Source organism: Glandiceps talaboti, chromosome 12, assembly GCF_964340395.1.
Source record: "Glandiceps talaboti chromosome 12, keGlaTala1.1, whole genome shotgun sequence".
In the NCBI taxonomy this organism is placed as follows: domain Eukaryota; kingdom Metazoa; phylum Hemichordata; class Enteropneusta; family Spengelidae; genus Glandiceps; species Glandiceps talaboti.
Genome location: NC_135560.1, coordinates 1151815 through 1223903, shown reverse-complemented (window position 1 = coordinate 1223903; position 72089 = coordinate 1151815). Strand labels below are relative to the sequence as shown.

The 72089-nt window shown below is 36.1% G+C and overlaps 3 protein-coding genes across 3 annotated transcripts in view; 1 reads left to right on the top strand and 2 right to left on the bottom strand.

Moving 5' to 3' along the window:
• Positions 1-4036, bottom strand: part of LOC144443469 (Krueppel-like factor 13) — an 8727-nt gene extending 4691 nt beyond the window's left edge. The window contains exon 1 of the mRNA XM_078132956.1: positions 3271-4036. Coding sequence (XP_077989082.1) covers positions 3271-3817 — 547 coding nt within the window. The 5' untranslated portion in view covers positions 3818-4036. The remainder of the gene's footprint in view (positions 1-3270) is intronic.
• A 17773-nt stretch (positions 4037-21809) lies between these two features.
• On the bottom strand, positions 21810-41741 carry LOC144443468 (uncharacterized). The gene is made up of 5 exons (XM_078132954.1): positions 41577-41741; positions 36724-36813; positions 33654-33950; positions 28833-28962; positions 21810-22886 (listed from the first exon to the last, which is right to left on the bottom strand). Exons 1-5 carry the CDS (start codon positions 41662-41664, stop codon positions 22076-22078), a joined length of 1416 nt encoding a protein of 471 aa, XP_077989080.1. The 5' UTR covers positions 41665-41741; the 3' UTR covers positions 21810-22075.
• A 20474-nt stretch (positions 41742-62215) lies between these two features.
• LOC144443713 (uncharacterized) overlaps positions 62216-72089 on the top strand; it is a 47926-nt gene continuing 38052 nt past the window's right edge. Inside the window, exon 1 of the mRNA XM_078133252.1 lies at positions 62216-62339. The gene's annotated coding sequence lies outside the window, so the exon portion shown is untranslated. The remainder of the gene's footprint in view (positions 62340-72089) is intronic.

The window sequence follows — 72089 nt, the reverse complement described above, 5'->3', positions numbered from 1 at the left end:
ATGCAAAAAATTTACTTTTGTCATTTAAGGAATGAAAATTTGAATTTGTATAATGAGAACAAAGAATTAAATGATGAAATTCATCTTCTACCATATTTTGACAAAATTTCATACATGAAATTGGTAAATATATCATACACAAGGGAGAGGCTTTTTAGCTATTACATAAACAGTAAGGGCACTGAGTACGTAATTGAGCTGCGTATGATTTATTTACCAATTTCATGCATGTTCAAAATTTGGACAGTTTAGACATTGACTATTACAAACAGGCCAAGATTGTCATGGAGTTTGAGGAAAGCATTGAAAAAGGTACTTTCAAAATCTCTTCTTGACCAGACACATGACATTGACTATGTTCGTACGAATACTACTATGTTTTTTTGTTTTTTTATTTATTTTTTTTGGGGGGAGGGGGGGGGAGACGACCTGTTCAAGCATGCCTGTTCAAGAGTTATTGCTTTGGACATGGAAAATTCGCAAACAAAATGGCTGCCAGGCAGCCATATTGGATCATATCACAAAGAAAATGGATATGCACATGTATGTCATAGAACACTGTCCAATACCAACTTTGAATGAGATCTGTTTAAGCATGTCTGAGTTATGGCTTTGGATAGGGAAAATTTGCAAACAAAATGGCTGCTAGGTGGCCATATTGGATCGTATCATAAAACAAATTGATGTGCATATGTATGCCATAGTATGTTGCCCCTGTACCACGTATTGAAAAAAATCAGTCCATGCATCTCCAAGAAATGGCTCCGGACAGATGGACATACCGCAATCCATAAGTCCCTGTCCTGGACTTCGCCCGACAGGGACTAAAAATCTTGTTTTTACTTCGATACTCCAACATCCGAGCAGCCTAAGAAGTTGTCGGTGAAAAATGTTCCAATGCTGGTGAATTCTGTAAATATCGGCATTTAGCAGGTGACATTCTAAATTTACTGGTATATAAACAGTGAAATTTCAAATTTACCGACATTTTACTGGTAATTTTGAAGGTCACACTTCCAAGTAATTTATATGTTGCAGTGTAGACAAAATATCCTGACTGACATACTGATATACATGACTTCAATGTATCAAAACATATGGAGAGAGACAAAGTTGTTGACGTTAGTTTTGATTGACACTTCCTTTAGAAAACGATGGACAACCAGTGTACTCAAATTTGATAGGTTTGTTGTTGTAACATAACTATGTTGGCAAGCCTTCGATTTCGACACAATTTTCCCTTTCTGGTTTTTCATTGGCTACTCCTGTTTGCCCCTCACATTAGTGTATTAAAGATTTCAGTTCAAAGCCTCTTCACAAATCATGACAGTTTGACAGAGTACCTACACAGCGGAGAATCACTGGTTCCGGTATGAAACAAGCGACATATCGGTCAGAATAGCTCCGCTGTTCTTTTTAAGTTTTTATTTTGGTAGCGATGTAATAAAGTGGTTAGTGGTTTCATATGATATCTCACTATAAAACACATTTTACACAGAAAGTTGGTAAAATATTGTACTTTTATACCATAGTCACCATTTTATAAAAAAAATTACTGTTATTAAAATAACACAAAATCTCAGAAAAATAATGACTGGGAAATGCGCGTGCACACACACACACACACAGAGAAGATTTTTGAGGTTGGCTATAAATAATTCCAGTGTCTTACAGCTTTAACCCTGGAAAATTTTAATGATGAAGCAGATGTTGTGTCTGTCAATCTCAGTCAAAACAAGAATGTATACACTTTATGCAGGTATGAAGTATGGCAATAATACCATATCACTTCACTGAATTAAACCATTTAAGTTATCAAACTGTTACAGTGCTTAAAGATGAAGTATGTAAACTTTCTGATGCGTAATAGCAATGTTAGGAGGGTTTGAATTTCATTTATTATTTGCCATGGAAACAGATGTACATATCCCGGGTATGTAGGGGATCACGAAAGTTGGGTAAAGTCGAGGATGGCAAGCTTTCTTGTCTTGAGTATAGGAAGCAGGCTTTTGAACACAAGTAGGGCTAAATGTATGGCTAAATTTCTTGCAAAAATCATGAAATTGCAAGATTGCCCTTACAGATGGCATTTAAGTTTAAATCTGGTATACTAATGCCATAATTCATAACTTGTGCAATACAGGACACCTATTGCCTATTAGTCATTGCCAGGTCCATATGCTAATTTCATGAAGCTTAACACTATGTAGCACAGTGGACAGATGTACAATTGATACACCTTTGTATTCAAGCAGTGGCGTTAGCCACTTGAACTGTAACTTATAAGTCATTGGCTCTTCCACAAAGAGAGGATTTTTACAACAAATATGGCCGGAAGTCAGGCAAAAGTGACAAAAGTGGGCGTTTCCCATCGCACACTGGCCATTTACAACAAAGAAAGTATTTATAATACAAACCGACTCACAATTTCATCTTGCTACAGTTCTATCCGAAAGTGAACTTCAAAATACATGTGTACTTCATTGTGGCGGCATGACCTAAACATTGAAACTAATTAACATTTATCTTTGTATAAAGGTGTACCATGGAGGTAGAATGTGGGTTGTACACGTACGTCTTTAGCAGTAGCATGGTACATTAGTATTTTTTTCTTTAAAAAATATTTGTTTTATGAATACAGCTTACAGATACATGCCATACAAATCATACACATTGCTGTAGTTAGTGAAATACCGGTGTAGACTTATTGAGTGTAAAAAAGGACCACATGACTGTTTCAACCATGTTATACCACCGATACGTTTGACATGTACAACTCTACGAGAATGCTATGGCCATCGTATACATACAACCTTCACCTCATCAAACCTGACTTGTGATAAAAGGAAGGAGATGTGTACCATTTGGCCTTGGCCTATACCGTAACTGCCTCTATTATAACCGAACTCTAGCAATCAATTACAGTACAACTTTGTCATATTTATCAGCTTTATGTTCCAGGCGTATGATACATTCAACGTCTCATCCAGGCTCATGGTGTCTTTACAGTACAGTGACTAGTTCGTTCAAGTCATCGGTATTCAGCAATTATTGACTAAATGGCTCTGTCGTGTAAATTTTACGATATCATTTGTAAATCCCCAACTTTGGATGTAGAAATTTTACAACATTGGTGGCCAATGACGGTGTATTTTAGAACAAAGCATGGTTTGCGTTGAACAGATCGGAACGTAATAATGACAGCGTGGTCGAAACATGGCAAAGCCTACAAACGGTCAATCCCTCCAGCTGTTAGCAAATAACACTTACCCGTATGCGTTCTCAGATGGGCCTTCAAGTGTGAGGATTTCCCGTAGACTTTATCACATCCCCTGTAATGGCAGCGATGTTTCTTCGGGGCCGGACCCTGCAGACTCTTTCGAGTGCGTTTTGGCCTTTGTTGTCTTTTGGTCGCGCCGACCGGTGATGAACAAGGCGGGGCGCATTTTGACGGCGACACCGAGGCGGGTGAATTTGAGTCAATTTCACTATCACTGACATGGTGTGAAATTATTTCTGGCTGCCTATTTGCTGGATACACATTTACTGGTGAATTTGTCTGAGATCGCGGTCTATGTTTGTTTAAATCTGTAAGAATTCGCGCCACCATGAACAAAGGATTGGGTAGTTGGAAGTTATTGTCCTCGCTACCAGCTGGAGTTGTCACACAGTCCATACAGCTGTCTGTTTGAGGTTTAGGGTTTTGTAATGACATCGCCATCGACAGTAAACACTCGGCAGCAAAATTTGCTTCTGGTTCCCTCTGTCTGACAAAATCTGCCTGTGCTTCTGTGGATGTTGCCATAACGAACGGCATATAATCACTGTCGGTTCGTCCACGAGTTGCGGTGTGTGGCTGTTGATCAATGGACTAGAAATAGTGGTCCTACCGGCGCGTAGCTTTAACTTAACTTCAAAGTCAAATGGAAAACAATGGATTCGTGCGTTGATGCCAAATGGACAAAAGATCCTGATCTGAGCGCGGGATTTTCCACCCTACTAGTGAGAAATCGCTATATTTGATGTGCTACGTCGTCAGTTTCTTTGTTGCGAAATACTTTGCTGCTTCTGACACACAACAATTAATAATTTGCATACGGTGGGCGTGGTGCATCAGACACTGACCTTCAGCGTCATGATTCAGTGTAGTTTCTTATTGGTCGTATTCTGTCACATGGGAGACTCATGACCTCACAAAGTACTTCGAAAATAAATATAGTACACATGCATCGACATTTCTCAGGTAACGGTGCTCAGTTAATTGAGCCCAATTCTAAAGCTATATCAAATTCCACACAAATTTCCTTTATTTATTTTAAACCTCACATTTATCTAAACATACTATTACTAGGCAGAAGTAACAGTTTCGTCAAAACTATGTTGATACGACATATCTTTTCCAAATAATATCAATCTTTATTGCCTAACAATAACATCATACTTTAGCGAGCATGGTAAAGCATACAAAAATAAGTAAATAAAATACAATCATTTAGCCAACTGCTATATTTTTTACATTAACAAGAAAGTTTCCAAGAAAAAGTTTATCATCTGCAGACAAAATATGTAAAAAATTAACTTTTGTTATCTAAGGAATGAAAATTGTAATTACTTAATGAAAAAGAAGAAAAAAGTTTTTCTCATTTATGTAATGAGAAAATCATACAACGACTTTAGGGAGTGATCAGTTTTTACGGCTGGGGTGGGCCGGTGACTTTTTGTTCATGTTGTACTTAAAAATAGTGACCCCCTGCAATTCATCCACAAAACAATCCAACCCCCCTCTGACAAATAAAAAAAACACAATAACCCCCCCCCCCATCTGTTGACAAGAAACACTCTTTTTGTTCTTGCAAAAGACACTCTATTCTCAACGCATAATACCACACACTGCATAGTTAATTGTACATGTTAATTTTCAGTAATTTTAAGTGTATCTGATAAATTGCTAACCAAAATCCATTGTTTCACATGTATAAAGCTCTTTAGATAGGAACCCTATGAGAAATATGATTGTCTGTTCATGGACATACAAAATATTCATGGTTTAGTAACCAGAAGTTCTAGGATATCTCTTAGATTGAGTGAACTATTAATATTGATTAATTCAGCTAATTATCAAGTACAATATTATAAATGGAGTTAATATACTTGTAAACCCATGTCAATAACTGTCACACATAATGATGTATTGCATCATATAATGAATTGTCTGCATCATATAAAGATATGTTCACATCATATAGTCAATATATTGTTTTCTTTAGACTTAACACAACTGCGGCTTTCCATACATGTACACATTTGCACTCCTCAAGGCACTTGTTTGTCCTGTTCATAATTGTTCAGTTTATCATGGCACTGACTCAAAACTCCACCCGTGACCCCCACCCCCATTCATTGACCACACTGCTAATTTTAACCAAAATATTTTAGAAAGGTTTTGAATAATGAAATGTGATAAATGTCATTGTTTCAAAAATAGAAATTAAAAAATGTCATAGAAATGTTTTCTGTACTACAGCAGTTTCTAAACTAGATTACTCATCAAACAAGTCTGTGTTTATAACTTTGTTTATCAGTCATTCACATAATATCTATTCTCCGAGAATCCGATTAATATTGTGTTCACCTTGGAATATATTTCTTTCTTGGTAATTTATGGTGTAAAACAATAGCAAGACAAAGGGGGTTGCACATGTAGCCTGGTAGCATGTATTAAACTTGGTGATGGTCACGGGTATCAGAGGAGAAGTAAAACACAAACACAGAAAAGTAATTTTTGATAAGACATGTAGTTCATACTATAGCTATGCCAAGTAACAGTTCAATAGTTTGTACATGTATGATAAATCAACACATTAGGGATGACATCAGTAGGTAAATATTACCGCCAATGGCGTTGTAGCACAACTGTACAGTTTTCAAAAATGTTTATCCATATGCTAGTCCATGTTAACAATAGGTGTTCATTTGCCAGTTGCCTATCCAACCATGTTGCTATCTTTACGATATATGCTATCATTTGGCTGTTGCTATGGGTGTGGTCATATATTTCCATACATTTGTGTATGTTTTCGTTCACTTGTGTATGAATTCTTGATATTATCTTTGCAATATATGTGATCATTTGGCTGTTCCTATGGGTGTAATCTTGTTGCTAGGCATATTAACATACATTTTTTGAATGTTTATTCAATTGTCTATTAATCTCCGTTGTTATCTTTGCAATATATGTGACCATTTGGATGTTGCTATGGGCGTGGTCTTGTTGCTAGGCATATTTACATACATTTTTTGAATGTTTATTCAATTGTCTATTAATCCCCGTTGTTATCTTTGCAATATATGTGATCATTTGGCTGTTGCTATGGGCGTGGTCATGGTTGCTAGGGTATTTGCATACATTTTTTGAATGTTTACTCACTTGCCTAACAGATGATGTTGTTTTTATTTGATTTTATTTGGCAAAAAATATTCAGGAAACCACAAAACACAAACAGAAATAACACTACAACTTTCACAAACAAACAAATACAGCACAGAATACCTTTGCCGAGGATAACACATAAAAGTTTTAACAACTTATTTCCATTGTGGTCCTCCAACACCAAACATTACATAGCATAAAAACGACGAAAAAACAGTACATAGCAGACAGAATATATTAAAAAACTGACCCGGCTACTACATATGGAGCGAGGACAGCCTACAGTAAATAAACAAACTCACTTTCTTCCAATTCAGATAATTTCTCGTACATAAAAGCTTTAACACTTTTCTTAAAAAGTTGCAAAGAGCTGACATTACGAATACATGAAGGTAGACTGTTCCAGATTTTTGTGCCAGACAAACGGAATGAATGTTGACTCTGAGTATTGAAGGTTGGAATATAAATAGAGGAAGAACTAGATCTGGTGTTGTATGAATGCCTACTACTGGTTAGTCTGAAATGATCGGAAAGAACATTTGACCAACATATACTGCCATTTGGTTGTTGCTAAGGGTGTGGTCATGGTTGCTAGGGCCAATTTTGTCAAAATGTTTTGAAGAAAATGTGCAGAATAACACTTTCAGAAACATCTCACCAAGTTTCAGACTCATTGACCAAGTACTTCTTGAGATAAAAGTTTTTGACCAAAAATGAACATCCTCACACCTAATTTGCATATCACTCATGGAATCATTGTATGTTTAATATTTCTTTGTCCATACATCCCTAGATGCATTCCCATTAAATTTCAGCGCAATCTGCTCAGTAGTTTTGGAATTATAGATTATAACCAAAAAGACACATTTTTAGCCCTAATTTGCATAATACTGATGGAATCATCATGTCATGAACAAATCTTACTTTACACCCCCCTAAAAATGTTCCCACCAAATTTCGCATCAATCTGCCCAGTATTTTCTGAGTTTAAGTTTTTTGACCAAAAATCATATTTTTTAACCCAAATCACACACCTATGATGCGATCATTTTGATTTGAACAATTTCCCAATTAGACACCCAAGGTAATAGACCCACCAAATATCATGGCAATCGGTTCAGCAGTTTTTGACTTTAAGTTGTTTACCCACACACACACACACACACATACATACATATAGACAGACAGACAGACAGACAGACAGACAGATGTCAGCGATCCCTATAGCACTACTGAACCTCTGTTCAGTTGTGCTAAAAAAACTAATTCTTTTAATAAGGCCTCAGAACCACTTCCTCATCCCCTTCTAACTAAATTGGTAAAATTGTTGCACACAGCACAATCAATTTCAAATCAGTATGTATAAGTATTATGTAGTGCTATAAATACAAAGCCAGTATGTAGTGAGGAAAAATAGCTCTTTTATTGGCACAATAAATGTATTTTAGTGCCATGCATAACAAATTTTTTTCCCATTTTTCAATCTGACATTTTTAGAAATGTTTGCATTGGGGTACAAAACAGATTTCATTATAAAAGACCTCCTCTCACCCCACCCCACACTAAAAGAATTTAGTTTTTACCCTACATTGAACTATTGATCTCAACCATAAATCAATTTGGGACTTCTAATGGAGATGATTGTAGTTATCATACATTAGATGTACAAAAATATATAGGAACTAGACTAACTATATACATGGACATTGAATATCCAATATCTAGACACAGGCTGGGTCAGGCACTATCAGTCACAGTGTTTGCCATATATTATTTCAAAGTGTCCTAAATTCGTTATGTTTGTGCACAATTCCACATGTTCAGGTCAATGGAGGAACAGATTTTAGAGTCAGTAAATCTTAAGGTATTTCATTTCTTATGTGTTACATGTACAGCTACACATGCAAGTCTTTCTACCACAAGATGGCACAATGCAACTCATGGTGTGCAATAGCAAGAAGTCATTTCTAACTAACTGTTGCTTAAAGGTGGCCATGGTGCAGTGTTGTGACACCATACCAAATGTATTGGATATATCAAGAGACCAAGTTTTTGTTATATTTGAATGTATATTTATAGCTATTTGTTTATGGTTTATTTTATGCACATACATTTTTTTGTTTAATAGCTCGCACAGCGCCTGCAAGCAGCAGCATATAACGGCTCAATGACTAGTACGCATGCGCGTCCTATATACTATGCAATGTTTTTTTGGTGGTTTTACCCAAGGATGCATTGCGGTACAATGACTACGCATGCGCGTTCGATGTACGATGTACAATCTCCACGTTGAGAGCGCTGTCTATGATATCATCATGAGGCAACCGCTCACAAATGAATCTACCCAGCTGTGCGAGCTTAGGGGCTTTGGCCTAGTTATGATATTAAATGTATGGACATTTAAGTACAGGAGTGTGGCTCATGATTTTGTTTAGTTGAAAACAAGGTGACCCCCCCCCCCTTAATTCACTTTGTAAAAATGATGACCCCCCTTGTTTGAGTCCCAAATTAAGGTGCCCCCCCCCTCCTCTGATTCCCCCCCCCCCCCGGCCTTTAAAACTGTTCGCTCCCTTACTAAGCCAGTCTATGGTGCACGCGCACGGTGTATGTATTATCTGTTTGTGATATGGCCTATAATACATTACCAAATAACAAGACTGCTTATATTAATCAAATTCAACTCAATGTACACATGAAATCTATTCCCACCAATCAATTTAACATTATTTTCAAATCCTTTATTTACGACAGGGGCCCTGGAACGATATTACTTTGGAAAAAAATTTCCAGTCAACCCATTCCATCTGTTTAAGTACTACAATTTTGAAGTCCCGGTCAAGAATTAAAGAAAGAAAATGACTTGCAAAACTATTAAATAAGGAGAATAAAAAATCACCTTGCTATTAACTTGAATATTTGAAACGACTTATACTACCATTAAGTTTTTCTAAGCATTAAAAATAGCTCTGACAACCCTGGCTGGATTTCGTAACCTACTTCTACACTAGTCGGTGGTCAGAGGGGTGGGGGTTGTTGTTGGAGAGATGTCCATTTCAAAACAATTACAGGGTTTTATACTGTAGTAAAAGTTATATATCTATACACAGTTCAAGTTGAAACTAAAAGCGTCCTTTTGGGTCCAGCTTTATGATACCACACCGTCAAAATTTAGAGGTCTTGTATAGTATAGAGTGTTATGTTTATGTTTTAAGTTGATACTGTGACCACTTGATACTGTATTCAATAATTTGGATTAACTGTATAATCATCTAGCTCTTCAATTCCTTCTGTGTTTGACTGTAAGATCCCTGTGTTGAGAATATGAAGCAGGCATTTGAATAGACTCTCTCACAGTCCTCGAAGCTTCGCATAAATAGCTAAAACTTGGGTTGTTTTGCTTCGCCTAACACATCAACAAAATGTTAGCTCTATGTGATCAATGAGGGCGCACAGTACAGGGCTAGGGGTACTGGGATACTAGTATATGAGTACAATTATGCAGTAGATATATACAAAACAACCCAAGTTTTAGCCATTTATGTGAAGCTTTGATGACTGTGAGAGAGTCTAGCATTTGAACAACATTTTTGACAACACTGAACTAACTCATTGGGACTTGAAAAAATCACAGATTGCATAAATCATGAAATTGCAAGACTACCCCTATGGAAGGGCATTCAGTCTAAATCTGATTACACCTAACTTGCATATACCTGATGAAATCATAATATGCTTAATATTTATTCATCTATACACACACCCCTAGATGCATCCCCATTAACTTTCAGCCCAATCAAATCTGTAGTTTTGGAATTAAAGGTTGAGAACAGGGCAGGTCACATATCGACTGAATATTTTTTTCTCAGCAATTCACCATCAGTTATCTTTGTTTTCAAAATTGCCACACAATTAGTGTCTTCTGTTCTAGGAATTAAATTTTATAATTGTTCTTGTACGTACTGGGTGAGTTCAAGAGTAAAAATATTTTGCCAACTGAAGACACTTAGAATGTTTCACATGGAAAAAACAAAAAGATGGCAGACACTCATGAGAAAGTATAGTCACATTTCATTCAGTTTCAGTATTTATTGATAACACAGGACAAAGAATGTTGGCTAAATGAAGTGTGACAAGTGCTCATTCAAGAACAAAACATCTTGGGATATTAGTCCAAGTGTGTCATCCCCAAAGATAAATAACGATCTAGCAGGTGATCCTGTTTCACGACTGGAAATCTGTCACCCTAACTCAGAGGGTAAACCTTTGGCAGTTTACAAAAATTGATAAAAAGATCATAAAAATTAATGCCCTCCATACATACTAATTTTTTGTTGAGATGTTGTTTACATAACTGCTTTCCAGATGAAGTGGTCAAAGGTTATTCAGTAAGAATATTTCAAAGTTAGCCTTATATTCAATATGTTTTATGTGAATGTTCAAAATTACACTTAAATATACATTAATACATATATGTAGTCTTGGTTCCCCAGATTCTTGCTGTTGGAGCTCCATTCCCAGCAGAAGTGGAGCCCTCAATGGCAAGAGTCTGGGTAACTGAGACTAATATCTACATATACGTTGCATCAAAGGTCAATGAAAGTTGGTGCAAAAAATCAGGTCAGGTGATGAGTACATTCTATGCTTTGTAATTGTGGATTTCCATTATTGGGTGCGCATCTACCATTTATACTCACTTATTTGTATGCAATGTAACAAACAGGTTTTGATTTCTACTTGTCTACTACACACTCTATGACACATCTAAATGTGCATGCGCTGTGTAAGTAGTAATTAAAATTGGTAATTAATGTTTGTCAGGAAAGATATCATTTGAGTGATTTTGAGTATTTATCATAGACGTTCTCTACAGAATGTGAACATATTTGTTGAATTAGCATTTATAAAAGAGAAGGTGAAATTTGCCATGAAAACCAGCACATATTGCAAATAAAAACATGACGGATCTTTGGATCCAAATATGAATGTGATTCCCAAAAAAATATTCAGTCTATACCTGACCTGGCCTGGCTTGACCTGTACCTGGTCTGAACCTTTTATGAGATCATTTTCCTTTGAACAGACACCACAAGTAATCTCCCCACCATATACCATTAAGGCAATCGGACTGATGATTTTACGTTTAAGTTGTCCACACACACACACACACACACACATGAAATTGGAGTACGGGTATAAACAGTGCCTAAAAAATGCTCCGTTTAAAATCCCTGAAATCACCGTCGCCAGCCCTGTAAATCACCCTAAAGTACAGAGCAAGATGAAATGTAATGATTGTGTGATTTATTTGGACCATGAATGGATATTGGTGAGAAAGAATGAAGAAGGTAGTCTAATAGCAATCAAGATAACATCAGTGAATGACATTGAATGCCTGCGTTAGCAAAGCAGCATGCACATAAACTTGTACATTATCATGAACTCTCAATTGTAAAATGCAACTTTACTGTAAAGCATATTCACTGGAACAATTTAACTCAGGTACAACTTCTTTTAACTCCTACAAATGTAAACACACATTTTTTTTCTGCTTTTAATTTGAACATCAGATGTCTAGGAAAACATTTTGATGAGTTAGGGACCGGTCAGTTTCTCCAGCTGGGGGGGGGGGGGGGGGCAGGTGGATTCTCAGTTAAATCAGGCTGACAAAATGTCACTGATCCCCCCCACCCCCACCCCATCTGTAAAACCAATTTCAAAAACAGTGTCCCCCCTACAAATCCACCTAGTTTTATTCCTCAATAGTCTGCAGACCAATTTCCCTGTCATTGTGTTAACTGAGACGTGATTACATATTATATTATAGCATTACCAATTCCAGTGAATTTTGTGACGTCATCGCTGTACATTATTACTGATAATGTACTCCGTTATTGGGCATCGCGGCCCCGGAACGAGCATAACAATACAAGCTTATGTCCGTAAGGCAATAAAGGTGTGTGTATTTAAGAACAGGGAAATTATGGGGTAAACACCATAAGAATTTTTTTTTAAAAGATTCAAATTAAAATGAAACAAATTTGTGTTCACAACAGTTCATTGAAGTGTATATGTGTGTGTACGTGTACGTACGTGTGTCGCTATGATTAGTATTCAGCTTCCGGGCCGAACATTGCAGACGATGTTCAGCGCTTTGTATATTATACGTTGTTTTGCATTTCTCAGTCTACAAATTCACTGGAATTGGCAAAACTATAAAATAATAACAATAATGTACGCCCTCCCAGTCCATAATGGACTCAAGCAAACTTTGCACTCCATAATGGGCTCGGCTGTCGCCTCGCCCATTATGTCGTTCAAAGTTTGCTTTCATCCATTATGGGCTGGGAGGTCGTACATTATTGTTTAAATAATACTGAATGTTCACTTTTCAATCTCCCGTCTAACACTGCAATCGGAGAAATTCCCAAGGTGGCGGATCAGCTTTATACATTCACAGTTCATTGTCATTCTCCCAAATTAACACCTTTCAAATTGCACACTCCAATCAGTATTTGCAGAGATGTATATGGACAAAAAGGAATTGGTAGTTTCTGTAATCTACAGGAGGCCTAATACCTCAATACATGAATTTCTTGAGTGCTTGGGACACATGCAATCAAATTCATCCTAAACTCATCATTGATTCTGTTCCTTCCATTTCTTGTCCATGCACTAACCCACATTATTAACTTGTTCTCTCACTGAAGGCATTTTTACCAGATCCACTGAAATTTGCAAAAATCACACCGATATATAAGAATGGCTTGAAGCCAGTAACTATACAGAGCTATATTTCATTTCTGCCTGTTCTCAGTAAGGTTTTCGAATCAATTGTACATGATCAGCTAATCACTTTCCTTGACAATTTGGTTTCTTACTGATTTGGTTTCTTACATTCCAGACAAAATGGACATTCAACGGTTTTATTACATTTGGCATCTTGATTGACCCTAAAGAAGGCTTTTGATACAATTAACTATCAAATTCTACTCAACAAACTTTCTTACTATGCAATCAGAGGTGTTTTTTACCTCTCCATTGGTTCCAAAGCTATCTGGAAAATCATCAGCGGGGTTTCAATTATCAATATCTCCACACAAGAGAGATTAAATGTGGCCTACCCCAAGGATCTATCTTGAGACCTATCCTTTTTTCTTCCGTAAGGAAGAGATATATTTATGGGTGGAAGTCTGTGTGTGTGTGTGTGTCTGTGTGTGTCTGTCTGTCTGTGTCATCGTTTTCTCCATAACGGCTTGCTCAATTCAAACGAAATTTTGAAGACGTATTCCGTATGGTAATGGCAAGACTTGATTAGGTTTTGGTAAAAATCCTGTGAATATTAATGAGCAATTTATGTAATTAATGATTTTCAGTAATTAGGCTATATCTCAAGAAGTCACGCTTCAAATTCATTATAACTTGGTACACACATTTGCGATAACAAAGCACACCTGTCCTGAAAATATTACTAAAGAAGCTTTTAGTTTTAATAAGTTATTAGCATATTTTTGTAGGCCACTAAAAAGGAAAAAATAGTTTCTCGTCAGGAAATGTTGTCTATTAAAAGTGGTACAACGATGCGCTTATTTATTTTTTTTACATTCTCAACAAATGTCACAGTACATGTTGTGGTTGGCCAGGAGATCACTAACAGCAATGAGCAAATAGCAATCAATGAGAAAAAATAACTTATTACATATGTTCTGTAACGTTGTATTCCAACAATTGTCTGTAGGAATGACAATCTCAAAACTTTGCCCTTACGGAAGACATTCACTTTACATCTGGTTTTATCTATATTAATGATATTAACAAATCTACTGATGCTTTCAACATTCGACTGTTTGCTGACGATACTAATCCTTTCAAATACATGACATCCACCCATATTAACCTTTCCCTTCTCAGTAAACCACTTGACAAAGTCAACCTCTGGTGCAATGCACACAAGCTTACAATTAATATAGAAAAACAAACTATGTGGTCACAAAAACGTCCCAAAAATCCACCCACTTGGAAGGATGTCTTTGTATTGGCAATACACCCGTAGAGGGAGTGTTGTCAGCCACTTACCTAGGTGAAGTAATTGACCTCTCTCTTACTTGGAAGTCACATATTGAAAAAGTGAGGAACACAATTAGTCCAAAAGTTGGCATAATTTCATGCTTTCGTCACTATGTTCCTAAATCTGTCCTCATCCTCCTCTATAATAGTCTAATTCTCCCCCACCTTAGTTATTGTGTTGAAATCTGGGGAAAAAACTTATCCAATTGCTCTCGACCCACTTCTCCATCTATAACAAAAGTACTTTGTGAGATACAAGTTTTTGACAAAAAATGAACATTTTTACACCTAATTTGCATATCACTCATGACATCATTGTATCCTTAATATTTCTTCATCTATACATCCCTAGATGCATTCCCATTAAATTTCAGCCCAATCTGCTCAGTAGTTTTGGAATTATTGACTTTTGACCAAAAAGACACATTTTAGCCCTAATTTGCATATCACTGATGGGACCATCATGTCATTAACACTTCTTAGTTAAAACACCCTATAGAATGTTTCACCCAGATTTCGCACCAATCTGCAATCACAAACTGGTGGTAAGATCATTTTGATTTAAACAATTTTTCATTAGAACACCATAAATAATGTCCCCACCAAATATCAAGTCAAACGGTCTGGCAGTTTTTGACTTTAAGTCGTTTACACACACACACACACACACACACACACACACACACAGATGCCGGACGATGCCTATAGCACTACTGAACTTAGGTTCTGTTGTGCTAAAAAATGATTTTTGAGGTTGGCTATGAATAATTCCAGTGTCTTACAGCTTTAACCCTGGAAAATTTTAATGATGAAAGAAATAAACTAGGGATCTAAAATAATTTTGAGGCAATTCGAATTTCAATTTTCTCACAAATTTACCAAAAACACCGTCCATAATTGTCAACAACATTCAACTTGTAGTAGACATAACATCGTCTGATATTTTAATTTAACAGTCTATGGACCTGCTTGCAGGTGGTGCACATATTTCGTTAGTCCTGCTTGCATACGAAACAAGTCACCCCTACGGTGTTGAGGGTTGTGTCAGTAATATAGACCCGTGCCCGTCTGCAAGCAGGACTAGCATTTCGTATGCAAGCTAGACTAAATTTAGTCAAGTGTTCAAAGCTCAATGTGACATGGCAAGATACATCATGTAAATTGGAATTGTAGACCTGCTAATCTCGGCAAAAATAAATATTTCGCTAATCATAACTGAAAAGGTCTTGTCTGAAAATTTGTCAATCTCAATGACAGAGATGCAGAGCACTAGCGTCTTCCAACAGTACGTCATATGCGTCAAGCGAAAGGTACTAGGTCATCTACCGTCTCCTGAATAACTGTCCCTCACTTTTGAGCTGCTAGATTCATTCATGCATAAACCATTATTAGGTAGAAGACATCACAAAATACTATTATTAACTTTTTATCATTTGTTTTTGAAAATTCACAATGTTTCATCGTTAAAATGATTTTTTATAGGGTAAGGCTTATTAGCGAAAGAACTTTGACCTCATGTGTACTCATTTCTACACTGCATGCCACATTACCACATCGGCAATTTTGACGTGGTGATTTTGCCACCAATGTTGATCGTACAAAATTAAAACTCCATAAATGAACCACAAAGTACTTTCCCTTTCAAAATGAGGTAATTTTAGAATGAGTATTATCGTTTTTATTGACGACTGACTCTGTCAAAAATCGTCCCCTACAGTGACAGCATACACTTTCAGGCTTGGCAACTTCATGACTTTGTCGATCGAGAGCATATATATACCTACTGGAATGAACCATTTTGTAGAAGGGGTGCAGAATTTGTATTTGAAGTCTGCAACCCTGTTTCGAACAAATACTTGTCATTTGAGCACACAATGCATAGAATTACGACTATAGCACATATTACATTGCTTGTTTGACGTCAATGGTGTCTTGTGAAAAGTGGCAGTTTACTTAAAGGTGATTCAAAATGCTCACATTCACTATCGCTAATTTGCTAGATGACATGTTTGTGAAACGCATTCTGGTTTTAAAACTTTTCAAAAGTGTCTGCAAACACCTTAAAATGACCTTTTTTCAGTCAGTACCCTTCGGGTTTACTTCGAGAGTTTTCGGGTATTTCCGGTCCCACCTTGACCACGAGATTTTGTGACGTCATAAGGAGTAATGGTTAGCACTAAGGCTATGACGAGCGTAGTCAACAGGTGAATAAAACTCAACAGCATTGTGAAAAAATACATTGCCGGTGGTTGTAATAGACATCAGTAAACAAAAACTACACTCTACATGTCTTATTAACCAACATTTACCAATATTTACTCACACTTTCTGACTAATTGGCAGTGTCTGTGGGTATAAATACAACAATACTGTGTCCCCATATTATGGCAAAATAAATCAAAACGGCTAGACTAGATATACATAAACACTTGTAATGTCGTGTGTTTCACATTTATTGACTTTTATTTATCTGATTTTTTATCATTTGCCGACAAGCAACACTACGATACCGCCGTGACGCGTTGATGGCATCCCGGGCCGAGGACGGCATATTTTAGCCCAGTCGTATTCGCGTCGCCTTTCATGAATGGTGCATTTAACAACAAAGTAAACATATTTCATCTCGAATAAATATACTAGCTATTAGAATACTAATGGGAAACTTCAAGAAGGCGTATCGGGACATGTGCCACAATATATTTGTTAGTCCCATAATACACTAATTGATTCGATTTGCTCCGAGCATACGGAAGCACGCTCCAAGTCATTGCATCATGTAAATGGACCTGTGACCGACCTAATTTTGTTGTCCATATATAAAATGAGAGTGACCTGTAAATGTTTCAGTTTTCGTTGTGGTCTTGTGTTGTCACATGTTTGGCTTGTGAACACAAGTTTACATCTACCGTAATTCCTCGGTTTTGCGCCCTCACACGGGCAAGCGCCCAGGCCTTTCTTTTTTATAATGTCGAGTTTTGGCAAAGTTGCAGGAAACCCCCCCCCCCCCCCTCCATACCTAAACTTTGAATAGATGATTGTGTATGTGTGAGCTAATAAAAGAAGAACGTAAATCCTGGTATGCGATGAATGAAATTTTTGTTTGATCTCTAACTATTTTGTTTTATGTTCATGTGTGTGTTTGTTCTCTTACTATTTTTTTTTTCATGTGGTTGTGACTCACAGGTATTAATGCCCCTATATACTTATGTTACAAGTCCATTTTATGTGATATGAGAAACTATTTTAAAAACGTTTTATGTTAGCTTTTCGAAGCTTGGAAATATTACCTCAAAGGTTATGAATAACCTAAACATTGCCTTAGTATCTCAAGCAAAAAACTCCAGATCTGCCAGGGGGAAAACCCAAAGGACTCCCTCACCCCAGAGGTCACTCATACATTCAACCAACAATCAGATGCACCAACAACCTGTTTACTGTCATAATGGTATTAAACTTTTCTTAAATATTGTCACCCTATTCTAATTTGATATGATATTGTCTTTTCAAGATCTGAAACGTTTGCAAAGATAGTCTAAAATTGCCTTAAACTCCAAATCTCCCCTACCAATGATACTACCATTATAGATGTGCTGACCTTTACTACATGTATATAATGATGCCATTTAAACTTTTTAAGAACATATTTCAACCCTTAGTGTAAGTTATAAATAATAGTTTCTGATACTTGCTGTCTTGTAAAGCATGGATTAAGTTATTGCTTGAAAGGGTCTGAATAGCCTAAATATTGGCTTTAAGAGAAAAAATCCTCCAGGGTTTCTAGAGGGAGACCCCCTCAGACCCCCCACATGAGGTGGACATATCCCAGTCTCAAGCTCTTCCCCTCTTACTGTCAAGATGCTATCAAAGTATATTTCAAAAGTATTTCAACCCTATGTAGTTGCTTTTAACATGTTGGTGGACAGTTGTCTTGTAATTAGGCTTGGAAATTATTGTCTGAAAGGGTCTGAATAGTCTCAAAATTGACTTTTCAGAGTTAAAAACCTCCAGGGCTTCTAGGGGGACCCCCTAGGACCCCCCCCCCCCCACACACACACATGAGGTGTACACATCCTAGTCTCAAGATCTTCCCCCTACCTCTTACTATCAAGATCCTATCAAACTATATTTCAAAAATATTTCAACCTTATGTAGTTGCATTTTACATGTTGGTGCTGTCTTGAAAGCTTGGAAATTATTTTCTGAAAATGTCTGAATAATCTCAAAATTGACTTTTCAGAGTTAAAAACCTCCTGGGCTTCTAGGGGAAGACCCCCTAGGACCCCCATAAGAGATGTACATATTCCCTTCTCAAGCTTTCCTACCCTTCACTGCCAAGATGTTATTTAACTCCTTTTCGAATATATTTACCCTGTGTAGTCAATAATTATAAATATGATAGTGCTAACCTGGGATCTTATAAAGTAGATGCAAGACAGTCAAGCAGTCCACACTGACTCACGATAAAAAAATACCTGTCATGCGAATATTATATATGGGGGGGGGGGGGGGTCATCATGTTTTAGAATTAAGGGATAGGGGGGGTCAGCCTGTTTTTGGTTTTACAGATAGGGGGGGGGGGGGGGGTCAGTGACTTTTTGTCAGTCTGATTTAAGAATCCACCCCCCCACCCCCCCCAGGCTGGAGAAACTGACCGGGTGTTTGCAGACGCTTTTTAAAAGTTTTAAAACCACTGTATTTCACAAAAATGTTGTCTAGGAAATTAGCGATAGTGAATGTGAGCATTTTGAATCACCTTTAACCCTTTCACCACATAATGTGAGTGAGTGTGGTGTACTCAAACTGATATAAAAATAAGTTGCTTATTTTTAAAAAATAAGGTATCATTTGAATGGAAAATAAATTTTCTAAATCATAGTAGCAAATACATACATTCAAATATCACACACATAACCGAAATATGGATTAATGTAATAAAATATTAATAAAACAAACATAGGTTGTTTATTTATTGACATATCACAAATAAACAAAATATTTACATTACAAACAAAATTCAAAATACCAACATTTATGTTCCTACAAAACTTCTGTATACTGGTTAAATGGTCAAAATCGGCGAAAATTTGTCAGAAAATGTTATTTTTAGTCGTAATAAATTTGAACGAAAATAATTAACGGTTCACTAATCCGATTACAATGCAATAGTCAGCCCCGCACCGGCAATCAAAGGGACAAAAATATCTGAAGTCGTCGCCCCAATACCTTCTGAAAAATCAGTTTGTGTAATTATATATCATTATTTGACAGAACAACAAAAAATTATCACCAAATTTATCCTCAAAATCAGTAAAAAATGCCCCCAAGTTGGTAGTTTACGAGTCCAAATCGGGACGCCAAAGTGACGCTTTTCGTCGACATGCTTACCCACGAAAGCAAATATGCAGTCGTGACTTTGAAGTTACGTTGCGATAATCTGATCCTTCCATATACTGTATCGAGTTCACTCAGCCATCTCCTTGTACAAAACATCGTATTCATAGTCAAAATTGAGTGGAAATTTCTACGAACAGCACCTTTATTTACATTGCAAACGATGTTAGGGGAGACATATTTTGCTTCGGCGTTGTTGAAATTTGAATTTTACATTGAAAAACTCGCGCAAAAAAAACGATCGGAAAATCGCCCATATCACGAGTAAGTTTCCCTCCACTGACCTCTACACACTAAGCTAATACAAATACAAGTCATTATTGAGCCGTAACAAAAAGAAATAAAACCAAAATAATCCACGATATAGCCCAAAATTACCTCAAGAACGTTAGCATGGGCGTCGGCACGGTCACAAGATTGCGTAAATTTGAACGACATTCAAAAATTCAACCATAAACTGCCGTCGACAGCTCACACGGCCTTAGCGGGAATTTGATGCTTACATACAAGTACAACGTGTTCCCATAGCTAAATACTTGTATTCAACAATGTATTTCAAGTCAAATTCTGTCGAAATATCCAAAGATAGTGACATAATTTATATCGTAGGCCATGTTATGAGAGCCGTTAATTACTTCCGCCATGTTGAAATTCAATTTCGTGAGCGAAAAACGCACAAAAAATTACGATCGCTCGTCATTTGGATCGTACTCCAGATACCGTTCACTGTCATGCTTTCAAAATGGCTGTGTAGATAAACAAGGCTAATACGCATGTGTGGAACTAGTTATGGCAGCAAATTTTGCAGCAATAGCTGCCGTTAAACAGCTTAACGGCGAGGTAGGTGAATGAACTTTGGCGTTCCCGCAATAGCGGGAATTGGTGGGCGCCCTAGCGCGTTCCCGCAATAGCGGGAATTGGTGGTGAAAGGGTTAAAGTCTCCTGGACTGATTTCCAATATGGCGTCGGTGACAATGCTCATTAACATATTAATTTTTTTTTTTAATTACAAAAATATCATCAAAAATAGAAAAGATGTACTGACTTGAAATTAACAAATCTGAGTAAGCTACCCCCTGCGCATCAACACACCAGATATCAAAGCAATCTGACGAGAAGTATTTGAGGAGATGAAGAAAAAAAATCATAAAAATTTGAAAATGGCACAGATCAACTTGGCATGAACAAATCTGAATAGCCTCCCCCAGGGAACATGCACACCAAATATCAAAGAATTCTGACTGTCACTTTCGGAGAAGATGATAAAAATATAAAAGTTTGACGGACACCTATGATTCACCTATACTCTCTATACTCTATACAACCTATACCTAAAGCTACGCTTTCAGCTTTTGCTGACAGTGGAGCTAATAAAAGGCATCGATTTTCTATTTGCTATTCTATGTACTGCCATATTTTGTTTTTCATGTGCAACATGTAGAATACTGTCCAAAAGAGGACCTGGTCACCCTGGCCAAACAAATGACTGTCACAATTTTTTGCCTGATAAATAGCACAATACATATTAAGTTGCATTTTTATGATAAAATCACTAAAATGTATCTCATTTGATCTACACATCCCATTGTATATAGTTCTCAAGATATCAATTTGAAAGGTAAATATGATACATTCAGCTCAGTAACTATGATATTTTGACCCCTGAACTTAGTGTCATATAAAGCACTGTACATTTAATTTCAGGACTTTACTTAACCTATTTTGTTTTTGTTTTTTACTATCTTCAAGTACAAAATAGTCACAAGTTTGGAAAAAATGATATGGATATGTTTGCAAGTATGTCAATAATAAACTTGATTCAAGATCATAAAATTCTTCAAAGTGTAGAAATGGCCACTGTACTAAACAATCATATTGCTATACACAAATCTTGATCAAATAGCCTAAAATTTGTGTGATGAGGTAAAAGGTAATTGTCCATCATATCAAACATATCAAGGAGAAAGTACTACACATTTTACCATCTTGCTTATGAGTACAAAGTTGGCAGACTATGCAGCCTACTGTGTCTAGCATTTATTGCAAAGATTGTAAAAATTGCACAGTGCATGTCAGAGATATTGGTGGATGCAGACATACATAGAGAGACATAGATAGACAGATAGGACTTCCCTAACATATTAGCACTCATATTAAGGCATATATCACCTGTAGGGCTAATAAAATCAATCATTGGTTTATTGTTTCTTCATATGTATGAGCATCCATAGTTTCCACAGTAATGTCGCTGGCAGCAAGTGGTAGTAAACCACATGGCATTGGAGTTTGGGGAGGTTGACACTCTGTATGTGGATTGTGTCCCTGACGAAGGCTACAATGATAACCTGAAGTACTCTCTGGTCTGTATTCTCCATGATTATTGTAGTTAAGCTGTTTTCTACTTTCTTTTCTCTGAAGCATTGGTGAATTTTCTCCAAAGGCTTCTTTAAGATGACGTTTATGACTTCTATATCTTTTAACACTTGATGAATGATGATGGTTTTCCGAGTTGACACACTGACAATGGACACTTGGTGTAGCCTCCACCCGACTACCATGTCTATGTTTCTTGTGACTTCCGTGCCTTTGCATAATAGGAGACTCGTCAACATGTGCAGCTACATCTGAATAATGGTGACTACTGTGATGACATAGTTTTGGTGATTGTTCATCATGAGAAGGGGTTTGTGGAGATGGGTGAACTTTTGGAGAAGTATAAACTTTATTGCTACAGTCCTGAGTAGACATGTCTTCTGATATGTTAGTGTTCTGGGGACACCTACTACAAGCTTCAAATAACTGCTTTTCTTCTAAACATCCACCATTTTCAATGTCATCAATGGTTTTTTGACATTTTACCTTCATACTGTTTTGATGACTGCCTGGTTCTCCACGAACGCTACCATGCCGACTTGAATGATGACCATGTCTACTACCATGTCTGTGACTACTATGTCTCCTATGGTGTTGATGTTTTCTTGATCTCACATCCCTTAGAAGTCTACAATACACAAACGTTAGAAGCAAACTGTACTGGTTAATAGCTGCAATTAATTTTCATAAATTACGCTTAATACAATTTGATATATGACTTAATACTATAATTTGATATCTGACTTAATACTATAATTTGATATCTGACTTAATACTATTTGATATCTGACTTAATACTATAATTTGATATCTGACTATAATTTGATATATGACTTAATACTATAATTTGATATGTAACTTAATACTATAATTTGATATATGACTTAATACTATAATTTGATATCTGACTTAATACTATTTGATATCTGACTTAATACTATAATTTGATATCTGACTATAATTTGATATATGACTTAATACTATAATTTGATATGTAACTTAATACTATAATTTGATATATGACTTAATACTATAATTTGATATGTAACTTAATACTATAATTTGATATATGACTTAATACTATAATTTGATATGTAACTTAATACTATAATTTGATATATGACTTAATACTATAATTTGATATCTGACTATAATTTGATATATGACTTAATACTATAATTTGATATGTAACTTAATACTATAATTTGATATATGACTTAATACTATAATTTGATATGTAACTTAATACTACTATTTGATATCTGACTTAATACTATAATTTGATATGTGACTTAACACTATAATTTGATATATGACTTAATACTATAATTTGATATGTAACTTAATACTATAATTTGATATCTGACTTAATACTATAATTTGATATGTAACTTAATACTATAATTTGATATGTAACTTAATACTATAATTTGATATATGACTTAATACTATAATTTGATATCTGACTTAATACTATAATTTGATATCTGACTTAATACTATAATTTGATATCTGACTTAATACTATAATTTGATATCTGACTTAATACTATAATTTGATATCTGACTTAATACTATAATTTGATATCTGACTTAATACTATAATTTGATATCTGACTTAATACTATTTGATATCTGACTTAATACTATAATTTGATATCTGACTTAATACTATAATTTGATATGTGACTTAATACTATAATTTGATATGTGACTTAATACTATAATTTGATATCTGACTTAATACTATTTGATATCTGACTTAATACTATAATTTGATATCTGACTTAATACTATAATTTGATATCTGACTTAATACTATAATTTGATATCTGACTTAATACTATAATTTGATATGTGACTTAATACTATAATTTGATATCTGACTTAATACTATAATTTGATATCTGACTTAATACTATTTGATATCTGACTTAATACTATAATTTGATATCTGACTTAATACTATGATTTGATATCTGACTTAATACTATTTGATATCTGACTTAATACTATAATTTGATATGTGACTTAATACTATAATTTGATATCTGACTTAATACTATTTGATATGTGACTTAATACTATAATTTGATATGTGACTTAACACTATAATTTGATATCTGACTTTAATATTATTTTATATGACTTAATACTATTTGATATCTGACTTTAATACTATTTGATATCTGACTTTAATACTATTTGATATCTGACTTAATACTATAATTTGATATGTAACTTAATACTATAATTTGATATGTAACTTAATACTATAATTTGATATGTGACTTAACACTATAATTTGATATCTGACTTTAATACTATTTTATATGACTTAATACTATTTGATATCTGACTTTAATACTATTTGATATCTGACTTAATACTATTTGATATGTGACTTAATACTATAATTTGATATGTAACTTAATACTATAATTTGATATCTGACTTAATACTATAATTTGATATCTGACTTAATACTATGATTTGATATCTGACTTAATACAAAGATTGATTTTAGCAAATGCCATGTGGCCTATGAAGCTTGTTGAGATAGCTTTGGACTCTAATGGGTCATGCACTTGCATATTATTATACTTTGTAATTAGGGAATATCTAAAGAGTGCATTTAGCATCAAAAGGGCATCAACTTTCATATTACTTGGTATATACATCAGTGATAACAAGTTACAAATATCTTGCAACATTTTATAATACTTGTTGATGTACCTTTTGACTTTGGGTCATATGCACAGATGATTATAGTTTTCACTTAGGCAAGGTTCAGTTATCATATACAACAAAGGCTATTTGTTAGCTCCACTGTCAGTGACAGCTGAGTGGAGCTTATGGGTTAGGTTGATTCTCCATCATTGTACGTCGTCCGTCTTCCATCCATCATCTTTTTTATTTTCATCTTCTTCTCCAAACTGACAGTCAGAATACTTTGAAATTTGGTGTACATGTTCCTTTGGGGAGGCTATTCAGATTTATTCATGCCAAGTTGATCTGTGCCATTGTAAAGGTTTTATCAACTTTTTGTCAAAATGATATTTTCGATTTCTTCTCAAATACTGTCAGATTACTTGTAGATGCGGTAGCTTACTCAGATTTGTTAATTTCAAGTCAGTACATGTTCTTTTCTATTTTTTGTCATTTATTTTTGTATTTTTTGAAATTTTTGAATATTTAAATGAGGATGCCATATTGGAAATCAGCCCACTATACTGAAGTAAACAGCCACATTTCAAAAGACGTCATCGATGGCAGACAATGAGCAATGTAATATGCTATAGAATTCTCGGATCGTGCACCCTTAGTGACAAGTGTCTGTTTGAAACAGGGTTGCAGACTTCAGCACTGCACCACAGGAAACAAGATGGCGTGCAGATAGAATGTACTGAAGTTTAGTGAACGAAAGATTTTTAGCCTGAAAAACGATAAAACAAGACTTGAATGATCATAACTTAGGCTTGTAACATCCTCTTTTCTTTACAAATCGACTTTTAATCTAATTAATAGACTTCTAAATTTGGCTCAGGTGGTCTATATGTGTCCTGGACATCAGGGTTCTCCACAGCACAGGGAAAAATAGCGTCGCGGGCCATGATGCCTTCAAAATATTCTGACTCCCGCATCTCGCAATCTAATGAGAGCTGTTTACACAATAGCAGCTTCAAAGATGTAAAAATGAACATTGAACCATAAAAATCTCTTTGTGATAAAGAACATTGTAGATGATATCATTACCGTAATTACAAGAATGACAAAAGAAATCCTCCAATATTTACAAAGACGAAGTGTGAACTGGCTACGTATATACATCAAATCAATGCCTGCATGCAGCCTGAATATACTTTTGAAGTGTATTGTCGTGAAAAGAGTTTAAAAGACCAATGTACCTTTCAATAAAGTGACGATATTATCTCCGATTATCAGTTTCATGTTCAATTTTACTGTGAAATACTTTTAGTTCGTAGATTGACTTCGTACCATGGGTACATCGTATGACTGCCATGACTACTGAAAGCACGGATTTTCAATGAGGCGGTCGTGACGTCACAAACTAGTCATAAACGAGATTTGGGACAGAAACGTACAGTGCCTGCATGTTGCTGTACACAAACTTTTAGTATTTCAAAAGTCTACTTTATGTGTGGATATTTAGATTGAAATAATTTCACCTTTCCTAAGAAAAATACTCAAAAACATTGATTGAAAAAATTGATATTTAAAGTTATAAGTTTCTTTAAGACTGGTGCTTATAGTTTGGAATAAGTAATAAATTGTCCTCTATCTTTCCTTTGGTCATATGTACATGTATTACTTGTTTGTTATTATGATGTACTTTGATTTTTATCATTAAGTTACTCAGGAATATAATTTTGTAAATGTAAATATATGCTAATTTATGTTAATGAGATGTGACCCCTATAAACAATAATACAATGTAATCAATAAAACAATGTAATATATGTGGTAGCCTGCAAATTCGTGATATGTCTGTAACAGAGCTAGAAAATCTAAAGCAAAACTGCTTAGTGGAAGAGCTGAACTGTTGCAGAACCACTTCTACACATTACAAAACACACACACACAAACAGCAGAGCTATTATGACTGATAGGTCACTTGTTCTCTATTGTTATCACTGTTTAAATAACCAACATGTATTGTTATCACTGTCTAAGTAACTAAAATGTATTGTAATCACTGTCTAAATAACTAAAATGTATTGTAATCACTGTCTAAATAACCAACATGTATTGTTATCACTGTCTAAGTAACTAAAATGTATTGTTATCACTGTCTAAATAACCAACATGTATTGTTATCACTGTCTAAGTAACTAAAATGTATTGTTATCACTGTCTAAGTAACTAAAATGTATTGTAATCACTGTCTAAATAACCAACATGTATTGTTATCACTGCTAAATAACCAACATGTGTTGTTATCACTGTCTAAGTAACTAAAATGTATTGTTATCACTGTCTAAGTAACTAAAATGTATTGTAATCACTGTCTAAATAACCAACATGTATTGTTATCACTGCCTAAATAACCAACATGTATTGTTATCACTGTCTAAATAACCAACATGTATTGTTATCACTGTCTAAGTAACTAAAATGTATTGTTATCACTGTCTAAGTAACTAAAATGTATTGTAATCACTGTCTAAATAACCAACATGTATTGTTATCACTGTCTAAATAACCAACATGTATTGTTATCACTGTCTAAATAACCAACATGTATTGTTATCACTGTCTAAGTAACTAAAATGTATTGTTATCACTGTCTAAGTAACTAAAATGTATTGTTATCACTGCCTAAATAACCAACATGTATTGTTATCACTGTCTAAATAACCAACATGTATTGTTATCACTGTCTAAGTAACTAAAATGTATTGTTATCACTGTCTAAGTAACTAAAATGTATTGTTATCACTGTCTAAATAACCAACATGTATTGTTATCACTGTCTAAATAACCAACATGTATTGTTATCACTGTCTAAGTAACTAAAATGTATTGTTATCACTGTCTAAGTAACTAACATGTGTTGTTATCACTGTCTAAGTAACTAAAATGTATTGTTATCACTGTCTAAGTAACTAAAATGTATTGTTATCACTGTCTAAGTAACTAAAATGTATTGTTATCACTGTCTAAATAACCAACATGTATTGTTATCACTGTCTAAATAACCAACATGTATTGTTATCACTGCCTAAATAACTAAAATGTATTGTTATCACTGTCTAAGTAACTAAAATGTATTGTTATCACTGTCTAAGTAACTAAAATGTATTGTTATCACTGTCTAAGTAACTAAAATGTATTGTTATCACTGTCTAAATAACCAACATGTGTTGTTATCACTGTCTAAGTAACTAAAATGTATTGTAATCACTGCCTAAATAACCAACATGTATTGTTATCACTGCCTAAATAACCAACATGTATTGTTATCACTAAATAACCAACATCTATTGTTATCACTAAATAACCAAAATGTATTGTTATCGCTGTCTAAATAACCAACATGTATTGTTATCACTAAATAACTAAAATGTATTGTAATCACTGCCTTAATAAACAACATGTATTATAAAATGTTAATGTGCATTCGTGTTACTCAATGATTACTTAAAGTGGCCATATGGATGAGGACTGGGTATTTATTTGGGATTTTGATTTTATATTAAAAATTTTATCGTGACATCATGTGAAACAACATAGACCAAGTCTGTGTTTATAACTCAATAAATTGCAAAAAGCTAAAATATTTGTAAAAGGTTTGTTATTTTACATATAATAACAAACATTTTACATTTTAATAATGTTTGCAATTAATTGAGTAACTGTTATAAACAAGGAATTGGTATATGTTGTTTCACACCGAGTTCTCAAATAGGAAGTCATGATAAAATTGTTTTATAAATTAAAAATCCAAAATAAATACCAACCCTTATCTATATGGCCACTTTAACACAGAAGTCTGGGAAGATATAAACATTTCATGGTTATCATGTGATGATGTGATTGAGTGAAATACTTACTGTTTCCTGATTAAGAAATACCAAACAACAATGGCCAATAACACTATGACTAAACTGCCAGCAGAGGCACTTGCTGCTACAGGTATAGACCTATGTTCTTTAGGTCGTCCTATTCCATCTCTATCTTTATCTGTAACAACAACATCAAATCTGTGTTATTACATTGTTTTGCACATATTCAATTTGAGCAAGTGTTTCCAAGTTTAATTCTTTGAAAATAAATCATCACTAAAATAATGCCTGAGCACAAATACATAAATTATACATATAATGGAAATATATTTTGAATGTTTGATAAATGTGACATCATTTACACTAGGTGGATTGATTGGTAGCAATATCATATAGCTGACACTATTATTATTTTTATGCAGGACAGAGTTGATAGGAGGTTGCTATGGGTAAGTTCCTGCAGTTGATTGGAGGTTGCTATTGGTGTGTCCCTACAGTTGATTGGAGGTAACTATGGGTGTGTCCCTGCAGTTGACTGGAGGTTGCTGTGGACATGTCCCTGCAGTTGACTGGAGGTGGCTATGGGTGTGTCCCTGCAGTTGACTGGAGGTTGCTATGGGTGTGTCCCTGCAGTTGACTGGAGGTTGCTGTGGACATGTTCCTGCAGTTGACTGGAGGTTGCTATGGGTGTGTCCCTGCAGTTGACTGGAGGTTACTATGGGTGTGTCCCTGCAGTTGACTGGAGGTTGCTATGGGCGTGTCCCTGCAGTTGACTGGAGGTTGCTATGGGTGTGTCCCTGCAGTTGACTGGAGGTTGATATGGGTGTGTCCCTGCTTGCAGCATACACATTTGTGTTTAGGCCAGAAAAAAATAAAAAAGCTGTTCAACGGGCCCGACCTACCCATATTTTTGGCATTTCAATTTTTAAAAAAAATTTTTTGGTGATGGGCAAAATATTCTCATGCAGGCTTTGTATGTCAGTAAAATGCACACTTTGTTTCAAAATTAAGGGAATTTCTTTATATTTTCTGCATAATACATGTAACAATATACATTTGAGTCAATTCCAAATTATACAATATCTTATACAGTGGTTTACTTGGCTCTGATGTTGTATACAAAAATGAATTGAGATTAAATTAACCTGTTGCATATCCAATGTGCACTAAACGAAATGAGCAAAACTTTACGACCACGGGAAGGGCAGTCATTGGGCCATCAAATCCTTAATGTAATTTTGACGCACACAAAACGAAATCTTACCCCCTCCCACTGCCCCTCCCCTAAATGAAGGAATTATGTTTGTCGTGTGTCAGTTTTAAAATGACACGGTCCCTAAGAATAGCCATGTCTATGTATCCTGAACTATGCCTTCAGCCAGACACCTAGAAATGTCCTCAGCTACCAAATTTCGGCCCCATCAGTCTGGTATTTTATGACTTCAAGTTTTTGTCTAAAATCACAATTATAGTCATATTAAATTTGCACATCAATCATGGGGTCACCAAGTTTATGCTATAAAGTTCCATATTTAAGACCTAATTTGCATGTCAATCATGGGGTCACCAAGTTTATGCTATAAAGTTCCATATTTAAGACCTAATTTGCATGTCAATCATGGGGTCACCAAGTTTATGCTATAAAGTTCCATATTTATGACCTAATTTGCATGTCAATCATGGGGTCACCTCAAGTTTATGCTATAAAGTTCCATATTTAAGACCTAATTTGCATGTCAATCATGGGATCACCAAGTTTATGCTATAAAGTTCCATATTTAAGACCTAATTTGCATGTCAATCATGGGGTCACCAAGTTTATGCTATAAAGTTCCATATTTAAGACCTAATTTGCATGTCAATCATGGGATCACCTCAAGTTTATGCTATAAAGTTCCATATTTAAGACCTAATTTGCATGTCAATCATGGGATCACCTCAAGTTTATGCTATAAAGTTCCATATTTAAGACCTAATTTGCATGTCAATCATAGGATCACCTCAAGTTTATGCTATAAAGTTCCATATTTAAGACCTAATTTGCATGTCAACAAAGAAATTATAATTTCTTGAACAATTCTACATCTCACACTCCTAACAGCATCTCATTCAGACCAATTTGCCAAGCTGTTTCAGAGTTAAGATTCTTTCTTTGCATCACATCTTTCTAACCTAATTTGCATATGGGTTATCCTGTCCTTGCATCTTTGAAATGTTCCAATCAAAATAATGGCTATTCATACCAATCTGTGTTTACGTTTTTGTCCAAAAGTCATATGATTGTAGAACTAATTTGCATTTCAACAATGTGAACACTTTATCAGGAACAATAACCTTCCACAACTTCACTGTAATCAGCCAAGCTGTTTTTAACTCCAACTCAAAGTTGTTTACACATACATACACACACAAACACACACAGACATTTCGCCATGCCTAACACTACTGAACCTCAGTTCAGTTGTGCTTATAATATATATAATAAAATAAACATAATTTTCTCAAGATATATTTGTCATGCATTTAAAAATTATGTTACTCTTCTATTCCATTTCATAATGTATCTACTGAAAGCTATATCTCAAGTTGTATTGACAGACATTTTGACAACATACTATCATAGACAATGGCAATAGAGTACATACTATATCATAACAGTTTCATTTTTGACAACATACTATCATAGACAATGGCGGTAAAAGTACACACTATATCATTACAGTAAATTTCATGACATTGTAAGGAATAACACGTTTGACTGTCAGCTCAGGCAGACAGAATGGCAGTTGCCATGGAAATGACATTTAATGAGGAAATGTACACAGCACACTGTAATATTCATTGGTAGTGAAAATCCTGACAGTTGCATATTATCAGAAGTGAGTGATTTGTGAACCAGTTGTAGTTTATTTGATCTCAATATATTTTAATATCTTATTCTTCACATTTGTCTTTTCATGTAAATGTATACAACTAGTCTATCAAAGAAGACAAATATCATATTGTATATTTTAGCAAATAGATCATGTAATACCAAATCTTCATTAAAACCAAACTGATATGCCTTGTATTAACATATTGAATACATGCATTCATGGTTGTCATGACAACCTTTTTTACTATATTGAGAAGAATGCTGCAAAACCTTTAATACTGAGTGAATTGGAGATTTTCTGTGTGTTGATTTATCAAATCTCATGAGAATATCTGCATGGTATTACTTGTATGTCAATAGATATGACATTGAACACAAAAAGAGACCTGATGCAGACAATGCTGTTATAATCAAACAGTGATTTACTTCACACCAATTCACATACGAGGGAACCTTGTACATCCTAGTACTAGGAAGCATACAGTTTCTTCAGCCTGGGGGGGTTGGATTCTTAAATTGGGTCGACAAAAAGTCACTGAACCCCCTATCTGTAAAACCAAAAACAGGCTGACACAGGCTGATATATATATATATATATATATATATATATATATATATATATATATATATATATATATATATATATATATATATATATATATATATATATATATATATATATATATATATATATATATATATATATATATATATATATATATATATGATATTCACATGACAGGTATTTTTTGATCGTGACTCAGTGTGGACTGCTTGACTGTCTTGCATCTACTTCATAAGATGCCGGGTTAGTACTGTCATAATTATAATTATTGACTACACAGGGTAACTATATTCCAAAAGGAGTTTAATAGCATCATGACAGTGAAAGGTATGGGAAAGCTTGAGCAGGGAATATGTATATCTCTTATGAGGGTCCTAGGGGTTCTCCCCCTAGAAGCCCTGGAGATTTTTTACTCTGAAAAGTCAATTTTGAGACTATTCAGACCCTTTCAGACAATAATTTCCAAGCTTTACAAGACAGCACCAACATGTAAAAAGAAAATGTATTTTTGAAATATTAAGTTTTATAGCATCTTGACAGTAAGAGGTAGGGGGAAGAGCTTGAGACTGGGATGTGTACACCTCATGTAGTGGGGGGGGGGGGTCCTAGAAGTCCTGGAGGTTTTTTACTCTGAAAAGTCAATTTTGAGACTATTCAGACCCTTTCAGATGGAAGTATGTATATGTATGTATATGTATGTGTACGTGTATGTGTGTGTGTATGTATGTATGTATGTATGTATGTATGTATGTATGTATGTATGTATGTATGGGGTCTGCTACCTCATTGCTTTCCGCTTACAATATTGTCATGATTTTCCACTTTCTGTGTATTGCAAGTCATGATTTATTTGTTCATGTTGCTGGATTATGATCTGTATCAAATGAATGACGAAAATAGCACCAATGCATTCTCGCAAACCAGAGCTGATATTTTTCTGCAACATTATGAACTTGGACAGTGCTGTAAAAGAGGCAGTACATGGTTTAGGATGATGTGATATTGGTATTGTTGCACAACTGTACAGTTTAGGCAATGGTTTGATAGATAGGACATCACCCAATGTATATTTCTGACATAATATTTTAAGATATGAGGCTAATTATCTTAATGATGTCACATTCAAATTTCATTGAATTAGTTACAAGAATATACATATACTCATACATATACATATACATATACATATACATATACATATACACATACATATACACATACATACATATACATACACATACACATATACACATACACATACACATAAACATACACATACACATACATATACATATACATAATTATACATATACACATACATGTACGGTAGATGATAATAACACTAATGGTGATCAATACTTTAATGTCCCGACCTTTAAGCTTTTGAGCATTTCATCTTAAAATAGAAGAATTTTGATTCTATACTTACATGTGATTTTTAACTGAGCTGTGATATTGTACATATGTCCATTGAGTTCAATTCCTATAAAACATGTATACAGTCCAGTATTTATCTCTGTAGTATTTAAAATCAATAACGTATTGTTATCAAATACCACTATGTCATCTTGTCCATCATGGTCAATATCATGACTACTGTCTCTGAAATAAACATGATCATTGTGGTTCCAGCCTTTTATACTTGCACTTGGTACTTCAGTCACAACACAGAATAATTCTTGTTTCTCACCTGGTTTCACTTCTACCTCACCAGAAGTCTGGATTTCTAGAAAAAAATCACAAGCCATCAGAGTTGGTCAACACTGTCTTTTAGAGAGATCTGGACCCCTTTCAATAGTAGGCATCCTGCCTAGGGTACTCCTGGCTTCTACTTTAAGGAGGGTGGACAAGGGCTATTTATGTACTTCATAATAACACCATTTTTTTTTTTTTTTGTAATTTGTAAAACATTGCAATAAAGTCTGAAAAAAAATCGTAATTCAGTATTAAATCGATGTACTGCGTAATCAACTGTTTATTTTGACTGTAATCAGTACAAGTACCACTTTTTTTGTACATTTAAAAGAGAAATACATACAACTGTACCATAATTGTCGACATTAAAAAGATTCAATACAAGTGCAAAAAAATACTTCAGCAGTCATATCAGAATACAATGTGTCTTTTCTTTCTTCTTTTCTTTTTGTGGGGGAGGGGGAGGGGGGAGTCTAAGCCCATGAAGGTCAAAATTTGTGTTGGAAAGGAAAGAATGAATGTTCCTCTGGACTGGGTAATTTAGAGGTATTAAGGTTTAAAGTACACTAAAAATCATCTGTTTAATTGTCAGCCAAATGTCAAGAGATATTTGTCAGCTCATAGACCCTACAGACTGAGATGAAAACATACAATGTTATGTGATTCGCTAAGTTTAATACCACAAAGGAGGATGGATGTATCATAAAGAACACAGTAGTTCACTAGTTGCTTCAAAGATCTTAGACTGTAATTTGCTACTTTACATTTATGTAATTGAGATGTCCATCATGAAACAAATTCAGGGGAGTATAAATCGATTCTTAATGCACCTGACAGCTATTAATTGATTTGAATAAGTCTGTATCTCTGTGTAAGCTACTGCCGGGTGGTAATTCCTCAATTCTCACCACACACATACAAAGAATTTAATGGGCAGGTTCACAGTCAATGTCACCTTATTCTCTGAATGATGTAATATAACTACAAATGTAACAGTAGACCAAGTCTAAAGTCAAACGATTTTGAATCTATAGTTGAATGTTTGCTGAATCATAAGTTGAACGATTGACTGTAATTCAAAGAAAATACAATAATATCATAAATATCTACTACATAAAGTAATCAAGGTAGATTCTACATAGTAATACATGTAATGACTTCTATTAGGTGGGACACCCCCTGGCATTGGAATGTCCATTCAAGTATCAAGAGAATATGTTTTCTTCATACTAAAATTTATAATTTCTACTAACTACAGACTTCAATAAACATATAGTTGTGTTGACATGTCCACTGGGTGTCAAAGTGTTGAGACTTAATAACTTAGAGTTATGAACATACAATATTGAGCTTCAAGCAAAAGTTCTTACTGTATTTGCAGACTTTCCTGGTAACCAACACTCTATTTCTAGTCAAAAGTTCTTACTGTATTTGCAGACTTTCCTGGTAACCAACACTCTATTTCTAGTCAAATACTTCTTACAAGAACATTAATGCTTTTTCTGCGACAGTGAAATAGCATCAAGTCTGTGAAATAGCCTGACCAGCACAGTCTATGTTCCGAGTCTACATTCCTGGGGTGCATGGTACCAGTGGCCAGCTCTGGTAGGGGTGTGTGGCCAATGCTGGAAACCTCAGACCCCATTTTAGACCCACTTTGACCAAAAATCAATACCCCATTTTAGACCATTACAGGTTTTTAAAAGCTGAAAGTTTAGACAAAATACATTTTTGGGCAATTAATGGCAGTTATGATTTGGTACAGTACATTTGGACCACAAATCAATCTACTTATCATTGCAGTTACTGTTCTTTTTATTTAGTACTTTACAGCAAGTGTGTATGTGGGGCAGATGTCATAGGCTAGTTCATGATTAGTTCTGCAGTTGTCTTCACTGGTGGCAATTAATGTAGGGAGAGTTACTTCTGTGTTTTCCCTTTCATCTGCAGACTGAAAAAATTAACGTAGGAAGGGAGGTACTTAAAGTGATGGGCACTGACCAGAAACAATTCTCCTTTTTTGGCCTATAAAACTCTTTCTACGATGAGTGCTATGCTACAACTTTCTATAAAGCTTCACATTGCATGTTGTGGTTGGCCAGGAGATCACTAACAGCAATGGGCAAATAGCAATCAATGAGAAAAAATAACTTATTGCATTTGTTCTGTTGTATTCAAACAATTGTCTGTAGGAACGACAATCTCAAAACTTTGCCCTTACAGAAGGCATTCAGTTTAAATCTGGTTTTAATTATATTCACTCGGGATGTGTAAGTTCGGAGCTCTGAGCTCAACGGAAAATCGAAAGCTTACCAGCTGCTGCATACAAATTGTCATTGATAATCTACATGATTTTTAGATAGAATAAAAAATAAATAAATATAATAGTGCCTCTACATATTAAACCCATGTCACCCAAGGATGTATGTAAAGTAATGTTTGCATTTACCAGTTTTGAAAGAACATTAATTATTACGATAACTTGATCGTAGTGTAGAATGGCACGAATGGTTAAAAGAAAAAAGTTCAGTAGAACAGGAGTGATATGAGTTTTTGATCTGCCCTGTTTGACGTCACAGAGGTGAAGATTTGCACATGTTTATGTGATAATGATAATTATACTGATTGTCAGTCAAATGTTGGTATGTTCCTTTCTTTTTTGTTGTCTTGGGTTTGTGTTTTTTCCTTAATTGTTGTCTTGTTTGATGGTAGTAAACAAAATTTCCAATTAAAAATAATTAAGCCCCTGTGCAAACATATTAATATGAATAGACAGTTCCTTTGTAGAAACAAGCTTGTCTTACCTGGTTTGCAGAGACAAATGGGACAGCCATTGTTATCAGTTATGAAACCGAAGTCACAGTCCAGATCACATGTCTTAACATTGCCACAATCTGAAAAATAAAGTACTGTGAACAAAGATATTTTTGCTACTACAAAATTTTGTGATTTAAGAGTCTTCAGCTAGTTCAGCCAGTTATTACAAATTACAAGGCTTGCACACTGTGTTAAATGTATAAGAAGACATTTTAAGCTACTTTTTATTTTTGCATTAGAAAAAATGTCTTTAGTGAAAATTTCCAGATTTAAAGTACAAGTTTTCATAGAAGACATAGACCCAACTGATTTGTTGTATGGCAAAATTATTGTACAAATTTAAATTTGACCTTGAAGATGAAGATGAAGATGAAGGTCAAAAGTCAATGACCTTGAAGACGAAGATGAAGATGAAGGTCAAAAGTCAATGACCTTGAAGATGAAGATGAAGATGAAGATGAAGGTCAAAAGTCAATGGCTGAATAGTAAGTGTACCTTTAACAATGTGAATATACATACTTAGTTTTTTGATATAAAACTTCAAAAGTTACGGTATTGTCCTGAACAATTTACTATTTGACCTTGAAGATGAAGGCCAAGAAGCTATAGTGACTTTAAAAGTTTAGGTGAAGATATTTGCATGGTGTCTGGTGCCTCTAGATACAATACTTCTTAATTTATGAGTAATTTGTTCTTTGATCTTGAATGTGGTCAAAGGTCAAGGTATAAAAAGAAGAATTCACTGGTATTATAGGTGTAGACACTTGAATTGAGTCTTTGTATTCAACTTCTTGAGTTATGGTAGGAAGACCTATTTGACTATTTGACCCTGAAAATGGTGGTCAAGGTCAAAGTCCTAAGGTTACGATTCATAATGTGCTCCAGATAGACACTTGAGTGGGTTCATTTTTTTTTTGCCATATGTATTAAATGTCTGGAGATATGGGGCAAAATGTGTTCATCACAAAATTTGGACGCCATTTTGACATAAAGGTCAAGGTTGTAAAATTAATTAAAATGATGTGCCTATCCCCAGATAGTGTGTTACCTTTGTCAAGTTTGTGCCAAGTTTTGGTTGAACTAGGCTGATGTATGTTGAGAAATGGGAGTGCATGAACAGACAAATGCAAGGGTGGATGCATGGACGCACAGAATCCAATGTAATAGCACCCTCTGGGCATTACCTATTGGGTATAGTAAAGAGGGCATACTAAACTGCCATTAATAGCACAAATGGTGTTGTAGCAAAACTGTACAAATTATATGATAATTTTTAACAAAATTTATCCACATGCCAATCCATCCCTGTTGCAATATGCATCATTATCATTTTACTATATTGCTCTGTGTGGTATCTTTAGTTGCTGGGTGGCTACATTTCATTTTTACCTTCCATAAGGAAGGTGATATATTATGGATCAAAAGTCTCTGTGTGTGTTTGTGTTTGTGTTTGTGTTTGTGTTTGTGTTTGTTTGTTTGTTTGTTTGTTTGTGTGTCTGCCTGTGTCTGTGTCTGTCTGTCTTCTGTCCGTCTGTCTGTCTGTCTGTCTGTATCATTGTTTTCTCAAAAAAAGCTGGATCAATTCGAACAAAATTTGGTGCACATATTCTTTAGGGTAATGGCTAGGATTGGTTAGGTTTAATTTGCATAATTAATGGTTTTCAGTAATGAGGTTATCTCTTAAGAATGCACACTTCAAAGTTAATATAATTTGACCAGTGTACATGTGTTATATAAAATTGATAATATAGCTTGTAGTTTTAATGGCTCATTTGCATAATTAATGATTTTCAGTAATTAGTCTATAGGATATCCTAAGATAAGAATTCATACTTCAAATTCAATATAATTTGGTACATACCTCAAATATAACAAAGCACACGTCATAGAAAATTTATTGACGTAGCTCCCAGTTTTAATAACTCATTTGCATAATTAATGATTGTCAGTAATTAGGCTAGAAAATGAAGAGTGCAAGCTTCAATTTCTGTGAAATTTGGTACATACATTCATGATACTAGGGTGCACATGTCTAATAAAGCTTATCAATGTAACTATTAGTTTTAATGAATCATTTGCATAATTAAAGATTCAGCACCATCCACCGAGTAGGTTTCGAGATACAATTTTTTGACTAAATCACATTTTAGACCAAATTTGCATATCACTTGATTGATGCTGCATCCTATACACATTTCTGGTAGTCAAGGTACTGCAGCCTACTCATGTCTGGTGCCAAACCCAGTATACACCAGAAATGTGTACCGAAACACATTTTCCAGTACAACAGAAACTAATGGCCTTTGCAACAACTGACATGTTTTTGGTATTAGCTGCAATCTACACAGTTCTGGTATACCAAGCACTTTATCTTTGTCACAACCAACACATATTATTGGCTCCACAACCTACAAGTTTCTGGTATACCAGGAACTTACAGTGTCAAGCCAGAACACCTGGCCAAGATAGAACAGAGACAAAGATTTGGAACACACCATTAACTAATCTTGATGTGGAAGATCGAGGCATATAATGAAGCCTATATTGTATAACACAGCTGTATGTGCATGTTAGTAACTCAAAATTGCTGTGAAATGACTTGCTATTGAGGTAAAAAGTACAAAAGAAAATTAGTGCCGATGGCATTGTAGCACAACTGTGTTTGACTGTCGCTATGGACATGGTCTTGTTGGTAGGAATATCTGCATACATTTTTGGAATCATTTTTAATTTGCCTACCCTTCCCACTTTTCATCTTTGCAATATAAACCCCTATTTAGCTGTTGCTATGGGTGTGGCTCTGTTGCTAGACATTTTTGCATACACTTTTTGAATCTTTAGTCACTTACCTACCCATCCCTGTTGTTATCTTTGTAATATGCATCTCATTTCACTGTTGCTAAGGGCATGGTCATGATTGCTAGGGCCAATTGTGTCACAATGATTTCAACAATAACTGCAGAATAATACACCTACAGAAACATCCCCACCAAGTTTCAACCATATCCACCATGCAGTTTCAATATATAAGTTTTTGACCATAATTGACATTTTTATACCTAATTTGCATATCACTGATGGGATATCATATCATGAACAATTCTTAATCTAAACACCACTAAGAATGTTCGCATCATACTTCAGCCAATCTACTCAATAATTTTTGGAATTATAGATTTTTTTATCAAAAAGACACATTTTTAGCCCTAATTTGCATATCACTTATGGGATCACCATGTCATAAACAATTTTTAATTTGAACATCCTGAAGAATTTTCCGACCAAATTTCAGGCCAATCTGCTCTGTAGTTTTGGAATTAAAGATTTTTTACCAAAAAGACACATTTTCATATTTTTCTAATTTGCATATCACTGATGGGATAATCATGTCATGAACAATTCTTAATCTAAACACTTTTAAGAATGTTCCAACCAAATTTCAGACCGATCTCCTGAGAAGTTTTGGAGTTTAAGTTTTTTGACCAAAAATCACATTTTTGTCCCAAATCACACACCAGTGGTAAGATCATTTTGATCTGAACAATTTCCCAATTAGACACCCAAGGTAATATACCCACCAAATATCATGGCAATTGGTCTAGCGGTTTTTGACTTTAAGTTGTTTATACACACATCCACTGAACCTTATCAGTTCAGTTGTGCTAAAAATATTTACCCACATGCTGAGCCATCCTAGGTATAGGTGTTCATTTGCTGAATGACTATCCAGTTGCCTATCCAACCCTGTTGTTATCTTTGCAATATACATGATCATTTGGCTCTTGCTATGGGTGTGGTCTTGTTGCTAGGCACATTTACATACATTTTTTGAATGTTTATTCATTTATCTATCAATCCCTATTATCTTTGCAATATGGTTTTGCAATATATATGTTTTTGACCAAAATTCACATTCTTACACCTAATTTCTGACCAAAAGAGCCTTAATTTGTAGCCCAGTATAGTTTGGAGTTTCATTTTTTTTTACCACAAATGACATTTCTTGACCCAAATCAATTACCTGTGATGTGATCATTTTGCTTTGAAGAATTTCCTAAATAGACACCAAAAGTAATCTCCCCACCAAATACCAAGGCAACAAGGCAATCGGTGTGGCACACACACACACACACACACACACACACACGTGTGCACACGCACACGCACGCGCGCACGCGTGCGCGCACACACACACACACACACACACACACACACACACACACACAGACGGACAGACACTGCACCATGCCTATAGCACTGCTGAACCTTATCAGTTTAGTTGTACTAAAAAACACTTTTAAACACATTGATTTCCCAGACAATATGCTATTCACTTGCAGTAGCTGGTTTATCAAAATGAATTGAATAATATCACACCAGGTCAAGTTTAATATTGATAATTTGTATATTTTTCAAGTTATTGTTAATTTGCATATTGTTCAAGTTATGGTAATTTGCATATTGTTCAAGTTATTGATAATTTGCATATTGTTCAAGCACATATACTACATACAGGTACACTATGTTACTTTATAACAGTATCATCATGTGCATTTGCAAAGTGGCACATGAAAAAATTGGGGTTCAATTTCCACCAAAAAAAATGTTGGAGTCTGTAAATAGAATTTATGTTCTCGCCTAAAAAAAAACAACTCAATAGAAATGTTGTTTTGTTTGTCAAATTATAGGCTCAACCAAAAGTGAAGCTGAAAGGCAACACAGTAAATTTATTTGATAGATAATTTATGATAATATAGATAAGTTTAATTGTTACAACCCTTATTACGAAGTATAACATCATTGTTATCATTGAGAGTGATAGCATAGTACTCGTACTGACCTGGCGATGACTGACCCACAACAACGTAAAACATTAACAGAGAATGAACGATCAGTAACCTTAGTCCCAATGATGACAGAAATGTCATTCCAATCTACGTGTATCCCGCGATATTTGAAAGATAACGACTCGTTGAACAAAATCATAGAAATGAGAAGTTCCTCAGTGACGCAGTTCACTTAATCATGAGAAAATAGTGTAATTTCTCGAAGATGTTGGGAAGATGAAATTGAATACCGTGACGTCAACATCAAAGGAATTCACCATTGTAAAAAAAATGGAGAGGTCGGTACTTTTTGCAGGTCAATAGTATATAGCAACACACAAAGGACATGTACTCAAAATGGTAAGCCACTGTCGACGCTCGTAAATATGTTAAATGTTATAGTTAAAATTCTATAAAGGATTTCACATTGTAAACTGTGCCAATTCCAGTGTTCTTACTAAACATACCCTATAATAAAATAGTTGAACCCAAAACCAAACAAGGTTGTCACTTTACTCGATATTCTGGGCATGGCTCATCATGCTCATATCGCCCTCACTCGATCTTTTTCGAAAAAATGTTAGCTGACATGCATCAGAGCCCTGAACCTTTTCATTATTTTCTGTTTAAAATACCCAAATTACATAAGGGACCGTTCAGTATCTTCGGCCGGGAGTGGGGGTGGTGGTGGTGGTGGTGGAGGTCACCCTGTTTTCCTGTTGACAGTGGGGGGGGGGGGGGGGGTCATCCTTTTTTTGAAAATTCTGGAAAGGGGTCATTGTGTTTTGGATTGTAATGGAAGAAAAAATCAATTTCTACAATGGCATATATAACCTTGTCTGAAATGTGGTACATGTAAATATAAGTTCTTGTTCCTGTTTCTTTCATAAATTCTTTTATATAACTTCAGGTAAGCTTTCAAACATAACTATACACACACACACACACACACACACACACACATATATATATATATATATATATATATATATATATATATATATATATATATATATATATATATATATATATATATATATATATATACATATACATGTGTTCATTTATTTATTTATTTATTTGAGATGTCTAAGGATTACCCCATTTACAGACACTCAGAAATTGGAAAAGACTCAAATGCATTAAATATTTACAAAACTAATAAAAATATATAAAAAATGAAAAGATAATATTACCGAAACTCCGTTAAATTCATGAAAATCAACTATTTCATAGGAAAATTTTCTAAAATTGCCGAGACTGGAAAATATATGTCAGTGTTTTGCAAGATAAAACTGAAGGTCCTAGGTAAAAACGAGTTTATCCTTTGAGTGGTATCAAAACGAGTCAAAAGTGTAGTGGGAACGGAGATTCCTGGAGGGAACATTGACAACAATAGACATTGAGTTAAACGAGCCATTTAAACATTTATATAAAAAGAATCCATCCAACAATTTCCAACGAGATTCAAGGCTTTCTCTTTAGACTAGCTGCTAGACCTCGGGTGTTCTTCCGATACAATACGACACATAACCAAACGTCGCTATCGAAGATGGAACATCAAGCCCTCATTGCGAACTTCGTCCTCTTATCGTATCGGAAGAAAGCCCGAACGTCTAGCAGTAAGACTACTTACTCCCTTACCATGGGACGATTTTCCAAATAAAGGTAGTTGAGAAATGTATGCTGGACAATTTCAATTTTAGTGATTAAATACTTCTGATGGGGTGAGCAAACTTGTGGACAACACCGACTCCGTACAAGCGATTTATATAAATTAATAATACAAGAACTGTCACGGAAATATTCTCAGCTACGCTTTATCAAACTACCAGCTTGTAAGCATTTTTGACGATGCCCTGAATATGTATCTCCCAGCTTAAATAATTGCTAAATTACTTAGCTGCCACCTTACTAGTTACAGACCAGATTTAAACTGGTTGTAGCATAGCACTCATTGTAGAAAGAGTTTTAATGGCCAAAAACAATTTTTTTTCTGGTCAGCACCCATCACTTTAAGTACCTCCCTCCCCGCGTTATCTTTTTCTTCCGTAAGCCAATTCAGTCTGCAGATGAAAGGGAAAACACAAAAGTAACTCTCCCTACATTGATTACCACCAGTGAAGACAACTGCAGAACTAATCATGAACTAGCCTATGACATATGCCCCACATACACACTTGCTGTAAAGTACTAAATAAAAAGAACACTAACTGCAATGATAAGTAGATTGGTTAACATTTGTTGAGAATGTAAACAAAAAATAATCGCATCGTCGCATCACTTTAGACAACATTTCCCTTGTGGGAGGCATTCAGTTTAAATCTGGTTGTAAGTTGCTATAACTCATTTGGAGTCTGACTGAGTACTTTATATCTAGAGGTACTAGAGTGATTTTAATGCATAACAAAATTTTTCATTAAAACTGTAAGCTATAGCAACAAATTTTATAGGACATATTCGCTTTGTTATGGTTAATTTATGTACTAAATTATATTGAAATTCAAGTATGCATTCTTATGATATATCCTAATTACCGAAAATCATTAATCATGCAAATTAGTTATTAACACTGTAAGGTACATCAACAAACTTTATAGGGCGTATAAACTTTGTTATGGTTAATGTATGAAGTAAATTATATTGAAATTGAAGTATGCAGTCTTAAGATATAGCCTAATTACCGAAAATCATTAATTATGCAAATTACTCAATAACACTGTAAGGTACATCAACTAACTTTATACATACACAATAGCAATCAATGAGAGAAAAAAACTTATTGTATATGTTCTGTTGTATTCAAACAATTGTCTGTAGGAAAGACAATCTCAAAACTTTGCCCTTACGGAAGGCATTCAGTTTAAATCTGGTTGATTATATTTACCCTGTGTGTAGTCAATAATTATATGATACTGCTACCCTTGATCTTAATAAGTATTGTATACAAGCATTATACGCTGAGTCACGATCATAAAATACCTGCCATGTCAATATTATCTAATCGGGAGGGGAGGGTCTATATGTTTTAAAATCAAGTGATGGGAGATCAGCCCAGTTTTACACGGGGGGGGGGGGGGGACAAGTCATGTAGGAGGTCAATAATGGCGATATACATCAAAAGCCATAGACTACTTGAAAATTGTCTTCAATACCCCAATTTTACTCGAGTCAATACATTATTATGCGAGAGAGAGAGAGAGAGACACACACACACACACACACACACACACACACACACACACACACACACACACACACACAAATACATTCGCATGCCATAAATTATTATTTTGAAGGTAGTCTTGAGCCACTGTAAAACGTGACATCACCTAAATACAATTTGTCACCCTAAAATTATCTCAGACGTGTCGGATTTATATTAGCTTCACTTGAGATCTTAGGGACCGGTCAATTTCTCCAGCTGGGGGTGGTCGGTCGGTGGATTCTGCCATCGGGCCGACAAAAAGTCACTGACCTCCCCATCTGTAAAACCAAAAACAGGCTGACCGCCTCCCCACCATCACCTAATTCTAAAACATGATAACCCCCCCCCCTCCCATATATCATATTCACATGATAGGTATTTTTTGATCGTGACTCAGTGTGGACTGCTTGACTGTCTTGCAAATACTTTATAAGATTCCGGGATAGGACTACACAGGGTGACTACACAGGGTAAATATATTCCAAAAAGAGATTAATAGCATCTTAACAGTGAAAGGTAGGGGAAAGCTTGAGATGGGAATATATACACCTTTCATGGGGGTCCGAGGGAGCCTCCCCTAGAAGCCCTTGAGGATTTTTACTCCTAAAAGTCAATTTTGAGACTATTCAGACACTTTCAGACAATAATTTCCAAGCTTTACAGGACAGTACCAACATGTAAAAATAGCGCCAATAGCGTTGTAGCACAACTGTATATATTTTTTTAAATGCTTACGAACACTTTATAGGTGTTCATTTGCTGAATGACTATCCAGTTGCCTATCCAACCCCTGTCATTATCTTTGCAATATACACTGTTGCTATGAAAATGGTCTTGTTGCTAAACATATTTGCATACATTTTTGTTATCTTTGCAATATACGTGATTTAGCAGTTGATATGGGCGTGGTCTTGTTGATTTTTTGAATATGTATTCATTTGTCTATTAATATTTGCATACACTTTTTGAATGTTTCTTCACTTGTCTAAGTACCCGTGTTGCTAATACCGTCTGGCTGTTGCTATGGGTGTGTTCATGGTTGCTAGAGAAATTTGCATACAATTTTTGAAAGTCTACTCACTTGCCTACCAGATGATAATGTTATATGAGCAAAATATACTGTTGCTAAGGGGGTGGTCATGGTTGCTAGGGCCAATTTTGACAAACTGTTTAGAAGAAAATCTGCAGAATAACACTTTCCAAGTACCAAGTACTTTTTGATATATAAGTTTTTGACCAAGAATTCACATTTTTACACCTAATTTGCATATCACTGATGGGATTTCTTAATCTAAATACGCCTAAAAATGTTCCCACCAAATTTCAGACTGATCTGCCCAGTCGTTTTTGAGATTAAATTTTTTAGACTTAAAATCACACTTTTTAACCCAAAAAAGACTCTTTCTAGCATATGAACAAACTTCATGTTTTAATCATAGACACTCTCTATAATTTAATTAAGCAGTGCTAATTGTAAAAGCAGTGTTTCAAAGCAACCTCAAACAGAGGGTAATATTTACGCCATTGACACTGACATGTGAAGTAGCCCTTAAAAGATTTAATGGTTTATTGCATCAATAGTCACACAAGAAGTTGAAGACCTTTCATTTGTGGGCCGAGTCGAAACCCTGTTTCACACCACAAATCACTGGGATTTTTGCATTTTGCTGAAGGGATCATCATATAGTTAATATCACTTGATCCGTGCATCACCAGAAACATCCCTGTGAAATTTCAGCCAAATCAACAAAGTACTTTTGGTATTATAGACTTTTGACTTAAAAAAACACATTTTTAGCCTTAATTTGCATACTTCTTATGGCATTATCATTGCATGAACAATCTTACTTTACATCCCTTAAAGAACGTTCCCACCAAATTTCAGACCAATCTGCCCAGTCATTTTGGAGTTTAAGTCTTTTGACCAAAAATCACATTTTTTGACCCAAAACACACATCTATGAAGCGATCATTTCCATTTGAACAATTTTCATTAAAACACCATAAATAATGTCCCGACCAAATATCAAGCCAATCAGTCTGGCGGTTTTTTTGGCCGAGTCGGCTGACAGGCCCGTAAGTGACAATACAAAATCTTTATTCTTTGGGCAACTTTTCCTTCTAAAGCACACACTTTCAATTCTTGAACAAAACTTTACTTTCCAAAGAATGAACTTTGAATTCTTTAAAGGAAACTTTTATTTTTCGAGAGTAAACTTTTAATTCTTTGAACAAAACCTTTCCTTCCAAAGAACACACTTTTAATTCTTTGAGCAAATCTTTTTCCCCAAAGAATTCTTAAATGGAAACTTTTATTTTTCGAGAGTAAACTTTTAATTCTTTGAACAAAACCTTTACTTCTACACTTTTAATTCTTTGAACAAAGCTTTTTCCCAAAGAACGAACTTTTAATTCTTGAAAGGAAACATTCATTTTTCATGAGTAAACTTTTAATTCTTTGAAACAAAACTTTTGTTTAGTAAGAACAACTTCTAATTCTTGAAAGGAATCTTTAATTTTTTAGTGTATATCTTTTAATACTCTGTACAAAAAATTTACATCCCAAGAACAATTTTTTGCATATTCTGTATTAAACTTTTGTCTTTCAATAACAAACTTATAATACTATGAACAAAACTTTTGTTTTCAAAGAGCAATCCTTATTTTCTGATTTGTTAATCACTCTTCAATTCAAGTAAATTTGAAATTCCAAGTCAAAACTAAATATCATGGTACCAGTAACGTTTAACTCCAATATGCGAAACTCTCTGCCTATGAGGCCCAATTTAAGTTTCGTCGACAAGTACAACTCTTTCTCTGCGTGGGTGTATTAAATATAAACTCTTTTGAGACAACACAATATTTTTTTACACACTGCAAACTCTTTTAATGGCAGCGGAAGTGAAGCTATCCCACAATTACTTGGACCAGTAATTGCAGCATTACACATACCTAACGCGCGTCTGCGCGTCTTAGCTGATGATATAGTATTTAAAGTCCAATCACTTCGCTCAAGAATATTGCCTATTGTTAAGGAATGGGTTTGAGTATGGTTTCGGCAATTCCCTTGCCGTATTATACTGAACAGACACTCCATTTCATTACTCTCCCACACACTTCCCATTCCTAAAATATCTCCCTTTCCTTACAGGTAAACGACTATCACAACCAGTAATAAATTCGTTAATCCTTCGTTTATTATTATCATTGTTTTGTGTAGTATACATACAGATTCATTTTGTATTCATCTATTTAACTTTTGTGTTATTTCCATCCCAAAACTAAAAGGCAGGTAAAAAACCTTCTAGTTGTTCAATCTCTTCGTATCTCTTGGTTATTGCCTGATTTTTATCCACTACCTGAGAAAGATGTTGGCCTGGGTTATCAACACACATTACATTTGCCAGTTTTGTGTAATAGTTTGACATCTCTTCCGATCTCTTCCTGCCATAGCCAAAGTAATTGTACATGCGCTCCTGCAGCTGTGAGGTGTTTCACCAGTATCGATGTTTAAATCTTGCAAGTACATTGTTAGACGCTGGTAAGCCAGCTGCGATGAAAATGGTTTTTGATCTACCTGCCCACATGGCGTCGTTGGTCGGAAGAGATGACCTTTTGAAAGGTCTATTCCTAATAAACTGTTCTATTGTGTTAACTGGACACACGAGTCGATCCGCACATCGTTTTACGGCGAACATATTTGTGCCTGCTCCTCTAAGAGTTTTCCCAAAAGTGTGATTAAAGACTAGGCCGGAATCGTCAGGAAAACGGAGTATTTCTTGCGTTTTTACATGACCTAAAAACACCTGCCCTATCACCTGAAAAAAACAGTAGCTTAAAAAAGGCTAAATCTCTAGCAAGTACGTATAACTGACTAGGGGAGGTAGCAGATAAAATTTTGCTTAAGATATGATTAACAACAATTCTTATTTTTTCTATGAACATAGGAGGGGCTTGTTTATGTGTAACGTGTGCCTTCGCCTGTTCCTCTGACATTTTCTTAACATATCTTTCTACAATCAGTGATTGTACTGGATTTTGTTCAGAAAACACAACCTGGTAATATGATTTCAGTTTTGACACCATGTTTCGCAATGTCGCGGCTTTTAACCGTTTTGGGCATGAACATGGTGACACTGCCGGATTTCCAAGATACTGACAGGTATATATATGTATTTTGGGTTTTTGCGTCCTTGTCCTTGTATATAAAAAATCTGACAATATCTTCAGGGTTCACGTCTACTAATTTTCAAATTGTTTGTTTTTCATATGCCGATTTTTCTCCTAACAGTTCGTACATCAATGGTTTGTACATCGAGTTGATTATCGTCTTTTGGGGTTTTTGTTAATCCTCCGGCTGAGTCTACGAGGGTAGAGTTGCACAATTTACAATAAAGTTTTTCGTTTTCATTCACGCTTCCACAGATCATCTGTAAGATAAAGGGGAAACGTGACAGCCATACTTGAAACATGATTGTATGTAAAGTTTTTAGAATTTCACGGCCTGAAGTTCACAACTTAGTTGGATATCAACGTATCCTTGCCGTGATGGAGCCAAAATGATCCCAGTTTGTCCTATTCTACCAACAATTTTTGAGCATTTCGCATGTTGCTGAACGGGAACCCAAAATGGCTCCAAGAACCGCTTTCTTGGAACAATGACCGTAACGTGTAATCTATTGTTAACTATATGCTTTATTACCGGGTGCACCAATTTAAAAGGCGGATAAACATATACTACATCACCAGGTTTGAAATTATGACTAAAGAAATTAACGCCTTCGCTGTTACCTTATGGGAAGGGGGCAATAAAACGTGGCAGCTTTGCGTTAGAACTACATGCCATCGCATCTATGTTGTGAGGACCGAATTCTCTATCCACATATTCCCATGCTCTATCGGATAGTGCCATGTTAATGTAGCTTAAATCACGTGATGGGGCGTCAGCAGGGTTCTCAACTGACCTAACATATTCAAGTGTCAATTTTGAGTTCTTCTCTAAACACAACCGGAATATCTTCTTAATTATGTCATTTAGGGCTACCGACTTTGTACCTAAAGGGCTTGAGTTCCAAGCATGCACAACTGCTAAGCAGTCGATTTTGGCATCTACTCTTATATTGTGAATTTTTTCGTTTAATGCCACTAAAGCCCGATATAAGGCCTTTGCTTCTTTTACTACGATGGGTAGCTGACGGAAATGTGGTTCCCACATGTGACAATGACCTGTGTTTGCAGTTTATTATCTATTCCATTCAGAACTGCTCCCCATTTGAAGTCACTGGAATCTGTATATATCTGAAGTGTGAGATGCTTTTCCGACAACCATTGAAATGAGCCTGCTAATTCGATAATTTTCTCCCATTCTGTTAATTCTCCTTTAAGTGCACCTCGTATTTGGATAACTTTTTTTGCACTGGAACTTGCTGAAGCCATGGCTTTTGCCATATGCCTTATAAATATTCCTGCACATGGAATTGCTAATGTAAAGGAGATACATTTCTCCATTAATTTTTGAATGGTCACAACATTTACTATACGGGATGATATAGTATCGTGCAGTAAAACGATGAATCTTGAATTCTTTCTTGTCTTGTGGTGACGCAAATGATTTCGTTTATACCGTATCTACTATTAAACCCAACATAACCAAAGATGTTGTAGGTATCAAAACACTTTCGCTTAGAGCTATGAAATAACCTGCATCTAAGCATAATTTAGCCAGTATAAATGCTGCGGATTCTGCTAATTCATATCGACTAAATGTCGGACGAGGGTGGTTTTGTTACACAATAACCTAATGTATGGTACACGAACGCCGCTAATTTCCATCCAAAAGGTAGTGTGTTACTCACATACCAGGTTCCAGCCCATTGAAAACCTAACAGCGGTCTATCTGCATTTGCAATTTTAACGTGGTCATAGGCACTCTTATCGTCACATTTAAAGTGGCAATCACCCTCCTCCAGGTATCTAGTAACGTACACTAAACTATCCAATTTAAAAGGCTCAGATTTTATCCAACTATTTAGGTACCACATATCTATACACATGCGTGTTTTTTTGGTTCTATGGTGATTGGCATTACTAGTGCTGGAGGAGGATCATTGCCTACACGTCCCCATACTGAGATAGCCCCTGACTTTATACGTTCAGCTATCGTGGTGGATATGAAACTTCCAAAATTTTGGCAGTTTGGATTATTTTGGAAAATTCTACAAGGAGGAGTTTGATTGTCATATTGTAACCCTTTATATGTTCCTCTGAAATGCGTGAAATATTGTGATATTTTTACACCATCAATGAGCAACTTCTAATTTGCTCTTTGTTTTCTAAATTGTTTATTAAAACCTCCCATGTATCGAGATGATTGTGAATTTCTCCTGCTACGAAGTCTTCGGGATTTCTGAAGGCCAGTTCTGATGGGGAAGCTTTGACCATTCCATTAGCCACTGAAACAATACTTGGAGTAGAGGCCGGTCCATGTCAGGGGGCGCCCTCTAGATTCACCCACGAATATGCTGTTCTAGTTCTTATATTGGTGTCTACCACATAATCCATTTCCCAATGTGGACATACAAACTATAGGGGAAATAAACAAAGACTAAATAACTAGAGGGCACCCCCAGACAGGACCTGTAGATGGCAGGCTACCATACAGGTAGAGGGTTTTTGTAGTCATCCCTGTCCAAGGGTATGGTTCAACCAAGTTATCTATGCACAAACGGTGAATAATCTTACAATGTTATAGACATACACAGGACTTGGACACGTACAATACAATTAAAAGATCCACGCGGCTAATATCATTCAACATTTTATTTCATTTATTGCCTTATATTTTGAAAATACAATGCAGTATCACATATCACCTGGACTCACGGTATACCACCCTTTTTTCAAGCGTGCCTCCTCCCTATCTTACCCGTCACATTACGCCCACTTGGTCTACATAGTAAATGATACGACAGCTACGGGTGTAAATTTCGAAAGCCCTTCCCATCGACAATACAGATATACACAGGTGTACCCGTCGTCGGAGGTTGATAAATAATTCACTTCTCTCGAGGCACGCTTCCAACAAAATAAAAGACCAGATTTAAACTGAATGCCTCCCGTAAGGGAACCACTAATTATGCAAATAACTCATTAAATTAAAAAAAAAAACAATGGTAACAGGCTTTGTTTTTGGACAAGTGTGCTTTCTTAGGTTAATGTATGTAAGAGTGCCTGATACTGCTTAATTACTGAATATCGTTCATTATTCAAAATACTCATTAAAGGTAAAAGTTGTTGCAACAAACTTCATAGGACAGGTGCGTATTATTATGGTTGATATATGTATCATATTATACGAAATTTGAAGCTTGCATTTTTAAGATACAACCTAGTTACCTAAAATCATTAATTATGCAAATTTTTCATTAAAACTCTAAGCTATTTCAAAAGTTTTATAGGACATATCCGCTTTGTTATGGTTAACATATGTACTAAATTGTATTGAAATTGAAGTATGCAGTCTTAAGATATAGCCTAATTACCGAAAATCATTAAAATTATTCATTAACACTATAAGGTACATCAACTAACTTTATAGGATATACACAATGTGTTATGGTTAATGTATGTACTGAATTATATTGAAATTGAAGTATGCAGTCGTAAGATATAGCCTAATTACCAAGAATCATTAATTATGCAAATTATTCATTAACACTGTAAGGTACATCAACAAGCTTTACAGGACATATGCGATTGTTAAGGTTAACGTGTGTACTGAATTATATTGAAATTGAAGTATGTATTCTTATAAGATATAGCCTAAATACCGAAAATCATTAATTATGCAAATTATTCATTAACACTGTAAAGTACATCAACAAACTTGATAGGACATATGTTTTTTTATGGTTAATGTATGTTCTAAATTATGTTGAATTTGAAGTATGCATTCTTAAGATATAGCCTAATTACCAAAAATAATTAATTATGCAAATTATTCATTAACGCTGTAAGGTACATCAACGAATTTTATAGGACAAATGTATGTTATGTTTAACGAATATACTAAAATATATTGAAATTAAAGTATGCAGTCTTAAGATATTGCGTAATTAGTTGATTTCATTAATATGCAAATTTCTCTAATTACACATTAACAGATCTGGCTCAAAACCTAACCAGGTCTAGCCATTACCCTAAAGATTATATATTCCAAATTTCATTACAATTGAGCCAGCCGATTTTTAGAAAATGATGACACAGACAGACAGACAGACAGACAGACATTCCCCTTACGGGAGGTAAAAATCATGCTTACCTGAGTATTTTGAGCCTGTGGTCCTTGGTCATTCCTCTCAACTTGCACTGGTGCCGCCGGTGGTGGTGGTTTTGCTACTTGTTGAGTCTGTACTGGCGGTGGTGCTGAGTTGGTAGCAACTTGAAATTAGGATTTTCGTCAGACATTTTACATTGTTTTAATAATTGCTGGCATACAACAAATATACAGACACGTTGCAACAAAAGTATGCAAACCCATACACGTCTTGTTTGGCAAGGATAGGAGGTGCTTTATTGACCAATAAACCAACAAAAGAACACTGTTCAGTCAAAATAAAGCACCCCACCAAGGCAAGGCCACCAGACAAGAAGTGAAGGGGGAAAAGTGACTAGAAGCTGGAGAAAAATGTGCAGAAGGAAAGAACTGCAAAAAGGCAAGTTTAAACTCTAGTAAAGCCCTGTAAAAGTGAGCTAAAACACAATGCAAGGTTCAAAGCTGCCCTACTATCAAATACAAAACTATTATTGCATTGCAATAGGCAACTAAATAAAGGCACAAAGTAATATTTGTGCAGCACGTGGGCACTAAGCTCTACGACAAAGCTCGAAAGCCCTAACTATAACGACAGTGCTAAAAGGCACTTACATGCACAACCCTACAATGCCATAAAAGGCACTTACATGCACAACCCTACAATGCCATAAAAGGCACTTACATGCACAACCCTACAATGCCATAAAAGGCACTTACATGCACAACCCTACAATGCCATAAAAGGCACTTACATGCACAACCCTACAATGCCATAAAAGGCACTTACATGCACAACCCTACAATGCCATAAAAGGCACTTACATGCACAACCCTACAATGCCATAAAAGGCACTTACATGCACAACCCTACAATGCCATAAAAGGCACTTACATGCACAACCCTACAATGCCATAAAAGGCACTTACATGCACAACCCTACAATGCCATAAAAGGCACTTACATGCACAACCCTACAATGCCATAAAAGGCACTTACATGTACAACCCTACAATGCCATAAAAGGCACTTACATGCACAACCCTACAATGCCATAAAAGGCACTTACATGCACAACCCTACAATGCCATAAAAGGCACTTACATGCACAACCCTACAATGCCATAAAAGGCACTTACATGCACAACCCTACAATGCCATAAAAGGCACTTACATGCACAACCCTACAATGCCATAAAAGGCACTTACATGCACAACCCTACAATGCCATAAAAGGCACTTACATGTACAACCCTACAATGCCATAAAAGGCACTTACATGCACAACCCTACAATGCCATAAAAGGCACTTACATGCACAACCCTACAATGCCATAAAAGGCACTTACATGCACAACCCTACAATGCCATAAAAGGCACTTACATGCACAACCCTACAATGCCATAAAAGGCACTTACATGCACAACCCTACAATGCCATAAAAGGCACTTACATGCACAACCCTACAATGCCATAAAAGGCACTTACATGCACAACCCTACAATGCCATAAAAGGCACTTACATGCACAACCCTACAATGCCATAAAAGGCACTTACATGCACAACCCTACAATGCCATAAAAGGCACTTACATGCACAACCCTACAATGCCATAAAAGGCACTTACATGCACAACCCTACAATGCCATAAAAGGCACTTACATGCACAACCCTACAATGCCATAAAAGGCACTTACATGCACAACCCTACAATGCCATAAAAGGCACTTACATGCACAACCCTACAATGCCATAAAAGGCACTTACATGCACAACCCTACAATGCCATAAAAGGCACTTACATGCACAACCCTACAATGCCATAAAAGGCACTTACATGCACAACCCTACAATGCCATAAAAGGCACTTACATGCACAACCCTACAATGCCATAAAAGGCACTTACATGCACAACCCTACAATGCCATAAAAGGCACTTACATGCACAACCCTACAATGCCATAAAAGGCACTTACATGCACAACCCTACAATGCCATAAAAGGCACTTACATGCACAACCCTATAATGCCATAAAAGGCACTTACATGCACAACCCTACAATGCCATAAAAGGCACTTACATGCACAACCCTACAATGCCATAAAAGGCACTTACATGCACAACCCTACAATGCCATAAAAGGCACTTACATGCACAACCCTACAATGCCATAAAAGGCACTTACATGCACAACCCTACAATGCCATAAAAGGCACTTACATGCACAACCCTACAATGCCATAAAAGGCACTTACATGCACAACCCTACAATGCCATAAAAGGCACTTACATGCACAACCCTACAATGCCATAAAAGGCACTTACATGCACAACCCTACAATGCCATAAAAGGCACTTACATGCACAACCCTATAATGCCATAAAAGGCACTTACATGCACAACCCTACAATGCCATAAAAGGCACTTACATGCACAACCCTACAATGCCATAAAAGGCACTTACATGCACAACCCTACAATGCCATAAAAGCCACTTTGCTCTCATGACAATGTTGTGAAGGCTCAAATTAACTGTCCTTGTCGTAAAAAATTTAAAAGGGGGCAGGGGCACTCACTTTTAGCAAAAACTACAATGCTATAAAATCTAGTAAGTATCTAGCCATAAGCTTTCACGTGGTGCTCAAAAGGCAAGTGCACCAGCCCCTGCTACCAGGGCAAATAAGTACTATGACAATGCTATAAGGCATTCAAATATCACTGCAATGCACAGGCATGAAAGGAAGGCTAATGCAATACAGGCCCATATATATAGTGGTGCTCTCTGTATCATAATAGTCTAAATGTTTATACATGAGTGTCAAATGCTCTGTAAGAAAAGGTAATCATGGATGTGACAATATAGTCATTACTTTTTGTCAAGTCCCTGTAATGCTAATCTCAAGTCAATATAATATAAGTCCTACGAACTGTAACCAAGCGACTTGGACCAGGTTGACACTCCTGAGATATAGTTGCGTACAGATCTGGTACTCTGCATATTGTTCTTCGATGACCTCATAGGGCGGGTACTGTAATGCGTAATAGCCGGTTAAATGTGGAGTGTGTGATTGTAAATAATGATCAAAATGTGGATCCGCATACCATGAAGCAGGGTCAAGGTAAGGATCATCATAGTCTGTGTCGAAGGCTGTTCCGTGAGGTAATTGTAGGGTAGCAACCGTTGACTGGGAGGCATCTGTGGCGTGGGTTATGTTAATTAAGCTGTCTGACAGCACATTAGCATCTGAGGCCGAATTATGTGTCAAAGATGTGAGATCAGCAACTGGGGCATTACTGTTTGCATCTGTGGCATTCGCGTTCATTGTAATGTCCATGTCCTTGCCGTTAATTAAATCTGCAGCTGTGGCAGTATTGCAAGGTTTCTTAACAAAATTGTTCAACTTAATCACTGGTGTCACCGTACTAAGTGTGGACAGGCTGACGACCGTTATAATGTCCATTGAAGAAGCGTCTTGGTCACGTATGGACCATCTGTGCATAAAGCCACATCAAATTTGTCTATGACTGAGGTACTGCTCACCTGGCTGTGATTCCTTGTGAAGTTATTGTCTATGGGAGCAGTGCTACCTTTTCTTAGTCAGTCTTCTTGCAATTGTTTAGGCTGGTGGGGGCACTCGCTAGGTGGATGTGTCTCGCGGATATTACAGATGCGAAGGCAGAAGCGGCATATATGAAGCTCTATGTTACCTGATTGGTTTTTATGATCACAATTGAATGTACACTTTCCAGTTTGGTAAGCAGCACAGTATCTCGGTTTAGTGCCCGACTTGCCGGTTGATATCGATTGCTTGTTGTGTAGACAGCGTGCCCTTTCCCTTGCGAAATCGTCACTCCATGTGTGCTCCCCCATTTCTTTATAGCTCGTAGTATTTCGCCATGAAAAAGACGTACATCCGGCTATTGGTAAATTTCACTTAGGTGCATGAGCTCGATAAGATGATTGCTTCTCGTTAGCCGTGTACTATTCGGCTCTACATGTTGTAAAATATGTGTCTCTCCTCTTACTAAGGCTGTTAGTGACAACTGTTGATAAGGCTGATCATCTACGTTATTGTCAGCTTTGCGTGCGTGTGGCCATGGCACATTGTATACTCACTGGATTTCCGCACTGCTCAAGACTGAGGTTTTTTCTTCCAATTTGATTTTTTAAATGTGGCATATGACTGCTTACCTCGTGCTATTGTCTTTTGTTTCTCAGAGTCTGAGGTAGCATCAGGTACCGTTCGGAGCCCGTGGTAGAGGACGATGATGAGAGTATTGGCAGTTTCTTCGTAGTTTCCCGAACCTGTCTGCTTATGGCGCGATCTTCCTTTTTCCCCAGCAGAAAAGTAATGTGTATTGTATTTTTGTCTTGTATTGTATTGTATTGTATTGTATTGTATTGTATTGTATTGTATTGTATTGTATTGTGTTTACTATACCATGCTTTCCACAGCATGTTGTTAAGTAATAAAGTTAATTATAAAGTTAATTTAATGAGGCCATTGTGGCCTTTGTTTTGAGCGCCATTGATTTGAGCGCCTCGTTTTTCTCAATTTCCTGCTTCAACTCAATACTTAGTTCTAGTTCTTCGTTCTCTTTCTTGATAGCTTCAAGCATCTGTCGACTTGGTGCAGCGCCCTTAGTGGTTGGTGTCCAGTCTGCCTTGATAGTGTTTTTTTGTTTCCTTCAGGTGTTCGTCATACCCGTCAATACCTAAAGCCCGTAACGGTGGCGGTTGTGCTGCTCGAATGCACTACTCACTCAGCACTGTGTCATTGCTGTTATTCATCTCGTAAATGTATGGGTTGTTTCGATTCTTTTGACAAAACTTGGCGGAAGGGCCTTGGTGGTCTTTTAACTGAATAAAACAAATTGTGCATGATTGACTACTGCAATCTGACATTGATAATATCGTGAGCTGCGCTGTCAAACTTATATTGCTTGGCAGGTTAACAAATCATGAACTAAAGTTCGGTAGAATAGAGTAGGGCATCATGGGAGGAGAGGAGAGGTCTTGACCTCTAAGCAGGGGAATCCACTGAGGTGGCCACTAGAGGGCCCCCTACTAACTAAAACTATCCCAAGCAGAGTTGATGCCCCAAACTACGCGTTCGGCTGGTGACCACTGAGCCAGCCACTAGTGTAAACGTGCGTTCACAAGCGTACACAATGGAGGCTCACTACGTAATGAGCTTTCGCAGTTATTTTTACCCATCATGCTCTGTACCCCTTCCAGCCTCCTCTGATCCCAAGCAATTAACCATGTACTAAATTTAACACAAATAATGTTGTCAAAGTCTTCATTAAGTTATTTTGGTAGTTCACACAGATACAGATACACACACACACACACACACACACACACACACACACACACACACACACACACACATGCACATACACACACACAGAGACAAATATAAACAATCTGTTATGTTTATTGGTTTGGTATGGACTATTTCTTTTCGGTGAGGCTGTGAAAAGAACCATTTGGTTTGGTTGGCCTTCACAAAATCCAGTTGAGTTGGTAACAGATTTAAATGGGTAATTCCAAAGATACATGTAGTCCTAGTAGACCATTTTAATGATTGTTGTCCTTTGGAAAGGCCTGTATGATTTGGTTCTAGTGAGTAATGTGAGTACTAAAAACCCAATTGTAATATAAAGCCCTTAAACATTGGCCAGATGTCTTGAGCAGCACAGGTTGTAGTACAGGTATTTCTGACAATCCATTGACATATCAGTTGATACAAGGCTCTCAGGTAGGTTGTCTGCAGTCAATATTGAGATGTCCATCATTGACCTCAGTATTTGGATTTTATTTCTGTCTCTTTACCGTTTATTCTTTCTCTTACATGCACTACTCCTAGATGTTCATGATGTAAGCAAAAGTGACGATATTTGCTGCCCAATTGTACCAATTTTGCTGATCTGAAATAAATATCAAAATATGCCAATTAGTATTTTTATGTATATTAATGTTTCTGCAAAATGTCTAGAACAAAATTTGGTTGTCACTTCTTAATTTCACTGGTTTTAATAAGAGATGGGGTACAGACTGTTTTCAAAGAATTATAGTGTATTAATTCCTTAGCCTCACCTGTCAACTGGTGTAGATTTATAAAGTGGATGACTCAGGACATTGAGTAGTCGTATGTAGTCATTAACCTTATTTCTAATGAATTGCTCATGTATCTATTTTTACCACTAAAATTTACACTATTCTCTGCAAAGTATGGTGCATCACTGCATAATTAAAAGTATTCACAAGACAAAGGAAATAGTCAATTCTAGTCAGTTTCTATCGGTACTAAAGGAAAGCTAATGGCTAATCATATTATTAGCTACATGCAAAAATCTTACCACCAGTTAAACAAGAAAGTAAGGCAGAAATTGTGTAATAAATATTTTGATTGCTTGGAGAAAAAAACAATATTTGGTGATACAAGGAAAGATGGAAGTGATAACAAATTATGTACTTTAATATGATTTTCAAGAATACATTTAAGTTTGAAGACTTTTACACATAATGTAGAAATTTCTCTGGAGAAATTTAGGCTAAGTGATCATAATTTGGGTATAGAAATGGGAAGAAAAAGTAAACCAAGATTACCTATGAAGGAAAGAGTTTTTACAGATACAAGAATAATGTGAGTTTCACTTGTTAGTTTCATGTAAGGAACACAGATCTGATGGAATTATTTTGTTCCAGATTTGTAATTTCAATACTTCTACTTTTTCAATTATCTCACATACAGAAAACGTCTTAAAAATGACAATTATCTAGACCATCAATGCAGGTATTTTAAAGAAACACTGTTATGTGCTGTGCTCTCTGGTAGCTCCATGCAACAGATAAAAGTTGCTTGTATACAATGCATAATTGTTTATGCTCTTCAAATGTGAAGCTTGTAGTTTTTCAAATAGTCTTTTCATGAATTGTACCCTATCACACACTCTCTGCTAGAGTGTGTTGATGAGTAATATGTATAGTAACAATATGACTGATTGATTGATTTCAATGAACATCATATGGATATACTAAATACCCTCTGTATTGAGTGGCCTGAATAATGAAAAACACTGATGTAACAACTAGTAAATAAATTAAAATAACACCAGTACATTATAGTTGTGCATTGATAGTACATGAATCAGGGTAAAATATACATAGTATCACTTTTGCAGGCAAATTTACAAATCTGATTATCGTTATCCTATAAAATGACAAAAAATGTATGTATTTATTTGTTATCAGTGCATATTTTCATACATATTTAACACTGAAACATAATTTCAGAATAGCTAAATATCAAATGAAAGCATGTATTTTTAACTCCAAAACATACTTATAGTTATATGATTGTATGTCAACACCAAAATATTGCAATGTCAATGAAAATGGTTAAGTGTTGGAACCTGGATGAGTATTTAGAATTCCTTAATTGGTTAAAATGGCAATATTTTATAAATGTACATTAAATTGGAGTGGGAGATATTACATTTACAGATAAATTTAAGATGACATATTAAACTCAAATTTAAAAATGTCGCATTTCATCTGAGTTTTCAGATCTTCATGTAAATACAGAATTAGAATAAATTGGTCTATAATCAGGTTGGGTCAGAAAACTAGAAGACATCTTAATTTGTGTCTGTTTTTAGTAATCATGCTACAAGACTTAATATACCAGGTATAAAGACACTGCCTATTGCCCAATAATATTGTATTTATACACAAACTAATCATATTCAACTGCAGTTATAGCATCATAGAATGTATAAATGTATGCAATATCAATATTATACAGTGCAATACCTTACCTGGCCTGATTGCTTGTTGATGTACAACTGGGTCTGGATGTTTCCAGCTGATGAGTTGACAGCTTCAAGCTTCAGCTACATGATCCATGCTGGGTATAAACTAATTGTTGAGACATTTAATGAATATTCAAAATATTCCATAAATATGCCAGGGATCATTGTCACTATTAATCATGAAACTCAGTGTCAAGTAGTCCAAAATGTTCTCAAGCATGGCTATGAGTCGACAATTGTGCTTTTACACGTATTTTCCCATCACAGTTATCAGCATTTCATATTGCATCCTTTTCCCAAATCCTTGGTTTGCAAGGAAGTACAGAGTTCGCTTCGTGGAATCTTTTCATTTATAGCATTTATATACTTTCACCTTCTTTGCATGGTAATTTGTAATCATTTTCTCCCTATCCATCCTTGTTCTGACTTCGGAGTCTGTGTTGATGATACATTTCATCGTCTAAAATTTATGAGATAGTTCCTCTTACGGGCAACAAGTAATGGTTGTATATCTGATCTTCTTCGCAGGGAATTCTGAAACTCAGTTATATGAAATTACCCCTAAATCTCCAAGAGCGCATGCAATGTTTCGCCTGAAACACATTACATGCATATGACTGCACTTTACTTCCGGGTTTGCTCGCGCGTGCGCATTACGTTTGTCAAGCGTCTGGCACAGCGCCCCGCATATTTATATTCACAGTCGCATACCCTCTACACACTGGTTTATTACTTCCTTATGCATTTCTTCCCCTACAGACATCGCTACCGATTTTATAAGAATATCGCCAATCCCTATAATAACGTCATTGTTCTGTATTAGGACCGTCATAGACAAGAATAAAACCATTTAGGAAAGGAATAACAGTTTACAAGCGACTGTGTTTATATTCCATCGCGATTCGATCGAGTTAAATATATGTATTTCTCTGTGTATTATAATTAGATATTAATTAGCGATTCAAGATACTGGAATAATTATAAACAAGAACTTTTTGCTGTTGTCTATATGTTATTCTATATGACGGTCATGGAGTCATGCCCTGGGAGGCTTGGTCCATGCGCGCGCGCGCACCTGTGTGGAACTCGTGGAATATATATGTACTGCTTCTTTGATATTTGTACTGCAAAAGAAAGAACGCGAGAGTTGCCTGCAATGTATATGCTTAGTTGACGAGTGAAAATTAATCCGTGAGAGCAGATCCCATGGATCAGTGGCAATGTAGTCGTGGTCATGGCGACGAAACACAGTTCAGTTTTAAAAAACAACAACAATATTTGCATAACAAAGGCCAAAGACAGTACCATGTAAAAGCAACAAGTATGGCTGCCACAAATCTGGCCAGGATACTACGTGCATGATCGTGGGCCGGCTGACGCTTTGAATTGTAGACCGCCAGACCGTGGTATGGTCGAGTACTAGTTAAAACAGTAAGTGCCACTAAAAGCTTTGATATCACGTAGTTTTCTAGTTGTCGACAATGTGTCTTTCACATTCTTCTAGGGCCAAGCAAGGGCATTGTATGACAGTGGTCTGTATGGGTCAACGTAATCAACAATATTAACACCTTACGTCCTTAGTAATAACATGAAAATCATAAATACTTCCATGGTAATAGTAAATTTGTTGTCCCTGTGTACTTTCTCGAGCAGTCATTGTGTGCTACCGATGAACTACTTCTGTAAAATGTAAAAACGTTGCAATTCCATAACTAGTATTAATTCATGGACAAAACAGTGAAAAATGAGCCCATGGAAAACAAAACGTACTGCGCAGTGTAGGCTACACTGCTGCAGCTGCAGCTGTAGGCCTACTTTGTAGTTACTTGTCTGTGTTACTACTTAGTATGGTATCATGGATGTATTAGGGGAGATGTATCATAGATCCTCTTCTTCTTCTCCTTCTTTGATATACTACATACTACTGAACGTCCCTAATAGCTCTGGATGAGGTTCGACGCAGACTCAGACCAGTGGTCTGTCACACAGACGAATCTAAACCCCGCAGCGTATATATCATATCCAGAGCTAGGAGAAAAATCAAGAGCTACGTCCCTAATGGAACTAAACGAGTAGGATATGGTGTGCGCAAATGATTGCTATTAGTCGTTGATGTTGCTGTCCTGTACGTGCTCTATTGAATGTTGATAGTACTTGTTTTAGCTGCAATAATATTGTAGCGTTTGATGTAATTTTGAGGGTTTTTTCGTTCCTAAGTTTAACCCGAATCAAACGGTTAAACTTCGGAACGAAAAAGGCACAAAAACAGGCGAAAAAACCCTCAAAATCACACCAAACGCTACAATTATTGCAGCTATACTTGTTTGAATTCTTCTGAATCTGTTATGTTGATGATATCCTGTGGTAAACAGTTCCGATCTCTGATTGTCCGTGGAACAAATGAGTATTTGTGAAAGTCAAGTGCCCCTCCCCCATGGCTTTGTGCAATATGCTGAGTCGTCATGTTCTCCCTCCCGTTGATAATGATAAGTTATCCCATTCCGTTCATGAGTTCTGTTACACTTGTTTTCCAGTCACAGTTGTTGTAGACCATTCTTGCTGCCCTTCTTTGTATTTTGCCTACCTTTTGTACTAATGCTTTAGTGTAGGGTCCCACACTGCAGAGCAGTCATCATATGAAACCACTAACCACTTTATTACATTGCTAAAATAAAACTGCATAGTGAAGAGCTGAACAACAGAACCAAGTATCTACACATTACCAAAAAACCCCTAAAAATAGTGGAGCTAATTCTGACAATAGGTGGCTTGTATTATTTACATGATGATCCCTTGAGTGATAGGCAAATTAGGGCTAAAAAAACATGATTTGTTTGGTGAAATGTCTGTAGGAATATTTAGGCCATAGGAGTGTACAGAAATTATTGTTTTATTGATCTCATTAAAACCATTACTAGATTTAAACTGAATGAGTTCCACAAGGGTAGTCTTAAAATTTCATGATTTATGCGAGCTCTATATATGTGATTTTTCAAGTCCCAGTGAAAGTTAGACGTCATAAATCATCTTGTTCAAATGCCCACTTCGTATTCTCAGCACAGGAAAGCTTATCATCCTCAACTTCACTTGGCTTTTGTGATCCCCTACATACCCGAGATATATACACCTGTTTCCACGGCAAATAATAAATGAAATTCAAAACCCTCATAACATTGCTATTACACATCAGAAAGTTTACATACTTCATGGTAAGTACCGAAACAGTTTAACAACTTTAATACAGGGAAGTGATATGGTATTATTGCCCTAATTCGTCCCTGTGTAAAGTGTATACATTCCTGTTTCGACCGAGATTGACAGACATACCATCTGCTCCAAATCCTATAAGTTTTTCATCAGTTTTGTCACATATACTAGTTTTTGTCGCACCACCACCACCCCCACCACCACCACCACCGACATGTGCATCTTGAACTTCCTTCTGTCCCACTAAATTCACCAAGAGTTAACAAGTCGGTTGGTCTACTTGTCGCATGTAGACTATATCACACTCGGTGACTCCTGCATATACAATGTAGCTCTATCGGTGTCGCCATCCATCAAAATAGAAATATATTTAGCTTCATTTCTGATATTTTTAGCTGAGTCATTCATGATTCATCCAGCAATTAATGTTCCGTCTGATCATCTCTGAGCAGATTGTGAGTGTTATCATAGGTTTGATTTAGGGACTGGTCATTTTCTTGGGGGGGTGATTTTGCCATTGGGCCATCAACAAGTCATTGAACCCCCCCAACCCACTATCTGTAAAACCAAAAACAGACTGACCCCCTATCACTTATTCCCCCCCCCCCCCCCCCCCCCCCCCCATATACCATATTCACAAATAGGTATTTTTTTATTGTAACTCAATGTGGACTACTTGACTGTCTCACTAATACTTTATAAGATCCTGGGATAGCACTATCACATAATTATCGACAACACAGGGTAAATATATTCAAAATGTAGTTTAATAGCATCGATGACAGATAGGGGGAAAGCTTGAGACTTGAGAAGGGAATATGTACACCTCTCGTGGGTGTCCCATGTCTCCCCCTAGAAGTCCTGGAGCTTTTTTACTCGTAATATTAGGCAATTTTGAGACTATTCAGACACTTTCAGGCAATAATTTTCAAGCTTTACAAGACAGCACCAACATGTACAAACCACATATACATACACATGTAGGGTTGACATTTTTCAAATAAGGTTTAATACTAATAGCATCTTGACAGTAAGAGATAGGGAGAAGAGCTTGAGACTGGGATGTGTCCATTTCTTGTGTGTGTGGGTGTGTGTGTGTGTGTGTGGGGGGGGGTCCTAGGGGGTCTCCCCCTAGAAGCTCTATTATTGTCTATAGGTTTTGTTTTTTTACTCTCAAAGCCCATTTTTAGGCTATTCAGACACTTTCAGGCAATAATTTTCAAGCTTTACATAACAACACCAACATATAACCAGATTTAAACTGAATGCCTTCCGTAAGGGTGATATTAAGTTTTTTGTTCCTACATATAATAATTGCTGGAATACAACAACCTTGTTATAGTAGGCTATTACTACATGATATACCCCTGAATTGGCAAAAAGGTGTGCCAAACTAAGAAATCTGAAGTGACTTTGTGATATCAATCTATTTACGTAGTGGAACATGTGTAATGGCTTTTGAAATGAAACTATTCAAATTTATAGGGATACACATACATACATTGTATACGTACATTTACCCTTGCATACAGAACAAATGTATGGATTGCTATTGGTATCATTTGAACATAATGAATTTTAGCTCTATATCTGTGATTTTTGAAGTTCCAGTAATTTAAAGTTAGTTGTCGAAAAAGTTGTTCAAATGTCCGCTACCTATTCTCAGTACAGGAAAGCTTGACTCGACTTCACTCCACCTTCGCGAACCCCTACATACCCACGATATGTACACTAGTTTCCACAGCAAATAATAAACACAATTCAAACCATCTTAACATTGCTAGTATGTATCAGAAAGTTTACATACTTTATGGTAAGCATGATACTGGTCTGTACTTTGATTCTATACAACTCGTTTATGGCAGCAATACCCTTTATGTAACACTTGGTTCAAGAATTTCGCGATGCATGCCACAATGAGGTGAATGTCCATGGCTCTCAAATTCGTTTGGTTTCTCAAAATATAAAATTCAGATCATATTTCGATATACGTGCCTTTTATACAAGCAACCCCAATACTTTGAAAGGTCTAGAACAAAGCCAATCGATGTCGGAAAATTGGGGAAAATTTGACCCAATTAAACCACTGAGTAGTGCTGAGTACACTGCCCATCATTGCAACACAGTAACAACATTTACTTATCTCATTTGCATTGTTGTGATAATGTGTTAATACAAATAAATGCACGCGTTCTGGCAGCAAACTCGCCCTTAGTATCGAAAGATTTGTATTTAAAAAAAGAATTTTAATTTTTATCAAAAAAGGGATTTATCTTGGCGAATTCTCCAGCAAGAATTTTTGGTAGAAAACTGGTGATTTCACCTGGAAGTTGAAGCTGACCTAGTTTGACCAACTATCTCCTCATGCATGCTTTCAGAAACAGAAATACGCGCGAGTATCGAAAAAATAGCGCAAATATTGCGTTGCCGCACAACTTCATGTTCAGGGCAATGATAGATATATAATTTTTTGAAGATTTAAAGTTGTAACCAAAACAAAATTTTCATACCTAATTTCCATCATCATAATCCAGCCATCCTATGTTGGAAGTGTACAAGACAAGTATAGCAACATCCTAATCAAACTTTAAAGGGATGTGTCTACAAGGTTTTGTACTTCTTTATTTTTTAAAATCAATTTGGAACCAAGTCATACCAATGTTACAGGTTTATCTTTCTTGGTTGTCTTATTGTAATATTGTAAAAGCTAGCTACATTCAGTTTATATGGGTAGGTGATGAAACAGCTGTCTTACAATATATTACATAATCCAGTCATAAACCAAACTGGCCATGCTACAGGCTTTACCACCAGAGGAAATAGTAAAGTAAACATTATAGTTAATTAACAATGTACTGTTCTCACTGTGTCAGCTATTAATGAGGACAAATGTACACATTCTCAACAAAGTTTAGCTCAATCTACTGGGTAATTTCAGAGTTGAAGATTTTTGAGGAAAAGCAATGACAAAGAATACCACTTCTAGAAACATCTCACAAAGTTTCAAACTCATTCACTTAGTATTTTTTGAGATATGTTTTTGACCAAAATTCACATTTTTACACCTTAATTCCATATCACTCATGGAATCATGGTATGCTTAACATATCTTCGTCCATACATCCCTAAATGCATTTCCATTAAATTTCAGCCCAATCTGCTCATTAGTTTTGGAATTATAGATTTTTAACCAAAAAGACACATTTTCAGCCCTAATTTGCATATCACTGATGGAATCATCATGTCATGAACAAATCTTACTTTACACCCCCTAAAGAATGTTCCCACCAAATTTCGCACCAATCTGCCCAGTAGTTTCTGAGTTTAAGTTTTTTGACCAAAAATCACATTTTTTGACCCAAATCACACACCTGTGCAGCGATCATTTTGATTTGAACAATTTCCCAACTAGACACCCAAAGTAATGGCCCCACCAAATATCATGGCAATCGGTTCAGCAGTTTTTGACTTTAAGTTGTTTACACACATACACACACACACACACACACAGACAGACAGACAGACAGACACCGGGCGATGCCTATAGCACTACTGAACCTCAGTTCAGTTGTGCTAAAAAGTAAAAAACAAGATTTTCAATTTTGAAATAGTAAAGAGATGGTATGAAGTTATGTAGGCAAAATCTCCAGCATGGTTGCCTGCAGATGCGATCTTACAGCCAACCACACATGTAATAATGTGAAGCTTTTATAGAACGATGTAGCATAGATCTCACGGTAGGAGTTTTTAAGGCTAAGAAAAAGAATTGTTTCTGGTCAGTGTGCATCACTTAAATATCCCGCTTCTATCTTTTTTAGCACAACTGAACTGAGGTTCAGTTGTGCTATAGGGATCGCCCAGCATCTGTCTGTCTGTGTGTGTGAATGTGTGTGTGTGCAGTGTTCTCCCCAGAGGGTTTTCACATATCTGGCCCGATATCCTTTAATTTTCACCGTTACGCTGTCAGTTGTCCCGATACGCTATCAGATTGCTTAGGGTTCGATAAATTGCATGTTACATTGTTCATCTGTCACTCTGTCAGTTGACGCCTTTGTTGTTTTCAATGTATAGTCCCAACATTTGTATTGATCCTTCACACATAAGCGGCAAATAAAACTAAAGAGTTTCTAATTAGTTCAAATGACTATTCAACCCTCTACCACTACCAGACAGATTTCATTGAAGTTTGCCGTCAGTATTGTTTTCGATAGGAATAAAATGCGTAAACCCACTAATGGTAGTGTGATTCACACTGCAGTACAAGCTTTCGGTAAATCAAAGGCAAAACCAGCCTATCAGTAATGTCGGTTGGGCCGTAGAAGCTTATCGAAACTGCCAGATTTTCATGTCGGAACTGCCAGATTTTCACAAACAAACGATGCCATGCCATTATGCTATAATAAAGTACAAAAGTTCGACAAACACATGAAGTTGGCTTTCAGTGTCTCGTTCGAGTATGTCTCAACCCAAGAGCGATTTCGTAGTTGGTTTACTCCCATGTCGTGAAATGAGTTGAACAGACTAATGTACCTTTCGATAAAGTGGCGATGCTATCTCCGATTATCAGTTTCATGTTCAATTTTACTCCAAAAACACTTTTAGTTTGTAGTTAGACATTGTAGACTGGTACATCATATGACTACGAAGAAAGCATGGATTTTCCAATATGGCGGCCATGATGTCACAAACTATCGCGAGTTTTTGAAGTCCTCAATAGGGAAGTATAGTAAGTCTCATGTATCACAAAATTTCAGACTAACACGATGTCTGCAGCTGTACACAAACTTTTTGTGTTTCGAAAGTCTAATTTATCTGTGGACATTTAGATTGAAATAATTTCAGCTTTCCTAAGAATAATAATCAAAAACACTTGTTTTAAAAAAACTATTATGAGTTACTTACATGTATTGGTGCTAATATTTTGTAGTAATAAATTGGCCTTCACTTTGGCCACTGTACTACTTGTTTGATATTATGATGTACTTTGATTTTATCATTTAGTTACTCAGGAATATAATTATTTTGTCATGTAAATGTATGCTAATTTATGCTAATGAGCCGATATCCTATCAACAAAATCCTGGGGAGAACACTGGTGTGTGTAAACAACTTAAAGTTAAAAACCGCTGAACCGATTGCCATGATATTTGGTGGATCCATTACCTTGGGTGTCTAGTTGGGAAATTGTTCAAATGAAAATAATTGCATCAGAAATGTGCATTTTACTTTTCAAAATGTGATTAAATCACACTTACACATTTGAGAGTATTGTGGAGTCAACTTTATTACATAACAACACTTGAAAAAGTCCCCCCCCTGACAAAAGTACTACATGTTTAAAACACTACATGTTCAAGAATGTCTACCAGAAATACATAACTACAATACAAGGAAAGAAAAAAAAAATTGTGTACGGCTGGCAGTCTGCGCTGCCTAGCTTGCTACATGCTGCAATGGGCAATGCGGTAATGGCGGGAATGCCACGTCATGTGACAGCTCTCGCGTGATTTAAAAATACCTCATCAAGTGAGCCACCCCTTAAATCACACTTACACATTTGAGAGTATTGTGGAGTCATCTTTATTACATAACAACACTTGAAAAAGTCCCCAAATATCCCAAATCTGAGGGAGAGTATTCAAAGGTAGGAGGTAGGGAGAGAGGAGGTAACCTGCATAGCAGAGTTAATTTTAAAGGTTAGAGGTAACGTTAAGTACTTCATATAGGCATCACTCTGCCAGTCCCCCATGATCTTAATAACCTCCCCTGGGATGCCACATTGAAGTGCCCATGATGCTCCACCGCGCCGCAAGCTGTGAGCAGAGTACTGCTCTTTAGGTATCCCTAAATTAGCAAGGCATCCACGTAGTTTGCTGCAAAAAAGGGAAGAGAGGAGGGGTTTAAATTCCCTGTTGCCTGTAGGCATGACAAAGGCTGGTCCGTTCCGGGGTGCATTGACAGTAAGAGAGAAATATCTGAGAACAGCCCATACTGGACACAGTGGGTGCCGTGGCACTAAAGGAAGAGGCACCACCAGTACACTGTCCTTGGTTTGATTAGTTTTAGACCAATAAATAGAAATGGATAGACCCCATGTCTGTACCTGGAAGGCATTACGAGACAAATGTTTAGCACTATAATCAAAGCCATGCAAGGAGGGAGCCAGAAAATTTGACTTCCTTAACAACCCAAAGAAACCAACAAGGCATGCCGCCCAAAAAACTGAATCAACAACAGTAGACAGGTTCAATTGCTGACGTATACCTAGCAAAAGTTTAGGAGTAATAGGCAGCTTCCTATTGACAAAAGTACCCTTATCTTTGGCAATACCCCTCAAGACAATTGACAAAAACCAGTTATCCTGCAACGGGTTCGCAAACCCATGCTCCAAATGTAAGATGCGAATAATATTTAAATATTGTTTGATTGAAGAGTACTTAAGCGTACATGCTAAGTATGCCGCATATCTGCATACCATGAGTGGGGAGGCTGGGACTGGTGGGTAACCCATCTGTAAGCAGAATTGTAGGTAAGATTTCCAGTGGGTACTGTAAGTACGTTTTGTGTTGGTAGCAAATGCCTTTGCTCTGTATGTCTCCACTTCCAAGTCAAGCTCCGCTGCCAGCTTTGTGATTTTTGGATCTGAGAATAAACAGTCATCAGTGCAGAGTAAGACATATGAAATGGAAGCCTGTAGTAGGTAAAGCAAGGGTGTGTTGCACCTGAGGGGTGTAGGAGTGAATGAAGGCGGAGGAACTGCCCAGGTTCATGCAATCTGGATATGGCATCTGGAATGTCATTCTGCTTCCCTAGAACATAAACAGTATGAATAGAAAAGTTAAACCATGCTGAAAGCCAAAAAAGGATGCGCAAACCTTTCATCACCACCGCATTACGTGTTGTGCCCTTATTGATTACGCTCACAGCGGTGGTATTGTCTGTATGGAGAACAACTCTTTGATTTGTCCAGAACGGTGCCCAACGCATGGCTGCAAGCAAAGTTACAAGGGTTTCTTTATAGTTAGTCCCCGCGGAACGGGGACCTATGGATTGGGTTCCGTCTGTCCGTCCGTGCGTCCATCCGTCCGTCCGTGCGTGCGTGCGTTTGTCCGTCCGTCCCCAGCCGTTTCTTGGAGATGCCTGTACCGATTTTTTTCAAACTTGGTACAGGGGCAACATGCTATGGCATACATATGCACGTCAATTTGTTTTATGATACGATCCAATATGGCCGCCTAGCAGCCATTTTGTTTGCGAATTTTCCCTGTCTAAAGCCATAACTCAGACATGCTCACACAGATCTCGTTCAGAGTTGGTATTAGGACAGTGTTCTATGGCATATATGTGCATATTCATTGTTGTCATGATACGATCCAATATGGCCGCCTGGCAGCCATTTTGTGTGTGATTTTTCATGTCCAAAGCCATAACTTAGACATGCTTGAACAGATCTCATTCAAAGTTGGTATTAGGACAGTGTTCTATGACATACATGTCCATATCCATTTTCATTGTGATACGATCCAATATGGCTGCCTGGCAGCCATTTTGTTTGCAAATTTTCCATGTCCAAAGCCATAACTCAGACATGTTTGAACAGATCTCATTCGAAGTTGGTATTAGGACAGTGTTCTATGACATACATGTGCATATCCATTTTCGTCATGATACGATCCAATATGGCTGCCTGGCAGCCATTTTGTTTGTGAATTTTCCATGTCCAAAGCCATAACTCAGACATGCTTGAACAGATCTCATTCAGAGTTGGTATTACAGGGTTCGCACGGTCCTGGAAAACCCTGGAAAACCCTGGAATTCCAAACCCTCCCTGGAAAACCCTGGAAAACCCTGGAAAAATGCGCCCTACCCCTGGAAAACCCTGGAAAATGATCATGATCAATCGATCGATTAATATTGACGATCGTCATGTCTGTGCTCGTGCCACCCATTCATATGATTCTGAATCTCGTAAAT

Excerpts from the sequence above, each read along its gene's own strand:
- LOC144443468 (XM_078132954.1), bottom strand. The coding sequence starts at position 41,664 with ATGACATTTCTGTCATCATTGGGACTAAGGTTACTGATCGTTCATTCT. Across the intron at positions 36,814-41,576 it reads TGTGGGTCAGTCATCGCCAG|ATTGTGGCAATGTTAAGACA; the intron begins GTCAGTACGAGT and ends TTTATTTTTCAG. Across the intron at positions 28,963-33,653 it reads AGCTCAGTTAAAAATCACAT|ATAAAGATAGAGATGGAATA; the intron begins GTAAGTATAGAA and ends TTGTTGTTACAG.